This window comes from Oncorhynchus tshawytscha, linkage group LG09, assembly GCF_018296145.1.
Source record: "Oncorhynchus tshawytscha isolate Ot180627B linkage group LG09, Otsh_v2.0, whole genome shotgun sequence".
Lineage (NCBI taxonomy): Eukaryota > Metazoa > Chordata > Actinopteri > Salmoniformes > Salmonidae > Oncorhynchus > Oncorhynchus tshawytscha.
In genome coordinates this window covers 18976043-19048131 of record NC_056437.1, presented here as the reverse complement: position 1 = coordinate 19048131, position 72089 = coordinate 18976043, and the positions used below count along the sequence as shown (strand labels likewise).

The window sequence follows — 72089 nt, the reverse complement described above, 5'->3', positions numbered from 1 at the left end:
TTGTCTACTGAGAGAGATGTTCTTACATAAACGCTTGTTATGCTTTTGCCGAAAAGCTGTATTGAAATCTGATACACCAGGTGGATTAACAACAAGCTAAACTGTGTTTTGCTATATTGCACTTGTGATTTCATCAAATTAAATATTTTTAGTAATTTAATTTTAATTTGGCGCAGTACAATTCAGAGGGTGTTGATGAAAATGATCCCACTAAAGGGATGGGTGCGTCAAGAGGTTTTAACAAGTCCAATACAGCAAATGAAAGATAACTTCATGTTAATCTACCCATCATGTCCGATTTCAAAAAGGCTTTACAGCGAAAGCACAACATATGATTATGTTAGGTCAGAGCCAAGTCAGAAAAACACACAGACATTTTTCCAGGCAAAGATAGGAGTCACAAAAAGCAGAAATATAGATATAATTAATCACTAACCTTTGATGATCTTCATCAGATGACACTCATAGGACATCATGTTACACAATACATGTATGTTTTGTTTCATAATGTGCATATTTATATCCAAAAATCTCAGTTTACATTGGCACGTTAAGTGCAGTAATGTTTTGATTGCAAAACATCCAGTGATTTTGCAGATAGCCACATCAAATCCCAGAAATACTCATAATAAACACTGATAAAATATACAAGTGTTATTCACAGAATTAAAGATAGACTTCTCCTTAATGCAACCGCTGTGTCAGATTTTTTTTAAACTTTACGGAAAAAGCATAATCTGAGTACGGCGCTCAGAGCCCAATCCAGCCAAAGAAATATCCGCCATGGTCAGCTCCCATTCCCCCCTCCTTTACAGCAGAAGCCTGAAACAAGTTTCTAAAGACAGTTGACATCTAGTGGAAGCCTTAGGAAGTGCAACTTGACCCCATAGACACTGTGTATTCAGTAGGCCAAGCTTTGAAAAACTACAAACCTCAGATTTCCCACTTCCTGGTTGGATTTTTCTCAGGTTTTTGCATGCCATATGAGTTCTGTTATACTCACAGACATCATTCAAACAGTTTTAGAAACTTCAGAGTGTTTTCTATCCAATACTATCCAATAATAATATGCATATATTAGCATATGGGACTGAGTAGGAGGCAGTTCACTCTGGGCACGCTATTCATTCAAAAGTGAAAATGCTGCCCCTATCCCAAACAGGTTATTGCACACCGGTCTGTGTAGAGTATGGGCCTGAGTACTGCCTGTCAATGCATTAACATCCTACTCTGATGAGTTCTCCATACAACAAAATCTTTTGCATAGTTAGTCTTGCAAACTAAGTCTTGCATATTTCGTTTTGTTTCGGGTATGTTGCATTGAAAGTGGCTAATATTGCGTTGATTCGATCACAATTCCCACAGTAAAGGGAAACTTTGATAGTGTTAACTAATGGGGAAAACTCTAGAAAGTTGAGTGACGTTCAATCTCATGCTTCTATGAGCACACTGATATTTCTTCTGCAACGCAGTCCCAGGTAGCGCCCGTGCGCAGCTTAGTGGGAACATTGCTTGCAACCCTCCCAAACCATACTAATTAACCCTTCTGCAATAATAAAATAATAACTCTCTTCAGAACAGTATTTATGTAACTTTCTGTGGTAATTATGCCGTAAGGACACTTGCCAAGCACAAGCATATGAATAAGCCAATGGCAGGCAGGGAGAACTCCTGGTGCCCTCTGTGGAGGTGGAATGGAGGTGTGTTCCAGACACTATGAGTAATATGCTACACAGCCTTTGGATGTTTCTCATACAGAGACAATTTGATTAAGCAAAGTCAGACTTAGTTAGTCAATGATTAATCAACTTAGTTATTTGGCTAATGCCGTCCGCAGTGATTTCCTGGAAACTCTGTGCTCCATTTATACAGCTGGATTTTTACAAGGTCTATCCTGGGATAACACTGCATTGCTTCATACAACTATGATCCATCTCAAAACCCATTCAAACATATTTAGACCTGATATTCCTATGTATTACAAATCATTCCTATATATTACTATAGCATAATGGCATCTGTTATGCTCTTATTCCTACTGCGCTAATTTATTGTAGTCATAGATTGCACTCACTAATACAATTTAAATGGGACACATTGTTTGCAAATTCAAAAGTAAACAGTTTTTCTCATTGGCAAGAAACAAAAGTGTTGAAAACAAGAATGCCCTTTATGTATTTACTCAATTGACTCTCCATTATTAGTAAGTGTTTTCCTGGCTGGACACACAGGCTGCACTGCACTCCCTTCTTCTCCTCTGTCCTCCATCACACATAAAACTGATCCTGATTAACATGATAAACATCCTCTGCCTGCTTCACAAATCCTTATTAACATGTCTAACCCCCTCTGCATACTTCACAAAAACCATTAACATGTCTAACCCCATCTGCACACTTCACAGATCTGCAAAAACATGTGTAACTCCCTCTGCACACTTCACAGATCACCATTAACATGTCTAACACCTTCTACATACTTCGTACCCTCTCCCACCATTAAACATCCCAAAGACACAAAGACTGATTTCATGGTTGTGACTGAACACATGGACATATATAAATACTGAAACAAGCCAACCTGCTGTGTCCCTGTTGTTAGCAGTTGATGTTATTCGTCAATAACACAGACCCTAAAGCAAATCAGGGAGAGGAAAATAGGTTTATTCAAAGAGAACAAATCATGTGGGGAGGTAGATGGTAGATGTTCATGCTCCCCTGTCCTCAGTGATTCTCTCCACAGAACAAAGCGACAGGATGTCGTTTTATAACCCAGCCCTAGCCTGTGGTTGACCAATTAGAATTCCTTGCAATAAAACTAGGCCAATGACCAAATAAAAAGGATCTTATTTCAGCTTCAAAGTATAAACAATTTGGAACAATGAGAACTTGCCATGTCGCTATGAGTCCCGGACTGAAATTCCTCCCATGTCTCTGACCCATTGATATTACAGGAAAACTCTATTTCCATTGATAATTAGTACTCTATTGACCTCTTGTCCTCTGCGATGTGTAATTATCTTCAAAATAGTCTTACACTGTCCATAAAGTGAATGCAGTGCAGGCTAAGGTCCCAGGTTAAATAAGCATGTTTCTTTAGCCATGTGCATTGGGCTAATCTGTCAGGAGACTGACCTGAGAGCGTCAAAGGTGAGTTTAGACCAAAGTATCCATATGGACGTAGCCTATATATGCGATGACTCACAGGAAGTTGGTGGCACCTTAATTATTTGGAAGGACAGGCTCCTGGTAATGGCTAGTGCGGAATCAGTGGAATGATATCAAATACATCAAACACATGGTTTGATGCCATTCCATTCGCTCTGTTGTAGGCATTATTATGAGCCGTCCTCCCCTCAGCAGCCCCCTCCCCCCTGCTGTGACTAAATCAAATCTAATTTTATTGGTCACATACACATGGTTAGCCAATGCTTGTGCTTCTAGTTCCGACAGTGCAGTAATATCTAACAAGTAATCTAACAATTCCACAACAGCTACCTAACACGGAACCCAAACCGTGCGCTTTCGTGCATAAATGTATTTTGTTCCCCTACACCAAATGTGATCATGACACGCAGGTTAAAATAGCAAAACAAACTCTGAACCAATTACATTCATTTGGGGACAGGTCGAAAAGCATTAACTTCTTTGGGGTAGGGGGCAGTATTTTCACGTCTGGAAGAAAAGCATTCCCAGAGTAAACGGCCTGCTACAAAGGCATAAAAGCTAGAATATGCATATTATTAGTGGATTTGGATATAAAACACTCTGAAGTTTCTAAAACTGTTTGAATGACGTCTGTGAGTATAACAGAACTCATAAGGCAGGCAAAAACCTGAGAAAAAAAATCCAACTTGGAAGTGTGAAATCTGAGGTTGGTCGATTTTCTACTCAGCTCCTATTGAAGATACAGTGGGATATTGGTAATGTTGCACATCCTACGGCTTCCACTAGATGTTAACAGTCTTTAGAAGCTTGTCTGATGCTTCTACTGTGAAGTGGGGCCGAAGGAGAAGGGAATGAGTAAGGTCTGCCATGAGCTGACCATGCTCTGACCATGCACGTTCACATGAGAGGGAGCTCTGTTCCATTGCACTTCTGAAGACAATGGAATTCTCTGGATGGAATATTATTGAAGATTTATGTTAAAAACATCCTAAAGATTGATTCAATACATCGTTTGACATGTTTCCACTGACTGTTACGGAACTTTTTGACATTTCGTCTGCTTTTAGTGAACGCGCTTCGTGACTTTGGATTTGTTTACCAAATGCACTAACAAAAGTAACTATTTGGACATCAATTCCTGTTGGAAGTGGGAGTCCTGGGAGTGCATTCCGACGAAGATCAGCAAAGGTAAGTGAAGATTTATAATGCTATTTATGACTTTTGTTGACTGCATAATATGGCATATATGAATATATGGATATATTTGTGTCTTGATTGGGCCCTGAGCGCCGACTCAGATTATTGCATGGTTTGCTTCTTCTGTAAAGCTTTTTTTGAAATCTGACACAATCTGATGCACTTCTATTAAGGAGAAGTGCATCTAAAATTCCATGCATAACAGTTGTATCTTTTAGCAATGTTTATTATGAGTATTCCTGTAAATTGATATGGCTCTGCAAAATCAAACGATGTTTTGGAACTTCTGAACGTAAGGCGCCAATGTAAACTCAGATTTTTGGATATAAATATGAACTTTACCAAACAAATTATATTGTGTAACATGAAGTCCTATGAGTGTCATCTGATGAAGATCATCAAAGGTTAGTGATTCATTTGATCTATATTTCTGCTTTTTGTGAATCCTCTCTTTGGCTGGAAAAATGGCTGTGTTATTCTGTGAATAGGCACTCACCTAACATAATCGTTTGGTTTGCTTTCGCCGTAAAGCCTTTTTGAAATCGGACACTGTGGCTGGATTTACAACAAGTGTATCTTTAAAATGGTGTAAAATACATGTATGTTTGAGGAACTTTAATTATGGGATTTCTGTTGTTTTGAATTTGGCGCCCTGCAGTTTCACTGGCTGTTGAAGAGGTGGGACGCTACCGTCTCACGTACCCTAGAGAGGTTAAACATGTATGGCAATTTAGCTAGTTAGCTTGCTAGCTAATTTGTCCTATTTAGCTAGCTTGCTGTTGCTAGCTAATTTGTCCTGGGATATTTATTTTTATTTTTATTTATTTTTTACCTTTATTTTACTAGGCAAGTCAGTTAAGAACAAATTCTTATTTTCAATGACGCCTAGGAACAGTGGGTTAACTGCCTGTTCAGGGGCAGAACGACAGATTTGTACCTTGTCAGCTCGGGGATTTGAACTTGCAACCTTCCGGTTACTAGTCCAACGCTCTAACCACTAGGCTACCCTGCCGCCCCATATAAACATTGAGTTGTTATTTTACCTGAAATGCACAAGCTCCTCTACTCCGTCAATTAATCCACACATAAAACAGCCAACTGAATAGTTTCTAGTCATCTCTCCTCCTTCCAGGCTTTTTCATCTTTGAACTTATATGGTGATTGGCATCTAAACTTTCATAGTATTACCACGACAACCAGCAAAACAGTTCGTCTTTCAATCACCCACTTGGTTATAACCAATGAGGAGATGGCACGTGGGTACAATGAGAAGATGGGAGAGGCAGGACTTTCAGTGCGATCTGCATCAGAGATAGGCCTGACTTCTATTTTAGCCCTTGGCATCGCAGACGCATGTTGGCGTGCGCGAGCAGTGTGGGTGCAATAATTGAATAACATGGATTTCTAAATGTATTTTGCGACGCTCGCACACGCAACGTGTCCAGTGTGGTCAGCATGTAATACACACAAATATAAAGGGATGGAATAAGAATATTTACAGTACATATAAATAAATGGATGAGCGATGACCAAGCGACATTGGCAAGATGCAATAGATGGTATAAAATATAAAATATACATATGAGATGAGTTTGTAAGAAATGTAAACATTATTAAAGTGGCATTATTAAAGTGACTTGTGATCAATTTATTAAAGTGGACAATGATTTTGAGTCTGTATGTAGGCAGCAGCCTCTCTGTGTTAGTGATAGCTTTTTAACAGTGATGGCCTTGAGATAGAAGCTGTTTTTCAGTCTCTCGGTTCCAGCTTTGATGAACCTGTACTAACCTCGCCTTCTGGATGGTAACGGGGTGAACAGGCAGTGGCTCGGGTAGTTGTTGTCCTTGATGATCTTTTTGGCCTTCCTGTAGGTGCTGTAGGAGTCCTGGAGGGCAGGCAGCTTGCCCCCAGTGATGCGTTTGTGCAGACCGCACCACCCTCTGGAGAGTCTTGCGGTTGTGGGCGGTGCAGTTGCCGTACCAGGACGCTCTCAATTGTGCATCTGTAAAGGTTTGTGAGGGTTTTAGGTGACAAGCCAAAATTCTTCAGCCTCCTGAAGTTGAAGAGGGACCAATGCGCCATCTTCACCACACTGTCTGTGTGGGTAGACCATTTCAGTTTGTCCATGGTGTTTACGCAGAGGAATGTAAAACTTTCCACCTTTTCCACTGCTGTCCCTTCAAGATGGATAGGGGGGTGCTCCCTCTGTTGTTTCCTAAAGTCCACAATCATCTCCTTTGTTTTGTTGACGTTGAGTGTGAGGTTATTTTCCTGACACCACACTCCGAGGGCCCTTACCTCCTCCCTGTAGGCCGTCTCGTTGTTGTTGGTAATCAGGCCTACCACTCTAGTGTCATCTGCAAACTTGATGATTGAGTTGGAGGCGTGCATGGCCACGCAGTCGTGGGTGAACAGGGAGTACAGGAGAGGGCTCAGAACGCAGCCTTGTGGGGCCTCAGTGTTGAGGATCAGCGGGGTGGAGATGTTGTTACCTACCCTCACCCCCTGGGTGTTGCCCGTCAGGAAGTCCAGTACCCAGTTGCACAGGGCGGGGTCGAGACCCAGGGTCTCGAGCTTGATGACGAGTTTGGAGGGTACTATGGTGTTAAATGCTGAGCTGTAGTCAATGAACAGTATTCTCACATAGGTAGTCCTCTTGTCCAGATGGTGTTAGGGCAGTGTGCAGTGTGGTTGCGATTGCGTTGTCTGTGGACCTATTGGGGCGGAAAGCAAATTGGAGTGGGTCTAGGGTGTCTGGTAGGGTGGAGGTGAAATGGTCCTTGACTAGTCTCTCAAAGCACTTCATGATGACAGAAGTGAGTGATACGGGGGCGGTAGTCGTTTAGCTCAGTTACCTTAGCTCTCTTGGGAACAGGAACAATGGTGGCCCTTTTGAAGCATGTGGGAACAGCAGACTGGGATAAGGATTGATTGAATATGTCCGTAAACACACCAGCCAGCTGGTCTGCGCATACTCTGAGGACGCGGCTGGGGATGCCGTCTGGGCCTGCAGCCTTGCGAGGGTTAACACGTTTAAATGTTTTACTCACGTTGTCTGCAGTGAAAGAGAGTCCGCAGGTTTTGGTAGCGGGCCGTGTCAGTGGCACTGTATTGTCCTCAAAGTGAGCAAAGAAGTTGTTTAGTCTGTCTGGGAGCAAGACATCCTGGTCCGCGACGGGGCTGGTTTTCGTTTTGTAATCCGTAATTGACTGTAGACCCTGCCACATACCTCGTGTCTGAGCCGTTGAATTGCGACTCTACTTTATCTCTATACTGACACTTAGCTTGTTTGATTGCCTTGCGGAGGGAATAGCTACACTGTTTCTATTCGGTCATGTTTCCGGTCACCTTGCCCTGGTTTGAAGCAGTGTTTCGCACGAATGCTGCCATCAATCCACGGTTTCTGGTTGGGGAATGTTTTAATAGTTGCTGTGGGTACGACATCGCCAATGCACTTGCTAATGAACTCTCTCACCGAATCAGCGTATTCTTCAATGTTGTTGTTTGACGCAATGCGGAATATATCCCAATCCACATGATCGAAGCAATCTTGAAGTGTGGAATCAGATTGGTCGGACCAGCGTTGAACAGACCTGAGAGCGGGAGCTTCCTGTTTTAGTTTCTGTCTATAGGCTGGAAGCAAGGAGGGCTGGGGAGGGCCTTATATGCGTCGTGGAAGTTAGAATAACAATGATCCAGGGTTTTACCAGCCCTGGTAGCACAATCGATATGCTGATATAATTTAGGGAGTCTTGTTTTCAGATTAGCCTTGTTAAAATTCCCAGCTACAATGAATGCAGCCTCAGGATATGTTGTTTTGCAGTTTCCAAGAACGAAAGCAATGGACCTTGTGAAGATGCTGGAGGAAACAGGTACAAAGTATCTATTTCCACAGTAAAATGATTCCTATATTGACATAACATGAAAGGCCGCTGTGCAAGGAAGAAGCTGCTGCTCCAAAACTGCCATAAAAAAGACAGACTACAGTTTGCATCTGCACATGGGGACAAAGATCGTACATGTTGGAGAAATGTCCTCTGGTCTGATGAAACAAAAATAGAACTGTTTGGCCATAATGACCATCGTTATGTTTGGAGGAAAAAGGGGGGAGACTTGCAAGCCGAAGAACACCATCCCAACTGTAAAGCACGGGGGTGGCAGCATTATGTTGTGGGGGTGCTTTGCTGCAATAGGGACTGGTGCACTTCACAAAATAGATGGCGTCATGAGGAAGGAAAATAATCTGGATATATTGAAGCAGCATCTCAAGACATCAATCAGGAAGTTAAAGCTTGGTCGCACATGGGTCTTCCAAATGGACAATGACCCCAAGCATACTTCCAAAGTTGTGGCAAAATGGCTTAACTGTATATACTGTATCTAATACTTCACTCGTATGCAGAGTGGAGAAACCTATGCACCATAAACCTGTCTATTCCTGGTCCTTGTCAGAGAGACTGATTAGAGGGTTTTGCTGGAGGCCTTGGGACAATGGGAGGTCAGGGGTGAGGGCTTAAGAGGTCAGAGGGAGTGAGAAGAAAGTTACAAACAGGAAGATACAACTTGAACCACAGAGTAAGGCTATCTTCAAAACAAAATGTATTAAATGCATGTCCAATGCATTTGTTTCACTCTTTTCATTTATTGATGCATAGACATTGAAAACCATTGAGTTGCTGCATCTTTTACACATCCATTTGCCTGAATGGAAAGCACCCTTATAGTCCTCAATAATCAACAATGTAAACGTTAACTCTCTTGTTCTCTCTCTTTCATGAGCATTCAGTACCTCTATCCATCTCTCTACAGGTGCTAGAGACAGACTGGTCCAAGGACCCCCAGAGCCTTCTGACCAACTACCTGTGATCTCTCCAGAGCCCAGAGAAGTAAACTCCAGTAAACTCTTACTAGTATACCTGATGTAAACCTCCTTCACTATGGCAGTCTGCTTGTATGATGCTAACATATTGTCAAGGGCCACTGGTTGGATTTGATTTACTGTACTGACTCTAGAACTCTTCTCACACTTAAAGTCTCCCAGACTTTTATAAAAACTATTGTGTCCGTCCCTCTATTCCCAGGTCATTATGCTGGGCCATGGAACTTTAGAGCAGCACATCAAAAAACGTGCCACCCTGTTGTCAGCTATCAGACAGTTAATTGAGGAAGGATACAACTATCAAGGCTTTAAATGGTCAAATTTGGGGGATGACCACCAAATGCAATAAAGTTTTGTATAAACTACTAACCCTAAGACTGAAGAATAGGACAAATAGGCTGTGTTTAGATAGGCAGCCCTGGGCCTCCCGAGTGTTGCAGCGGTCTAAGGCACTGCATCGCAGTGCTAGAGGCGTCACTACAGATCCGGGTCCGATCCCGGTCTGTGTAGCAGCAGGGAAACCCATTAGGCAGTGCACAATTGGCCCAGCATCGTCCGGGTTAGGGGAGGGTTTGGCCGACTGGGATGTCCTTGTCCCATCGCACTCTCGCGACTCCTTGTGGTGACTGGGTGCATGCATGCTGACTTCGGTTGCCAGGTGTACTGTACAGTGTTACCTCCAACACATTGGTGAGGCTGGTTTCCGGGTTAAGCAAGCAGTGGGAAGAAGCAGTGCGGCTTGGCGGGGTCTTGTTCCGGAGGACGTATGGCTCTCGACCTTCGCCTCTCCCGAGTCTGTACGGGAGTTGTAGTGATGGGACAAGACTAACTACCAATTGGATATCACGAAGTTGGGGAGAAAATTGGGTAAAAAAAACAACAACAAATAAATAGATAGGCAGCCCAAGTCAAATCTTTTTTTCACTACTTGGTCTGTTGACTAATCAGATCAGCTCTGAAAAAGAGCTGATGTGAAAAGATTGCTGTGATTTGTCAAAAGAACAATTAGTGGAAAAATTATCAGAATTACATTGCCTGTCTAAACGCAGCCAGGGACAAGTGAATATAAGCCAGTTCTTGTGTTTGTAGCAGTTTAAGTGAATTTGAGTGGCTACATACAGTACATGTCAAATGGCTGTGAGACAGATAAGGAGACAGATAAGTGAAGGTACCACTGAAGGCCCTAGTATTCAGGCAGGCAGCTTGAAGTAGATGTGTGTCACCATCCAGGCCCTTGTCACAGCATGCAATGTTCTGATAGGGAGATGACAATAACTACATTATGTACATTTCAATGGGCATTTCACATACAACATCCAGTTCATAAGCATTGACTGTAATACCTCTAGGGTCTTGTAGTGGTCTGGCAGCATACTGCTTTGTAGTGATCTTACTCCCTCTCCACGTGAAATGCAATAACAAAAACATGAAAAACAATAAGCCTAGTCAGTCAGTAACTTGGCTAACTAGGCTAATTAAACACTCATGTAAATGTTCACATCAGCCAAATGATACGCAACCAATTGAGTCTAGTAGTCAATTTGCAGTTCAGTTGGGAGTGACATTTTTCTTGCCAACTTTTTCAGGCAACATTTTCTCAATAAACAGGCAGGGGAATGCAGTAGTTTGACAAGTGTACAAAAGTCAGTAAGAAGTCTTTCAAATATAGCTAGCAAATATATACAGTGGGGCACAAAAGTATTTAGTCAGCCACCAATTGTGCAAGTTCTCCCACTTAAAAAGATGAGGCCTGTAATTTTCATCATAGGTACACTTCAACTATGAAAGACAAAATGAGAAAAAAAATCCAGAAAATCACATTGTAGGATTTTTTATGAATTTATTTGCAAATTATGGTGGAAAATAAGTATTTGGTCACCTACAAACAAGCAGGATTTCTGGCTCTCACAGACCTGTAACTTCTTTAAGAGGCTCCTCTGTCCTCCACTCGTTACCTGTATTAATGGCACCTGTTTGAACTTGTTATCAGTATAAAAGACACCTGTCCACAACCTCAAACAGTCACACTCCAAACTCCACTATGGCCAAGACCAAAGAGCTGTCAAAGGACACCAGAAACAAAATTGTAGACCTGCACCAGGCTGGGAAGACTGAATCTGCAGTAGGTAAGCAGCTTGGTTTGAAGAAATCAACTGTGGGAGCAATTATTAGGAAATGGAAGACATACAAGACCACTGATAATCTCCATAATCTCCCTCGATCTGGGGCTCCACGCAAGATCTCACCCCGTGGGGTCAAAATGATCACAAGAACGGTGAGCAAAAATCCCAGAACCACACGGGGGGACCTAGTGAATGACCTGCAGAGAGCTGGGACCAAAGTAACAAAGCCTACCATCAGTAACACACTACGCCGCAGGGACTCAAATCCTGCAGTGCCAGACGTGTCCCCCTGCTTAAGCCAGTACATGTCCAGGCCCGTCTGAAGTTTGCTAGAGAGCATTTGGATGATCCAGAAGAAGATTGGGAGAATGTCATATGGTCAGATGAAACCAAAATATAACTTTTTGGTAAAAACTCAACTAGTTGTGTTTGGAGGACAAATAATGCTGAGTTGCATCCAAATAACACCATACCTACTGTGAAGCATGTGGGTGGAAACATCATGCTTTGGGGCTGTTTTTCTGCAAAGGGACCAGGACGACTGATCCGTGTAAAGGAAAGAATGAATGGGGCCATGTATCGTGAGATTTTGAGTGAAAACCTCCTTCCATCAGCAAGGGCATTGAAGATGAAACGTGGCTGGGTCTTTCAGCATGACAATGATCCCAAACACACCGCCCGGGCAACGAAGGAGTGGCTTCGTAAGAAGCATTTCAATGTCCTGGAGTGTCCTGGCCAGTCTCCAGATCTCAACCCCATAGAAGATCTTTGGTTGAAAGTCTGTGTTGCCCAGCAACAGCCACAAAACATCACTGCTCTAGAGGAGATCTGCATGGAGGAATGGGCCAAAATACCAGCAACAGTGTGTGAAAACCTTGTGAAGACTTACAGAAAATGTTTGACCTCTGTCATTGCCAGCAAAGGGTATATAACAAAGAATTGAGATAAACTTTTGTTATTGACCAAATACTTGTTTTCCACCATAATTTGCAAATAAATTCATTAAAAATCCTACAATGTGATTTTCTGGATTTTTTTTTCTAATTTTGTCTGTCATAGTTGAAGTGTACCTATGATGAAAATTACAGGCCTCTCTCATCTTTTTAAGTGGGAGAACTTGCACAATTGGTTGCTGACTAAATACTTTTGTGCCCCACTGTATATATAATCCAGCCACTGCTTTCCCCCAACAGTTTAAATGTAGCTAGGTATCTAGCTAGCTAATGGCATTCATAATCAATCAGATGGTTAACTAGCAAAAATATTAGTTTTCCCCTCGCATCTAAATCTGCCTGATAAAGCTAGCCAGTTGATAGCTAGCTAGCCAGTCAAAGCTAGCCATCTATGATGAATGTCTGAAGCCCGCTAGCTAACGCAATAGAGGCTGTCAATGCAATGGCTGGTCTAAAGTTCGTCTGAAATGTACCATTATATTTCACATGATAATCAAACTACTATAATGCATTTTCAGAAAAAAAATATAGATGAACACAGATAAAAGAAACGAATACTTTCAAGGAGTTTTGGATTTATTTACCTCATCCTCTCTTGTTTATGTGGGTAGCTACTTCCTGAGATTTGATTCATGGCATAAACCAGCCAATGGATAGGCGGCTGTGGTTTTGGCATGGGGAACTGATTGGTCAAGAGTAAAAGGTCCTTCCCTAGAGCGCAAATCAAATGTTTACTTGCAAATTTCTTTCTGCAAACGTTCAACACTCTTTTTGCGAGTTTACAAATATTTTGTTAATGTGACAAGAGTGACAGAACTCCAAATGTATACAGATTCAAAATCTGCAAGGGTATTTTTGATTCACAGAAGAATATTCATACTCGTAAATGGACTTAAAAATAGGTTATACCTGCACATTTTATTGAATGTATTCAAATGTCAAGTTACAAGTCTGTGACCGTTGTTAAATCTTTCACACCTCATGATACAAGCTCGCAAAGTTAAATGACATTTGCGAATAGTATTTGCAACCACGAATCTCAATGTGCGACCACAAAATTCAAAATACAACTCACGTAGTTCTGTCATCATTACAATCCCATATATATACATTTTCAGAATATTGAAACACTTTTTTTGTTTTAAATAGATTGGTGTGAATTTTCACTTTCTAATTATGGCATGGGGTTGTTCAGTTACAGACACGTATTTGTTTAAAATCTATCACTTGATGGTTTCATTTCAGAGGGACAAATAATCACATTTGTTGCTAAACAAAATATATCCACCTCTGCAAGGTTATACACAGTTAAATTTGACCAAAAATAGATTGTTTAATAAAGAACTGTACAAATCATACATTTGTGATGTCATTATTTAAAAAGTTTATATATTTACAAATTAATCAATACAGTAATATGAGATTTGAGCTCTGGTCAAAAGTAGTGCAGTATGTAGGGAATAGGGTCTAACTCTAACCAAACACTAAAGTAATATTTTAAACACACATGAAGATACCCATAAGAAATCATTTCTGATGATAAAACAGAAATTTGAGAAGTTGATGGATATCGCATTTTGGAAATAAACTCTCCATATGCATTCATCATGTCTCGGCCCAACTACATACATAACATGAGAAATTGCATTGCAGTGTTATAAATAATTGAATTTTGGCCATCGCAGAGCAGCTATTAATCAAGTACTAATCAGAAAAATCTGTTACTAATCAGCTACTGTATATGAGGTAAAAGTGAAGTTAAACAGATGCAGCTATTTATGGCTCCCTTGCTGACCTTTTTGTTAATCAATTGCATTTCTCTCAAATGAATCTGTTCCTAATTGCGGTTCACTGATGACTGTGCAAATTCACACATTTCTGAAAATCGCAGGCTGGTGACCAGACTATTGGTTCTGCCATTTGGAGTTAACATTGTTTTCCTCACTGACCATGTTTTCAGACTGGGTGAAACTCAAACTGCGTGGCTGTGAAATATCAACACTCCAGCTGGATGTCTTTCCACACTGAGAGTTTGCCATGGCCTGTTAATGTTGTTTCATTTCCCTCAAGCCCGGAGATGGCCAGTCGGAGAAGATATGATGGAGTGGATGAATGATTTGATAAAAACAACATATGAAATCATGTTAGCTGGAGAAAAATAATACAGATTCCAAAAAGATTCCTTAAGGGCACATAAAATAATTATAATATCATGGCCATAATAATATCAGGAAAACAATCTCCCTATGTATTTTTGCTATGTTCTGTTTAATTTGTTTGTTTTGTGCTTAAGATGGAAAAATGTAAATTAATACAAAAAAAAGTTATGAGTGAATGACTATCATCTTATGCCTGGCTCTGGGCCTGTACACAGTGCAATCACCATCCCTGAGCTTCCAACAATTGTTATTTATCCCATTATACTGTCTTCAGCTAGGGATTAAAATCCTAATGAGACAGGATTTGATCAGGTTTTTAATTGATAGCCCACTGAAATATGACCATAATCCAGCTCTGTTGGGGGATCATCAGAACCTCATTGTTTATTTTACTCACAGTGGGTCTTAGTTGATGGGGCTCCAATCTAGCATGCAAACACTAATTGTATTAAATCAGTTGCTATATCAAATATGTTTTTGTAAATTATGTATTGGAGAAATACTGATGGAAAAATATTAGTCCTCAATAAAAATGGAGAGGACATTTCAATGTACTTACAAGTATTGATACAAACCACAGATTAAACAGAAATTGTATGGTGAACCCTCATAGTATATTAGTCATGTTATACCCAGTAGCTGTGCATGGATAAAACCACGGAGGAAGCCAAGCCAGTTAAAAAGCCATATTACAACCTGTGTTGTGATAATTGCATTGTTTGCTCTATAACCCATTAGTTCATATGCCACTGTGATATACAAAAAGGCCATGACAACAAAAAGGTAACAGTCAAGTGGCGTAATAAATTCAACTACACATAATTTTTGTTTCATCACAAAACTGGAGAGCAACATCTGTCCAGTGAACTCGACAAAGCAAATATTGCATGTAGAGTGCATTTGGAAAGTATTCAACACCCCTTGACCTTTTTGTTACAGCCTTATTCTAAAATGAATTTTAAAAATAATGTTCCTCATCAATCTAGACACAATACACCTTAATGACATAGTGAAAACCGTTTTTTAGACATTTTTGCAAATTTATGACAAATAAAAAACAGAAATACATTATTTACATAATTATTCAGACCGTATGAGACTCGAAAATTGAGCTCAGGTTCATGCTGTTTCCATTGAACATCCGTTAGATGTTTCTACAACTTGAATGGAGTCCACCTGTGTTAAATTCAATTGATTTGACATGATTTGGAAAGGCATATACATGTCTATATATAGTTGAAGTCGGAAGCTTACATACACCTTAGCCAAATACATTTAAACTCAGTTTTTCACAATTCCTGACATTTAATCCGAGTAAACATTCCCTGTCTTAGGTCAGTTAGGATCAACATTTTATTTTAACAATGTGAAATGTGTCCGAATAATAGTAGAGAGAATGATTTGTTTCAGCTTTTATTTCTTTCATCACATTCCCAGTGGGTCAGAAGTTTACATACACTCAATGAGTATTTGGTAGCATTGCCTTTAAATTGTTTAACTTGGGTTAAATGTTTCGGGTAGCCTTCCACAAGCTTTCCACAATAAGTTGGGTAAATTTTGGCCCATTCCTCCTCACAGAGCTGGTGTATCTCAGTCAGGTTTGTAGGCCTCCTTGCTCGCACATGCTTTTTCAATTTTGCCCACAAATTTTCTATAGGATTGAGGTCAGGGCTTTGTGATGGCCACTCCAATACCTTGACTTTGTTGTCCTTAAGCTATTTTGCCACAACTTTGGAAGTATGCTTGGGGTCGTTGTTCATTTGGAAGACCCATTTGCGACCAAGCTTTAACTTCCTGACTGATGTCTTGAAATGTTGCTTCAATATACCCACATAATTTTCATCCCTCAAGATGCCATCTATATTGTGAAGGGCACCGGTCCCTCCTGCAGTCGATATAGGACTTGTTTTACTGTGGAAATAGATACTTTTGTAGCTGTTTCCTCCAGCATCTTCACAAGGTCCTTTGCTGTTATTATGGGATTGATTGTACTTTTCGCACCAAAGGACGTTCATCTCTAGGAGACAGAACGCAGCTCCTTCCTGAGCGGTATGACGGCTGTGTGGTCCCATGGTGTTTATACTTGCGTACTATTGTTTGTACAGATGAATGTGGTACCTTCAGGCTTTTGGAAATTGCTCCCGAGGATGAACCAGACTTATGGAGGTCTACAATTTTGTTTCTGAGGATTTGGCTGATTTCTTTTGATTTCCCATGTTGCCAAGCAAATAGGCACTGCGTTTGAAGGTAGCCCTTTAAATTCATTCACAGGTACACCTGCAATTGACTTAAATTATGTCAATTAGCCTATCAGCAGCTTCTAAAGCCATGGCATCATTTTCTGGAATGTTCCAAGCTGTTTAAAGTTACAGTCAACTTAGTGTAAACTTCTGACCCACTGGAATTGTGATACAGTGAATTATAAGTGAAATAATCTGTCTGTAAACATTTGTTGGAAAAATTACTTGTGTCAAGCACAAATTCGATGTCCTAACCGACTTGCCAAAACGATAGTTTGTTAACAAGAAATTTGTTGAGTGGTTGAAAAACGAGTTTGAATGACTCCAACCTAAGTGTATGTAAACTTCCGACTTCAACTGTATTTAAATTTTATATTTCAGTAGATAAATAGATTTTTATTTTGACATAATGAGGTATTGTGTGTAGATTGATGAGAAATAAAAACAATTGAATACATTTTAGAAAAAGGTTGTAACGTAACAAAATGTGGAAAATGTCAAGGGGTCTGAATACTTTCCTATTGCACTGTAAAAAACAGATGCATCACCTGCAGCATAGTCAAGCAAGTTAATGTTTTTGACAGTTTACTAAAGAACAACTGATTTAGAACCACGGAGTTATCGCAAATCAGCACAAAGACAACAGGAGCACTGCCTCCGCTATTCCAGCTCCATTTCAACAAACATTTAAACAACATCAAATCAACAAGACCATATATGCTTAGTTTAATAGACTGAAAACAAACTTAAAGATACCAAAAACTATTTAGTCCGATCAATGTTGCTAAATATAATGTGGCTGTCCGTGGGACAGATTTCTGTGAGTGCGCACACAAGTATAATAGTTCAAATTAGCCTACTAGGCCACATCTAGTCTACATATTGAACTTCAATCGTCTCAGGCCATTGGCACAACATATTCATTTTTGGTTAGATCAGAATCACTGTCATAATCATTGGCCTGCACAGATAATTAATTCTATACCACAAGTCCAAATCCCCATCTCCAACCATGGCTTAGGAAAGGTCAGATTTATCAAACTAGCTACTACATTACATCAACACAAGCAGACCAGAAACAGACACGTTTTTCTGAAAATGTGGTTTTGCTTAGGAAGTGATTTGATTGGTGTGAAGTCAACTGCAAACTGGCCTCCCTTGGGGGGAGTTTTGCTGCACCAGGACAACCCACAAATGGGAGAGGGTCAGGGATGGGGGCTGCTGAGGGGGGTTGGGAGAGAGGCGGGGAGGGCGGGGCTGGGCTGTGGGCTGATGGAGGGGTTGGGAGAGGGGCGGGGCGGGGGTATGGATGTGAGGGAGTTGGCAAGGAGGTAGGCTCAGGGCCTCCCTGATGGTACCAGGCAGAGGGTGTCAGCATGGGGAAGCCGTGTAGCTGAAGGATGGTTCCTGGAGTAATGAGCACTGCGGTAGAGAAGGAGGCTAGCGCCTGTCAGAATGAGCAACAGTCCAGTCTTCATGAGACTTGCCAGCGCTCCCACAATCACCAGACAGGATTCTCTTTCCCTCAACAACCCAGATCACATGCAGCAACTAGAGCCGATGGATTGTTCAGACAACAAAAAGGGGTCCCTTAGGGGACTAGGAGGACTGGGTTAGAGTGACATCATGGGAAGGGGGAGACATGTTGACGGCATGACTTGAGCTCATCATTCTGCATAAAGGGTTATTTCTCTTTGCCTGGCTACCCAAACTCTTTGCTCCGGCCAAACACTTAGCCACTCCTACGGACGTTAGTTTCTTCTCCACAATGAGTCTGGATCTGAGTACCTCCCGGACAATTTTACTTTGTTTAGTACAACACCCCTCATTTTGACATCACAACAAACAACTTCAATGATGGCAGTTTCAGACGATAGAGCAGTTTGAGTCATCAGGCAATATTTCTCTTGGGAGAAGACCTACTTGTCTCAATACAAACTGTCTGCTAAATCCTACTGTTATAGTGTTAGTCAGTAATCCATGACCATTTCAAGGTGGTATGCCAAGAAACAGATATCAGATGGATATATCTCCTTTGACATATGGCGGGATCCCATTGGGTTGCAGCGTAGCTTAGTTGTTAGAGCGTTGGACTAGTAACCGAACGGTTGCAAGATCGAATCCCCGAGCTGACAAGGTACAAATCTGTTGTTCTGCCCCTGAACAAGGTAGTTAACCCACTGTTCCTAGGCCGTCATTGAAAATTTACTTGCCTAGTAAAATAAAAGTAAAATAAAAACTAAAAAAAAATCTTTCTGGAGTGATAGGTATCTGCATATGGCTCATAGAGAATGTGTGAGCCATTTTACAAGCCTTTCAGTGGTGTCCAGATAACCCCAGTAGATTATGTTGGAGGATCCAGACTTGTTTATAATGGTAGCATGTGTAGCCCACCCGGAAGCCCCGTGTTGGGTTAACTACAACCCTCACTGACAGGACACTTTCCACTGGTATTGACCCTAACGGATTCTTTAAGTGGTGTCTATAATCAAAAGGCTTTGTTTCTTCATAGCAAATGGAATTAAATGTTTACAATAATAAATAATGTTTTTCTGATGTATAAACCATTTGCAAATTAATAATAAACAGTCTATAACCTACATATGAACCCTTCACAAATCCTTTATAAAGGCTACTTTAAAGTGGTAACAGGTTTGCTAATGCAATACTATGACTCAGCATCTGAGTTCTGCTCATTGCTTAGTCACCCTCTGATGCCTTTGCAGATGTAGGATCTTAATTTGATCACCCTGTTGCAGGAGAACAGGACATTTTAGACGTGTAGTGCATTTGACGTTTAAAAAGGCTTCTGAAGTTTGTAATTTCCACTTTGAACGGAAAATGTATCAACCACTGCAAAAATGTAAATTAATTATAATCCACATAATAATTCACATTTCCTGTTGCTGCAGGATTATTTTTCTGATCCTACATCTGTAGCTTGGACAGCAACCAGGCATTGACTTGTGACTCATAAAAATTGTTTTTATGTTTTGTAGTGCACAGTCATTTTCAATAAAAAAAATTATGTTAGTAACATGATACAACTAATTAACCAAGGAGTTGTGCAATCATTGGATGAGGCAGCACTGCTGTGAAATCCACTCCTCAGAACATCAGCCCTGAGTCATTACTGAGGGAACTGCCATTTGTACTGCAGCACCAGTCACGTTGGGGGAGGCAGAGAACATCGATACACACAGAACAGAATCTGAGACCAGGAGAAGGGTCAAAGTCTCTGTTGTGAAGAATCTTGGATTGACCACCAAAGGAAACATGCTGCCTCAATGTCTTTCTCTCTGCTCTGTCATTGCTAATCATTGGGGTATGAATGTTTGATGTCTGTGCTCTGCTTATTTCAAGGTGTCCGATTCTCTTGATGAGGCTATTGGGCCTTGTCATGTTCCATTGGGTTTGATATGTGTTTGTGACTTTCCTCAAGTCACAGAAGCTTACATTACCACAAGGTGCTGAAGCAAGGATCAATGTCAGAGTGAGAGAGAATGAACTTACAGGTCATGCAGCACAGGTTTTGTATACTCGCACAACCCAAGTGTCTTTCATTTGGTTAGCGAGAAAACCTTTCCACTGGCTACTACTGTTTACCTCATTTCACCAAAGTCTCTTGCTCTCTAGCTAGTGGCTTCTGTGCAGCCTGCACCAATGCCCACATCACAGACAAACAAACAAACAATAAACCACTTTTGCCTGTACAAACATGCATGTAACATGTGTTTGTATGTTATAAGTCACGCCTGTGTTATTAAATTCCATGTTTCTTTATCACAATTATTTGCTATCCATAATGTCTGTCATGTGGTTTGCATATGAACATCAAAGCGCAATGTGTTTCCCTCCATGTGGGGAATTTGGCCACCGTCAATACATTCTTGCTAAAGGACATCACAGTTGCAGTGAAAATGTCCCCGATATGACCCGTCTTTGAAATTCACGCAAATCTGTGAGTGGTGGCTTTTGCCCCGTTTATTAATACCATGGTAGCAACAGGACCATCTCAAGGAATTACCAAAAGTCTGTTGTCTGTCTGTCTAAATCAAGTCAAATCAAATGTTATTGGTCCCCAACACGTGTTTAGCAGATGTTGTTGCGGGTGTAGCAAAATGCTTGTGTTCCTAGCTCCAACAGTGCAGTAATATCTACAGTACACAACAATACACACCAATCTAAATGTAAAAGAATGGATTTAAGAAATATAGAAATATTAGGATGAGCCATGTCTGAGTCCGGAGTGTATATATATATATATACAGTACAAGCCAAAAGTTAGGACACACCTACTCATTCAAGGGTTTTGCTTTCTTAAAAAAAAAAAAAAAAACGTTATTCTACAATAATAGGGAAGACATCAAAACGATGAAATAACACACATGGAACCATGTAGTAATCAGATAAGTGTTAAACAAATCTAAATATATTTTATATTTGAGATTCTTCAAAGTAGCCACCCTGTTCCTTGATGACAGCTTTGCACACTTTTGGTATTCTCAACCAGCTTCATGGGGTAGTCAACTGGAATGCATTTCAATAAACAGGTGTGCCTTGTTAATAGTTCATTTGTGGAATTTCTTTCCTTCTAAAGCATTTGATCCAATCAGTTGTGTTGTGACAAGGTAGTGGTGGTATACAGAAGATAGCCCTATTTGGTAGAAGACCAAGTACATATTATTACAAAAACAGCTCAAATAAGCAAGCAAAGAGAAACGACAGTCCATCATTACTTTAAGACATGAAAGTCAATCTGGAAAATGTCAAGGCCGTTTAAAGTTTCTTCAAGTGCAGTGGCAAAAACTATCAATGATGAAACTGGCTCTCATGAGGACCGCCACAGAAAAGGAAGACCCAGAGTTACCTCTGCTGCAGAGGATAGGTTCATTAGAGATACCAGCCACAGATTGCAGCCCAAATAAATGCTTCACATAGTTAAAGTAAAAGACACAGCTCAACAGCAACTGTTCAGGGGAGACTACATGAATCAGGCCTTCATGGTCGAATTTATCTATCTATTTATCTATCTATCTATCTATCTATCTATCTATCTATCTATCTATCTATCTATCTATCTATCTATCTATCTATCTATCTATCTATCTATCTATCTATCTATCTATCTATCTATCTATCTATCTATCTATCTATCTATCTATCTATCTATCTATCTATCTATCTATCTATCTGGGGGTGTGGACACAGAGCTAGGTTTGGGGTTCTGTCTGTCTGTTTGTCTGTCTAGGAATGTTTGGCCCTATTGTGCTGTTGACATAAAACCCTTGAAACTACAAAGAAAATTGACATAGGGAGGTGGTGAGTTGTTTGATTGGACTTCTCTGGTGATGGGGTTGAGAGATGGGAGGTGGGGATTGTCTTTGGAGCTCTTGATGACTTGATGGTGGTGGGATGTGATGAGGGGAAAGTCTAACAGACAGTAAACCCTTACCCCAAGATAACAGAGGCTCACTGACACCAAGGGCTATAGCCAAGACAAGAGGGAAAGTGCCAGAGAGCAGTAAGTGAGCTTGCATTTGATTCCATAAGGGGAAAATAATGACATAAACCATCCAACCACAGGCACATGGTCTAGGAGTAACAACACCACCCCATTATCAACAAACTATTTAGTTGGTGAACTAACTCTTTCATCTGAGTATATCCTAATGTGGTGTCGTTATAGTTACGACTTAATAGATGTTGTGTCCATATGCTTTGTTTTGCGTTTGTTGTGGCCTTGGTTGCTTTCATGCAGAATGTTTGCTATCTGAGAGTAGTGGTTTATCGTTTACAACTACAGTTAAACATATTCTCCGGTACTTTTTTACACTTTTTAGCCAGTAGATCTGAAAGTAGCGCTCATGAGTCCAAGGTGGTCCCCGGAAATTGCGTACTATGTTACAAATGTGCAGATATGTGCGCTACATCATTGCTTTCTCTCTGCTGTGTGTGTCTTGCTAGCTGTCACTCAAATGGTGAGCAGTTGAAGCTCATTGGCTGAAACTCGAAATGCTAGGGGGCTGGCCCATGTGGGGGTAAATGTTGGGAAAATGAACAACACGTTAACACATTCATCCCAAATAAATAGGTTTAAAAAAAGACTTACTAGTCGCCAAAGTACCGGAGCATGTCTTTAATGAGAAAACATTTGTTGTTAACTGGAGCAGGCATTGATGGAATTATGTGTATAAACTGAATGAAAGAATGATATTACACAAATATTTTGTATTAATCTTGATTATCTTCCTTGTTTGAATCCATACCCGTGCAGACCGACTAGACTACTGTACTGTACAGCTGGGCCTTGAGTCCATGGGTTGTTGTTTGTAGGCCTACCTCAGAGATGTTACAAACCACTTCACAGGCCTCAGGCTCTTCTGTTCATTTCAGTAATTCTCATTTCCACACCATTCAACTTCTTTGTCTTTTCTACCTGCAAAGATAGTTATAAGAGAAAAGACTGTAAGAAAAGATGATGAAAAGAGCCTCTGGGTAGTTTTTTCTTAGTGTTCCACCCCACTTGCGCAGGGAGAGACTGTCTGTGTGATTCCAGTTTACCACCAACATGAAAAGAGAAATGTACTGTGCTGAAGGACGCATTTAAGAGGAGCACAGATCTGAAACTAAGTCGTATAGTGAAGAGTCTCAGAGCCTGGGATAACAAAGGCTTTTTCTAGCCTCTGTCCTGTGTTCTAGAGGATTTGATATTGGTGGATGAATGGAAACTGGACACCTCCTCTGCTACCAGCTCACGTCTGTTTGCAGCACAGCAACAGGGCAGAAGTTGCAATCAAAGATGTGTGTGATGCGATCCTCTCTAGACCTGGGGGTTTGAGGGTTTGACATGGTGTCCCACGCTAACTCAAATGGCTCCTCTTCAATGGCCCGCCCTATTCACAATGCTGCTTGTAGCTGAGAAAACAAAAAGGAAGATTGTAGACAAAGCGCAGTGAAAAGGTGAGCTACATGTTATTGTCTGTGATGAACTTGGTAGTGGAAGGAGTGGATTAGGGCAATTCCATAGGGTATATTTAGTTTTCAAAAATGCCAGGGACAGCTGATCGAATCTGGGTAATCATACTGTCTAACATGTAGAGTAGATAGTGGATACAATGCAGCAATGGGGAATACTTCTTAAGAAGAATATGGGAGGCATCATAAATAATCCCATACTAGGCCACATCATCCCCTTATATTCAACCCATTAGCCAAAATGTCCCTCAAACAGACTATACTGTAGGAAGATGGTACCTTGTAGAGTCGCAAGTGTGATACTGGATACTGCTGTATATCAATGGATACCTAGGTTGTACTGAGTGGTACACGATTCAGTTCACAATTCCATTTTTTATTTTCTCTTTTACACGGGTGTCCTGCCTCTTTTTCTGTTCTGTTTTTACACAAGTTGTCTGTGTTTATAACAACAGTCATCATAGCCGGTTTAGTTGCCAAATTTGAGAGACTGTGTTTACAAGGGAGATGTTCTGTTCTATCTTATTAAATTGCCACTCCCTTTCAATAAAAGGTCTGTATACAGTACTTCAATAGTTCTATCAATAGTGTATACAGTACTACACACAGCAATATTGATTTCAATGAAAACAGCTGAGGATTAACTTCATACATATATTCCACTTTTCTGAGAATCAAAATCAGTTCAGAAAAGTAGTGTTTTGTCTTTAAATGTGTCTTTACAACCACAGTAAACCCTCAATTGAATACATAGTTTAAAAAAACACACACATATTCAGTATTTGGTATTAAACATAATGTACTTGAACATACAGTATATAATAAGAATAACAGAATAAATAATTGTATGAACTGACTTGGAATGTGTATAGTGCAGTGTCATGTATTTATTCAATGTCTTTCTGAGAAAGGTTACATTGGATAAACCTTTGTACTGAGAGGCCCAGCTGGTTTCCATCATGTTATAGAGGCTTGGGTATAATCCTGACAAGGCTATTAATATTAGCAACATATTTGCCTTGTCACAATTAACAGCTTAATTGTACTAAAATGTACAAATCAGCTTTATTATACTGTAATAATAAGTCCCTAAATTCCAGAGTCAGGTTTGAAATGTTACTGTAACTTGCAGTTGTGTAAAGTACATAAGTAAAAATACTTTAAAGTACTACTTACTGTAAGTAGTTTTTTTGAGTATCTGTACTTTACTATTTATATTTTTGACAACTTTTACTTTTACTTCACTACATTCCTAAAGACAATTATGTGCTTTTTACTCCATAAATTTTCCCTGACACCCAAAAGTACTTGTAAAATTTTGAATGCTTAACAGGACAGGAAAATGGTCCAATTTACACACTTATCAAGATAACATCCCTGGTCATCCTTATTGCCTCTGATCTGGTGGATTCAACAAACACAAACACTTTATTTGTAAATGGCGTCTGACTGTTGGAGTGTGGCCCTGGATATCAATAATTGAAAAAAAAACTTAATATAAGGAATTGGAAATTATTTATACTTTTACTTTAACTTTTGATACTTAAGTATATTTTGGCAATTACATTTACTTTTGATACTTAAGTACATTTAAAACCAAATACTTTTAGACTTTTAGACTTTTTACTCTTTTACTGAGTCATTCTCTATTAAAGTATCTTCATTTTTACTCAGGTATGACAATTGAGTACTTTTCCACCACTGGTAACTTATGATATTGAAAGCATGAAACGATTTCATGAAGTGCAAAGTTTTTGCCATTTGGTATACAGCTATGTGATGTGCTGAACAAAATGTAGTGTGGTCTGTCAGCCGACCTAAAGAAGTTGGCCCAGTTTAACCTGATCCCTGAAACAGAGCCTAACTACTCTATGGAGGAAAGAAGGGTGTCTGGTTTCACCTGAGAGATGATAAGGATGTGAGGGGTTGGGTCGTGGAACACTGGAACACTTGCACAATTTAGCTCAGCTCTGTATGTGTTTGAGAGAGAAGCTGTGTTCGAATACACATACTAACCGCACTAACCGTACTATTTGTGACGTGAATTGAGTATATAGTATGCTTATTGGTCATAGTATGGATATAGTTAGTATGCCAAACGTTCCCGGATGTTGTACTAAATTCGCCAAAATATAAAGTATACACACAGAGGACACTATTTCCATACTTTATGGCCCATAATGCAATTCTTCAGGAAATGGGTGTGGCTTCACATCATTTCCAGATTTGAAAAAAATGCTGGAAAATATGCAGTTAAAGTAAGACAAGAGCGGATACAAATTCATTGCTTTAACTAATTATGACAAATGTTAAGAAAATGCTGAGAAATGTAATAAAGTAATGACTTTTCAAATAAATTAACTCACACATAATATCGGCTGATAATTTGTTAGCTATGCTGTGCTTACAAACCACATAGTGTATCATTACAGCTGTATGAACCGGTATGTTGTTAGCTAGCTACCTAACGCTAGTTAGCTACTTATACATCAAACTTGCCAGTATATTAACTATAAGCTATCCAACTAACTATCCAATGTTTATTGACTTGATTATTCCCGGAATTCTTAGCTTAGCTAAATGGTATAGTTGTTGTGCATTCTCAATGGACATTCGGGTGCTTTCATAAATTCGCTCTGGCTATCTACTCCGAGTGTACCAGAGCACAGAATAATTTATCTCGCGCTCAATACCCATTGAATATGGTCGGTGTCAGTAAACGTTGGTAAAAGAGCGGAATTAAATTGTTGTCAGCATCACTGTTACAGTCACCTACGTTCTGGATAACATGAAAACTGCCTAACTAGCTCTGCAAGGGGGAGTAAATGGTCAGAGTGGTCTCATTTGTGACTGGAAGTAGCTAGTAAGCTAGTCAACGTTAGCGTGGGTGCTTGACTGCGGTTGTAAAGTCAGAACACTCAAATCAACCCTACTCATCAGCCCCGAGCATCCAGTGTGCGCTCCGAGAGCAATACACTCTGAATTTACAAACTGAGAAAGAGAGAGACAGTGAGAGAGATAGAGATGGATACTTCTCCACCTTAGTATAGCAGAGCAGTTAACCCTAAAAATGGTCTATCTACACACTCATTAGAAGAGACAGGGGCTAAGTACAATGAGGTAAACTGTTCAGATTCTATGAAATAGACATCTGGAGCGGTATCAGCAACTTCAAATGATTGAGCACTGAGCAGATAGAATAGTTTTATTTGTAACTGATTAACTCGAGATTAACGTCAGAATATGGTGCAACTTGAAATACATAACAATAATATTGTAATAGTTGAGGAGTCTACACCAGGGGTGTCAAACTCATTTCCCCCCGGGGCTGCATTCGGTCTTCAACATGGTTTGGAGGACTGCACTGATTTAAAAATATATATATATTCCTCACTGTCAAAATGAGCAAAAAATAGTCCTCTATTCATTGTTTTGGGAGTTTTCAATGATCCCAAATAACCAAATGATCCAATGACTGTCTAGCTTTCTTTTAGGAGATTTTTGACGAGCTGGAGACTGGCAATAAATTGTATGGAAGTAGGTCCATTATTATTTCTACACAGTTTAGATTTGGCTTTAAGCATTTTAAAGTATATTGAGTTTATTTCCCCATCCCGAATAGTTATTTTCGTAAAATCTTTTATTTTTTATTATTTTGTTATTTGACTCAAATCACCCGTGGGCCAGATTGGACCCCCGGCCGGATCCAACCCATGATCCATATGTTTAACACCACTGGTCTACATGTTTGAAATGGGACCCCGAGAGGTTAAGAGTTGACTGTACTGCAGTTGAACCCTTCAACCTTGAATGCTGATAAATAATTGGAGTGAGGACACAGCAGCCATGTGCGTCAGTAACCCTAGGCAGGCACTGATAGAGCTTGCTGTGTGTCCCCATCCATCCATCCATCCCACCTCCTCCCCCCTGGCCCTCAACAGGGCCACCAACACCAGGGTGACAAAGAGCCAAGACCTCCCGAGACAATGATTCCATTACCACATGCCTCAGATTTCCGTTGACTCAGGAGGGCTTTGTTCTGACAGAAATAACCCACAGTCCACTGTGTAAAGGTGTCCAATAGGATCGGCTGCTGGAGGAAATGTACTGTGTTATTAAGATGTTGAATACTAGATATCTGTGCCTGACATATGACTTGTTACCTATGAAGTGAACTCATGGCTCCCATCTCCTATTGAATCTGACCTATAGGAGGTGTCCTTATTCCAGAGGGTCTGGGAGTGTTTTGGCCTAATTGCCCCTAGCCTCTTCCCACTTACGCACACCTGGCGCTCATTTAAGAGCTTCCGTTCGTAGGACTCCATATATGCCATAGAAGAGCTGGACATCAGTTAAATCCACGTAGGGGAGGTGAAGCTTGCACATGACGGCTGACGCAATGATTAATCACAGAACCTAGAGTCCGATGGGAATGCCATGTCTGCCTCCCACAGCTTAAACACTCCACCACCTCCCACAATTAAAGTACATTTTCTTGAACTGTACCCTACCTCTGGACCAATGTTAAAGGGATAGAGTCCTCAAAATACAAATGTACATGATGTTTCACTTATCTCGGCTGTAGGCGATGCCTAGAGACAGTTTTGGGATATTTAGTTATCTTCCTGAGATACCGTACTATATAGTCATTGCACGGGTTCCGATCACTTTGAAAATATATCTAAAACATCTTACAAACAAGCTAATTCAAATGTTATCATAGGTAAGTAGACATTACTTTTTTTAAAGCCAATCTTCAGGCAGGAAGCAGAACTTGAAACAGAAAAACAGTTCTCTGTAGCGACAGCCTTCTAGGGGATAGGGGTGTGAGTGTATATTGACATCTCTAAAGCTCTTTATCATCCTATCAGCATCACTTCAGAAATTCCCCGTGACTTTGAAGGCAACAGTCAGTCAGACCTTTATGAGTCACGTGAAATTATATGAAAGTTATTTGAAAGGTCTCACTCTGCTCACTTTTTAATGATATCACCGATGATTGGTTACAGCCTTTTGCTTTGAACTTTCCACTTAGTGAAATAAACAATGGTACCAAGAATAAAAACAATCAACACATGTTTTTTTTTCATAGTTAAAAAAAATAAATAAAATAGATATCACAACCCCTTGCCTACATGACTTTTATGGTCCTGTAAAAGTCCTGGAAAGTATATCTGCTGATTAAACCACAAAGTCTGTCCATCGCCTCTCCCGATTCCCTGAAATTGGGGAATGGCTTTGTACAATGATTAATTAATCTGCTCACTCGCTTTCCCTGAAACTAGAACTAATCCTGCCAATGTTACGTGCCTCCTAGAAGGAGGGAGGTGCAGGAATCAGGAGCAGGAGAGCAAGGAAGTCCCAGTGACACAATAGTTTATTCAGAAGACCCAACTCAACAACAACATGGGGGGGGAATACACCCAAACGAGGTCGCCACACACAGGGAAATAAACGCTACACACGGAGGAGAAACCTCTACTCCAAAACATATACCAAAACGGTACAACTGCCGTGAGAAAGAAAAGCCCGTGGTGCAGACACGCACCCCTAACAAAGTAACCACAGCAAACAATCCCGCACAAAGACTAGCAGGCTGTGGAGGTTAATAAACCCACCGAAATCAACTAATAGGACACAGGTGTAAACAAAACAGACAGACACAAACAATAAGGAAAATTGGATCGGTGGCAGCTAGTAGGCCGGTGATGACGACCGCGGATTATTCACCAATAACCAACACTTCCACCATGAATATTTCAGCACTGCCCATCTAACGTTTTACTCATGAGGTTTTAAATCACTTATTGGTATGAGATAGAGATGGAAGGTTCATAGAATCTGTGTGTTATTTTAATCCCAGGAAGTAGAAAAGTGACCACTCATCCTTGAATATTTTCCCGGTGTTTACAAATGTTCCATCCCGAGAATAAATCACTGTTCTCCCAAGTAACCCGGTATTTCCCGCCAAACACATAAGTGTCATTCAAAAGAATTATAAAGCATATAAATGACTGGATTTGATTAGAGCTTTGATCAGCATGAAAATTCAAATCTAATGTTACCTGAACCTGATGAGACATATATTAAATACATTTTGTGAGCCCTACATTAACCACATTGAATGAGCCCAAGCCCCAAAAAGCCCAAATGATTGTGCCATTATCCAATAGATATATGATATAGGCTACTGCACATTGCACACGGCAGAAAAACATAAAAGCCCATAGATGTAGCTAGCTATATCCTCTCTTGGGTAAATAAATTAAACTCGCTCCAGTAGGCTAATCTTTTTGAGTGTGAACTGTATTACTGTACTGTATTGTATTATGCTGTATTATGGAATTACGCACATCGTAATTGTTTAATTTTTTATTTTATTTCACCTTTATTTAACCAGGTAGGCTAGTTGAGAACAAGTTCTCATTTCCAACTTCGACCTGGCCAAGATAAAGCATAGCAGTGTGAACAGACAACAACACAGAGTTACACATGGAGTAAACAATAAACAATAAACAAGTCTATAACATAGTAGGAAAAAAAGAATCTATATACATTGTGTGCAAACCATGATAACGCAGAAGAGAACATGTGATTCTGGTGCAGCACATGTGTCCCTTAAATTTACAAGCATAGGCTAGCAAATTTGATTTGAAATTTGAAATATAATAGGTCCTATTTGTATAATTAGTAGGCTGAGACATATTTATTCTACCTTTATGGATTAATGTAATAACTCTGTTAGTATATGGACACCAAGACAGATGTCATTGAATCATGTCTTTGTAACAGATGTCTTTGCATCACATATATAATTAAGAGCATTATAACCTCATTTTGAGTCATAATTCTCAATATAACTTATATAATTAACTCACTTTACCAGATATAAGGTAATCACAAAACTCAATTGAGCACTAAGTAGCCTTGTTGATAATAGAACTGGGTTGGACGCTACTCTTACCATTCTTGTGGTTTAGTTATACAGGTCTTATACCAGTCTAGGCCTTGGGGACCAGTCATAACTAACAGTCATCTGTTTTGAGCTGGTGCAGGACAATAGTACATGCTTTGTCATCCTATGAATAATTGTCAGTAGCTATGGCCAACATAGTGTATGTACTCATGAGGGAATTGCTGAGATAGTCCAAAGTTATGGGAACACACACTGCAGTTGGTTGACTTCAATCTCACTGTTCACTGGCCGCAGCAAATGAGGAGATGATCGGAAACATTTAGCAGCATTAAGCGTATCAGGATCAGATGATGGGAGAGTCTCTGAAGACAGAGAGCAGTAATTCACCATTCACAGGTCCCCAGGAGAGGAGGAAGAGAGGGGGAGGGAGGGAACATGGGAGAGAGAGAGAAAGAGAGAGAGATTGCGAGGGGGTGGGGTTGGGGGGGGGGGTTAGACAGAGCGAGAGAGTTAGGGAGAGAGCGCTATCTTAAGATGACTGCACTAATGTAAGTCGCTCTGGATAAATGCATCTGCTAAATGACAAAAATGTCAACCTCGTCTCAGAACATTTCGTATTATTCTTGAGGTAATTCCGAGACACTCCATTTAGTATGATATGTTACGTTTCGTATGGTATGTATTAACTTGTGGATGTCCATCACCCATTTCGAATGATAGGAGAGATTAGATGGAAAGACAGGCAGAGAAATCATAGAAGACCAAGGGGCATGCAGTGTGATAAGTGGAAATGACCAAAACAGCCAATGTTAAGTAGCCTGTCTCAATTAGATATAAATATGTAATAACAAATTCTTAAGCACTAATCTTACTGCAGTGTTTCCCTTCACCTTAGAAAATGAAATATATGTTACAAGACTTCACTAGATGTTCTATAGTCAGAATAAGAACCAGATTCCTTCCTTATACTTTATCACCTAAAGTTCAGCTCATAACATTGAATGACATTTACTGATGTAATGTTTTCTTAAGACTTTGACTTTAACCATTCTGTGATTTGTAACTCACATATGGAAATGGCAGAACATATTTTCTTCACGTTAACCTACTAAAACCTTTTGGGATTTCAGTACTGGATCACATACCTATAATGATCTATTCATACCCATTTAACATTTAATAACATCATGTTTGGTTTTCTAATGGAGGACAGGAAGCTGAATGTACATATAATAACTTCATCATCATGGCAGAACATGTCTTTTTTTTAAACTACCCCCCTGTTTACTGTTTCTTAAAGGAGGTAAAGTTATATAAACAATCTTTGAAATTGGTTGAATCCAAACAACCCCTTGATTTTCATAATAATTTCTGTAATTTGATTCCTGAATAGACCACCCTATGTATTTGTGTTTTTTTACTTATTATTTATTTAGTTTTTATTTGTACAAGGTTGCTCAGTCTGTGTATAGAAATACATGTTATTGCTATACAGTGCGTTCAGAAAGTGGTCAGACCCCTTGACATGTTCCACATTTTGTTACATTACAGCCTTTATATAGACAGGTGTGTGCCTTTCCAAATCATGTCCAATCAATTTAATTTAACACAGGTGGACTCCAATCAAGTTGTAGAAACATCTCAAGGATGATCAATGGAAACAGGATGTACCTGAGCTCGATTTCGAATCTCATAGCTAAGTGTTTGAATACTTATGCAAATAAGGTATTTGTGTTTTTTATTTTTTATAAATGTGCCAACATTTCTTAGAACCTGTTTCGCTTTTATCATTATGGGGTATTGTGTGTAGATTGATGAGGAAATTTATTTAATCCATTTTAGACATTTTAGAATAAAGCTGTAATGTAACAAAATGTGGAAAAAGGGAAGGGATCTGAATACTTTCCAAATGCACTTGGCATGGATCCTCAGATCTTCAAAAGGTTCTACAGCTGCCTAATCGAGAGCATCCTGACTGGTTGCATCACTGTCTGGTATGACAACTGCTCGGCCTCTGATCGCAAGGCGCTACAGAGAGTAGTGCGTACGGCCCAGTACATCACTGGGGCCAAGCTTCCTGCCATCCAGGACCTCTATACCAGTTGGTGTCAGAGGAAGGCCCTAAAAATTGTCAAAGACTCCAGCCACCCTAGTCACAGACTGTTCTCTCTGCTACCGCACGGCAAGCGGTACCGGAGCACCAAGTCTAGGTCCAAGATGCTTCTAAACTGCTTCTAAATTTCTACTTTTATTTATTTTTTCTTTTTCTTTTTCTTTTTTAGGTATTTTTCTTAAAACCGCATTGTTGGTTAAGGGCTTGAAAGTAAGCATTTCACTGTAAGGTGAACCTGTTGTATTCGGTGCATGTGACAAATACAATTTGATTTGATTTTGATTTGATGTGAATTATGCCTGTTTGATTTTTGAAAATGTCCCCCCCCCAAAAAAAATCGAAGACTTAATAAATAAAAAATATATAATTATGTAGCCTGCCTCAAAGGAAAGATTTGTTTATCTCATTTGGAGCACATTGTTATTGTGAAGACTGACACCACATCCTTGCACATCCTTCCTTATCTTCTGAAGCTATTTCAAAATCTAATTTACTATGTTTCCAATTCAGAGACTCATATGCATTGGGTTTAAAGTGGGTAGATGTTTGCTGGCTTTCCAAGTGGGATGCGATGCCGCCTGGTTTGATTGGTTTGTCAGAATTCTTTAGCTAAGTGAATCTCAGGAAACGTTGTTCCATTCCAAGTTCTTGATCGCTAGAAAAAACATGCAATATAAGTATATTGCTACAACAAGTCTGGGGTTGATAAGGAAAACAAATTAAATCAACAAGATCAACTGTGGGAGATATTGTCTCTGATGGACTTGAAGGTCAATTAGACCATCCTTAACCACTTAGTCAGGGACCCTTTCACAGTAACTTAACCTAAATCCCATTGACTGCCCCTTGTTACTGTACTGTTGATGTACTACATTTAAGCTTGAATCTATATGCCATTACAATAGCAGACTGTAGGCTTCAACTTCATTTAACTGCTTGGCTGAACTGCTATGAAATAATTAGACCCAATTATGTCATTCAAGACATGACCTAGCCTTAAACGACATAACCTCCAGTAAAGAGACTATTTCAACAGTCAGTCAACTCTTACATATTAGGGTCTGATATTAAATATGAATCAAAAAGATGTGTGTGTAATTAATATGATATTTTATCAGCTATATTGGTATGCCTTTCAACTGGTACAAAAATCCATGAGAAGTGGTCAGTTTTATGAAGTGGCACTGCCTGAAACAGATTCTCTCTCTATAGCCAGAGTGGAACACCTGACAGAGGACCCACAGGAAGACCTGACCCAGGCTGGAAACCAGGTAGAATTTCACCCCCTCCTCTTTGAAGTAACAGAAACGGATTCAGACCCCTTATTATCCTGATACCATCTACACTTAGACATGTAAGTTAGCGATTCAAATCTATGGGGACAGATTGGATTGCGTTAAATAGTGCCATTTTATAGTTTTCTCAGGCTCTCCTGACTTTTTCAAACGGGCGCTGCTAACAATGAGGAACAGAGCTGAACATTCAGTAGCAAAGACTGTCTGGGAAAAAGATATCCCTTTTTGACAGATCGTTTTTTTGGGGTCGATGTTTCCATCATTCACTATGACGTGGTGGGTCTTTAGGACCAATCCAGCAGACATGATATGAACAGAGGGTTCAAATGAATTACACTCACATAGTGTGAGAGTATTACAGAAGATTTGTTATGAATTATGTGCTTCATAAATATACTTTGTGTCCAGATGAAAACATTGGCTAACGTCATACAGTATGACTGCAGTAAGGGTTGACTGACAATGTGTATTAATGATGTTACACTGTATCTACCTCTGTGATTGTTTCCACGGTTTCCCTAAACAGCATGGAGGGGAAATCACATATCTTGTGTTTCAAAATATCCAACAAATTGTTCTCTTGTGTGACAAAAAGTGTTTTCATCAAGGATAATCAGACAGCAGACTACCAGAGAGGTAGTTGAAAACCTGACAGCCAGGGGGAAAGGAGGGGGAAGGGCATTTTATTAAGTGAGATGATAATCCGATTGTAGAAACAACCATGTAGGAAATGGGATTCAAAGCAATTTTTTGATTATGACTTAAGTTCTGTTTTGTTAGTTTTTAACCCTGTCGATAGGATTTATCTCACTAGAGGGACTCTGTGAAGTTTTATGTTATTCTTTATCACTCTATATCACTTTCTTTTTTACTGTGATGGATAATCCTGCTAGCCATGTTACTCACAACATTGAGTAACATGAGTGGTTCTGGAGACGCAGCCATAAACTAGAATCAGAACTGACCATAACTTAATGACTTCTAGAACCTATGCATGTGTGTATTCCTAGAAGTGCTACTTCTACTCCAAACAATTGTGTAAATGTGCTTGTGAAAGCGATGTACTGCCATGTGTTGTCATTCTACACCAATGAATTTAGCACAGTGTGGTACAGAACAGATGTCCTCTCTCTCTCTGGTATCCCCCCTCTCCTGCCCCTCCCTCCACCCCCTCCCCCAGAGTGCCTGCAATGTATCCCATAGTTTGTTTGGCCTCTCTCTCCCTGCCTTGTAAGAGTGGTAGGGATTCCAGCCGTGTTAGCGACACTCTGACGTGTCTGTAATGCAGGTATAGAAGTTACGCAAGATCTGAGCCAGATTCCCGTGGATGAATAAGGTCAAAAGGCTGAAGTGCAAAAACACCACAACAAAAAACAGCAGTGTTGATTAAATAAAGTGTCAAATTTATTGCTAACAAAAGTTGGACTCTTACGATAGAGCTCCATCCTTAAAGGCCCCATTCGTCACTGAGCATTGTCAGGATCTTGAGAGACATGCATGACATTTCTTTGGCAGCAGTGGAAATGGCTTTAGCATGACCACCAAAACACAAGCTGTTTGATAGGTAGGAAAAGGACCGGAGATCAGGCTTTTGTCTGGCAATGTGAAAAGGAAATTAAACAACAAACGAACCAGACATGAGACCTAGATTCTTTGAAGGGTGAAATCGACTCACACACGGAAGGTCTACTTCAGGTTTTAAAAGCGTAGTAATTGACTTGTTTATAAAGTAATATATAGTGGAGTGTCTGTCTGTCCACATCTTTGTTGCTGAGTATCTCAACTCCGTCCATACATCTGTACTGAGTTGATTTGCGATGAGTGTCGGCGGAGTGTACCACCGACTACATCGAGTACCTATAAGTCGATACTGGTTGTTTAATGCCAACTATGTACCTATGTTTGTCCTGTGTAACTGAAAGCTTTTCTTTCGGTGCTGAAATCCGTAGTTATTTATAAAAGTAGCATTTTACGTGACCTCTGCCAAGGGAGCCGTTGGTTGTTAATTAACTTCTTATGGCTGCAGGGGCAGTATTGAGTAGCTTGGATGAAAGGTGCCCAGGGGTGCCCAGAGTAAACTGTCTGCTCTTCAGTCCCAGTTGCTAATATATACATAGTATTATTCATATTGGATAGAAAACACTCTGAAGTTTCTAAAACTGTTTGAATGATGTCTGTGAGTATAACAGAACTCATATGGCTGGCAAAAACCTGAGAAGAAATCCAAACAGGAAAAGGGAAATCTGAGGTTAGTCGATTTTCAACCCAGCCCCTATTGAATACACAGTTGGATATTGGTTATGTTGCACTTCCTAAGGCTTCCACTAGATTTCACCCGTCTTTAGAAACTTGTTTGAGGATTCTACAGTAAAGTGGGACTGAATGAGAGAGGAATGAGTCAGAGGTCTGCCAGCAGTCACGCCCTGGTCACGTGCATTTCACATGAGAGGCGTGTGAATTTGCTTTTCTGAAGACAAAGGAATTCTCCGGTTGGAATATTATTGAAGTTTTATGTGAAAAACATCCTAAAGATTGATTCCGTACATCGTTTGACATGTTTCTACGGACAGTAACGGAACTTTTTGACATTTCGCCTGCAACTAGGGAACGCGCTTCATGACTTTGGATTTGTTTACCAAACGTGTTTACAAAAGTAGCTCTTTGGACAAAAATTACGTACATTATCGAACAAATCAAACATTTAATGTGGAACTGGGATTCCTGTGAGTGCATTCTGATAAAGATTATCAAAGGTAAGTGAATATTTGTAATGTTATATCGGATTTCTGTTGACTCCAACATGGCGGATATCTCTATTTGTTTTCTGAGCGCCGTTCTCAGATAATTGCATGGTTTGCTTTTTCCGTAAGGCTTTTTAAAAATCTGACACAGCTTTTGCATTCAGGAGAAGTGAATCTATATTTCCTTGTCTAACAATTGTATTTTCATCAACATTTATAATGAGTGTTTCTGTAAAATGATGTGGCTCTCTGCAATATGTTTTTGGAACTACTGAACATAACGCGCCAATGTATACTGAGATCTTTTGATATTAATATGCACTTTATCGAACAAAACATACATGTATTGTGTAACATGAAGTCCTATGAGTGTCATCTGATGAAGATCATCAAAGGTTAGTGATTAATTTTATCTCTATGTGTGCTTTTTGTGACTCCTCTCTGTCTGGAAAAATGGCTGTGTTTTTCTGTGGCTTGGCTCTGACCTAACATAATCATTTGCGGTGCTTTCGCTGTAAAGCCTATTTGAAATCAAACACTTTGGTGGGATTAACAACAAGATTACCTTTAAAATGGTATAAAATACATGTATGTTTGAGGAATTTTTATTATGAGATTTCTGTTGTTTGAATTTGGCGCTCTGCACTTTCACTGGCTGTTGTCATATCAATCCTGTTAACGGGATTGCAGCCCTAAGAAGATTTAACAGTGAAGGAGTAGCCCGTCTTTGCACGGCTGATCATTTTTATCAAAAACTATGGATTCACTCTATAACAACTAGGACAAGCACAGGTACACACTAAGCATTAAAGAATGGATATGTATAAAACAGTGGCGGTCGGTGACATTTAAGATGAGGGAGGAAGATTTTTTTTTTATGCGCATGGCCTTATTTCTATTACAGTATATTGGATGACTGTCATTCATATTCCATTCACCCAGCTCAGCATACATCGTTGTCGCCATATTAGCTTATGTCATAGTCAACATAGCTACTAAAAATAATGTGTTAGTAAACCCGCTACAATCATGCAGTACAGTGTACAGTCAGAAAGCAGTTTAGCAGTTATACTGGTGGGCCCCAGTGGCAATAGATTAATAAAACCAAAAGCTTAACTTAATTTGGAAGAGTTCCAGTGTTGGATAGCCACAACCGGCTAGCTAACATAGCATCCCTCTGTGTTTGAGCCAGGTTTTTGAGTAGGCTAAACTAGCTAGCTGCATTCGCTAGTGCTTCTCCTTCATTTTGTAAAATAATAATTTGTTCAAAACTGTTCAGCTATTGTCTTTCTCTTTGAGTCATCAATTCACCACATTTTTGCTGCAGTGCTAGCTAACTGTAGCTTATGCTTTCAGTACTATATTTATTATCTGATCCTTTGATTGGGTGGACAACAAATCAGTTCATTCTGTAAATGCTCTTATAGGTTGGAGGACGTCCTCCGGAAGTTGTCATATTTACTGTGTAAGTTTATGGAAGGGGATATTTTTGGTATTTGGTATTTTATTAGGATCCCCATTAGCTGTTGCATAAGCAGCAGCTAATTTTCCTGGGGTCCACACAAAACATGAAACATAATACTGAATGACATAATACAGAACATCATTAGACAAGAACAGCTCAAGGACAGAACTACATACATTTTTTTAAAGGCACACGTAGCCTACATATCAATGCATACACACAAACTATCTAGGTCAAATAGGGGAAAGATGTTGTGCCGTGAGGTGTTGCTTTATCTGTTTTCTGAAACCAGGTTTGCTGTATATTTGAGCAACATGAGATGGAAGGAAGTTCCATACAATAAGGGCTCTACATAATACTGTATGTTTTCTTGAATTTGTTCTGGATGTGGGGACTATGAAAAGGACCCTGGTGGCATGTCTGGTGGGATAAGTGTGTGTGTCAGAGAACCATAAGGCTCCTAGGTTTTATATTGAAGTCAATGTACTCAGAGGAGGACAGCAAATAGCTGTCCTCCGGCTACACCATGGTGCTACCTACAGAGTGCTGTTGAGGCTAAGACCAAGTCCATATTATGGCAAGAACAGCTCAAATAAGCAAAGAGAAACGAAAGTCCATCTTTACTTTAAGAACTTTGAAAGTTTCTTCAAGTGCCGTCACAAAAACCATCAAAAACCACCATATGATGAAATTGGCTCTCATGAGGCCCGCCACAGGAAAGGAAGACCCAGAGTTACCTCTGCTGCAGAGGACAAGTTCATTAGAGTTACCAGCCTCAGAAATTGCAGCCCAAATAAATGTTTCACAGAGTTCAAGTAACAGACACAGCTCAACATCAACTGTTTTAAAGGCTCCTAACCAACTGTGCTATTTTTTTTTTTCTCGCGTTGTTTGTAACTCATTTTGTACATAATGTTGCGACTACCATCTCTTATGACCGAAAAGAGCTTCTGGCCATTAGAACAGAGATTACTCACCTCGAACTGGACAAAAAAAATGTATTTAATGAGTTCGACATGAAGGATATACTGCTTTGTCAAGACAAGGCCAAAATCCCTGTCATCGGCGTGAAGAAATGATGGAGGAAAACGGGGAGGAGGGCGGGGTGCCTTGTAAGAATTCGCTGACGAGTAAGTAAACCACCACTTCCCTCCGTACTATTGGCCAACGTGCAAACATTGGAAATCAAACTGGACGATCTACAATTAAGATTATACTACCAACGGGACATTAAAACTGTAATATCTTATGATTCAACAAGACGTGGCCGAATGACGACAAGGAAAATAAAGAGTTGGCTGGCTTCTCCGTGCATCAACAGGACAAAGCAGCTATGTCTGGTAAGACGAGGGGCGGGGGTGTGTGTCTATTTGTCAATAACTGCTGGTGCGCATTGTCTAATATGAAGAAGTCTCGAGGTATTGCTCCCCTGAGGATGAATAACTCATGATAAGCTGTAGATGACACTATCTACCAAGAGTTATCATCTATATTACTCATAGCCATCTATTTACCACCACAAACCGATGCTGGCACTAAGACCGCAATCAACGAGCTGTATAAGGCCATAAGTAAACAAGAAAATGCTCATCCAGAAGATGCTCATCCCAAATTTCCACCATCATGACATGTGCAACCAGATGGGAAAAAAAACTCTGGACCACCTTTACTCCACACACAGAGACGCATACAAAGCTTTCCCTCGCCCTCCATTTGGTAAATCTGACCATAATTATATCCTCCTGATTCTTGCTTACAAGCAAAAACCAAAGCAGGAAGTATCTGTGACTCGCTCAATATGGAAGTGGTCAGATGACGCGGTGCTACGCTACAGGACTGTTTTGCTAGCACAGACTGGAATATGTTCCGGGAATCATCCAATGGCATTGAGGAGTACACCTCCACAGTCACAGTCATCAATAAGTGCATTGACAACGTCGTCCCCACAGTGACCGTACATACATTTTCCAACCAAAAGCCATGGATTACAGGCAACATCTGCACCGAGCTAAAGGCTAGAGCTGCCGCTTTCAAGGAGCGGGAACCTAATTCGGACGCTTATAAGAAATTGCGCTATGCCATCAGAAGAAGTATCAAACAGTCAATGTGTCAATACAGGACTAAGATCGAATCCTACTATACCGGCTCTGACTCTCGTCGGATGTGGCAGGGATTGAAAAAATATTAAAGACTACAAATGGAACCCAGACGACCTAAATGCCATGTATGCTCGCTTCGAGGCAAGCAACATTGAAGCAAGCTTGAGAGCAACAGCTGTTCCGGGCGACTGTGTGATCCATAGACCATGTGAGCAAGAACTTCAAACAGGTCAACATTCACAAAGCTGCAGGGCCAGACAGATTACCATGACGTGTTCTCAAAGCATGCGCAGACCAATTGGCAAGTGTCTTCACTGATATTTTCAACCTCTCCCTGACTGGGTCTGTACTACCTACATGTTTCAAATAGACCACCATAGTCCCTGTGCCCAAGAAAGCGAAGGTAACCTGCCTAAATGACTAGCGCACCGTAGCACTCACATCGATAGCCCTGAAGTGCTTTGAAAAGCTGGTCATGGCTCACAGCAACTCCATCATGCCGGAAACCTTAGATCCACTTCAATTCACATACCGCACAACAGATCTCCAGATGATGCAATCTCAATCTCACTCCACACTGCCTTTTCACACCGGGACAAAAGGAACACATATGTGAGAATGCTGTTCATTGGCTACAGTGCAGCATTCAACACCATATTGCCCACAAAGCTCATCACTAATTGACGGGGCTGAAGTGGAGCGGGTCGAGAGTTTCAAGTTCCTTGGTGTCCACATCACCAGTGAACTATCATGGTCCAAACACACCAAGACAGTTGTGAAGAGGGCATGACAACACCTTTTCCCCTCAGGAGACTGAAAGGATTTGACATGGGTCCCCAGATCCTCAAGAAGTTATATAGCTGCACCATCGAGAGCATCCTGACCGGTTGCATCACCGCCTGGTATGGCAACTGCTCGGCATCTGAATTTAAGGTGCTACAGAGGGTAGTGCGTATGGCCCAGTACATCACTGGGGCCAAGCTTCCTGACATCCATGACCTGCATACTAGGTGGTGTCAGAGGAAGGCCCAAAAAATTACCAAAGACTCCAGTCACCCAAGTCATAGACTGTTCTCTCTGCTACTGCACAGCAAGCGGTACCGGATCGTCAGGTCTAGGACCAAAAGGCTCCTTAACAGCTTCTACACTGAAGCCATAAAACTGTTGAACAATTAATCAAATGGCCACCCGGACTATATACATTGTTACCTTTTTAAAACTTTAGTTTATTTAGTAAATATTTTCTTAACTCTATTTCTTGAACTGCATTGTTCTTTAAGGGCTTGTAAGAAAGCATTTCACGGTAAGGTCTACACTTGTTGTATTCGGAGCATCTGACAAAAACATTATTAAAAAATATATATATAAATTCAGAGGAGACTGCGTGAATCAGGCCTTCATGGTTGAATTGCTGCAAAGAAACAACTACTGAAGGACATCAATAATAAGAAGAGACTTGCTTGAGCCAAGAAACACGAGCAAGGAACATTTGACCATTTGAAATCTGTCCATTAGTCTGATGAATCCAAATTTTAGATTTTTGGTTCAAACCGATGTGTCTCTTTGCGAGACGCAGAGAGGTGAACAGATTGTTGGAAAAGGATTCCTCATGAAGCTGGTTGAGAGAATGCCAATGGTGTGCAACGCTATCATCAAGGCAAAGGGTGGAAATTTTAGATTCTTTGAAGAATCTAAAATCTAAAATCTATTTTGATTTGTTAAACACTTTTTTGGTTACTACTACATGATTAAATATGTGATATTTCATATTATTCTACAATGTAGAAAATAGTAAAATAAAGAAAAACCCTTGAATGAGTAGGTGTGTCCAAACTTTTGACTGGTACTGTTCAGTGGTACACTCCGCCGACACTCATAGCAACTCAAATCAGTAGAGATGTAGACATGGATGGAGTTAAGATACTCAGCAACATCTTTTCCTTACTTGGTTAGACTGTTTTGTTGTAATTTATGAGGAGGTTCCATTCAGTCTAGCCATGGTCAAGTATTAGATACTATTAGATACTACAGCATTAATAATGGATATTTTTGACAGTGTTTTTTCTTTGATCTGTATTAATATATGTATTTATTTTATAGGTCTTTCACTTTCCTGTTGTTCATCACTCATGATGAAAGGATAAAGAGCAAACTCCTCAACAAATATCTATTTCTTAAAAGACATGAAGACAACACTCCTAGCTTCACCCTTTATGGAAAATACCAGAAACGGCCAGATAAGACTGATGTTGAGAGAGACCTGACCTGTCTGGCAACACTTCCACCACTGAAAAAGGAAGACAGCGAAAGACAGGAAAATAGAGAAATGTAAAAGAGGAAAGACGACATGTACATAAGACAGAGCGGTAGAGATGGTGTTAAGGGAATAGGGAGAGAGAGGAGAGAAGTTGAGGAGAGAGAGTTTCCACAATTCACTCCTAACCTGTTCTGAAGAACTGGTAGGGCTTGGAAGGGGAGGGAACAGGGTGAGAGGGAGGGGGTAGAGGAGAGAGAAAGAGAGTGAGAGAGAGAGAGAGAGAGAGAGAGAGAGAGAGAGAGAGAGAGAGCAAGAGAGGGGGGTGATAGGAGGGTAGAAAAAATGGCCTCTCACACACATACACACACACACACACACACAGATACAGACACACACAGGCAACTAAGCAACAGAGGAAGAAAAACTCACACACATAGATCTTCAAAGCCACAAGTTTCATAGACTGACAATTATCCTAAGAAATTACATCTGGGGGATTGCGTCAGATAAATAAGGTGAGAAGAGGGGCAAGACTCAGTCACCTCAGCGCAGCAAGACAGACAGACAGACAGACAGACAGACAGACAGACAGACAGACAGACAGACAGACAGACAGACAGACAGACAGACAGACAGACAGACAGACAGACAGACAGACAGACAGACAGACAGACAGACAGACAGACAGACAGACAGACAGACAGAGACAGGGATAGCAGCTCAGAGAAGAGAAAAGAAGCAGCACTCCACCACTCCACTCAAAGGGACTCGGCTCAGAGAAACGGAGAGAAGAGAAGGAGAGCTCCAGCTCACACTCTACTCTAACTCACTCAGAGGGACCAAGGACACAGAAAGCCAGCGCTACCGCTCTCACTCCCTCACATAGAGGAGCACAGCACAGCAGAGAGAGAGAGAGATACACTCCAGCGAAGTGACTTCAGAGAAACAGCCAAAGAGAACAGAAGAAAACCAAGGATTACATGGGTCCCTTTTTCTCCCCTCCTTGGATTCTTCATTTTGATGAGAAAAAGCTTTAGTTTTTCTGTTTAGAAATTGTTTATTTTATTCATTTTTTGAACATTTTTGCTGTCTCCCCGTCCCCTCTTCTAACCCTCCCCTTATCTCATCCTCTCCAGAGGTGGTAGAGGTAGTTTCTCATTTGTATTTAATGAGGAGAGTGAGCGGTGGAGGGCGAGAGGTGCTTGTTCCCCAGCAGAGGTGTTTTGAGTTATGGACGTTGACACATTCCTTTGGAACACGAGAGGAATAAGCAGCAGCAGTGTTGTCGTCAGCCGCCGGGGGTTTCATCTCCCGCTCTCAGCCCTTCTCCCTCTCCCCTCTCCAGCATGGTCCTTTCTGTGAGCCTCTCTCCAGTCCTCCCAGCTCCAGTACAATGTCCAGATGGACAGTGACTAAGGGTGCCGCCGCCTGGTCCTGCATTCGTCTGTCCCTCATCTCCACAATGCTCGTCCTCCTGCTCTACCCGTTGCCCTCCACGTGTCATCACAATGCACCTGGGGTCGCCACTCACTCCATGCTGCGCTTGCCCAGGGTGGCCAACACCTCTTCAGCTACTGTTGTGGGGAGGCATGTGCGCAGCTATAATCATCTCCAAGGAGACGTGCGCAAGAGGAAACTCTACTCCTATCAGAAGTTCTTTCTCAGGATTGATAAAAATGGCAAAGTCAATGGCACCAAAAACAAAGACGATCTCTACAGTAAGTAACCCCATAAAATATGCACTCCCTCAGCTTATGTTCTGTGAGTTTGGCTTCTTTTCTCTCCCCTCTCACATGTGGGTCTCATAGAGTTTGTGGGGTGGTGGTTTTCCCCCATTGTTATGGCATTGCTCTCAGATTTTTCTCCACTGCACATTTACACATAATAGGAACCTTACCTGGTATTCTGGTGGGCAGCAGTGGTGGGCAGCAGTGGTGGGCAGCAGTGGTGGGCAGCAGTGGTGGGCAGCATAGATCATGTGTAGCCTGTGTTTCGTGTCTCTCTCTCTGCCTGGGCAGCATAAGGTTCTGGAAGCAGCATGTTTGTTGCCTCAGTTACTCAGTGTACTTTCCTTTAGAGCACGTCTACTGGAACCAATTAGAAATAGCCTGAAGAACCCTTTTGTCTCTGAGCAAATATCTAAAAAATCAACATCATCCCTGGGGCTCAGGGATCACATCCCTGTATGTTTTCTTTTGTGACTTATGATATCACTTTATTATAGGTCATAATACTAGTGATACTAGTGGCATATATGTTATCATTGTTTGAGGTTTTCATCAACCTCATCCCTTCCCAGTTGCCGTAGCTGTATCCTTTACCCTTTATGGGCACGGCTGACATGAATCTCTCTAAGTGCTTGTATCCATTCACACGCCCCTGCTGAGAATGACACCTCAGCTCCTTGTCATGCTGCTTAAAATGCTACAATTGCCTGCCTGGGTGCCGTAAAGTTTACTATGCAGTGAGCAATACACCAGGCACCCAGGACAACACTCGCAGCACCTGACCGCCACAGTCTCTCTGTCCAAACTGGCCGTGCACTTTCTGTCAGCGAACTCTGAACACACTGTGGCCCTAATAAAAGAAGGCTTTGCCATATGGAGCCCATGTGGTGTGAGGCTTCTCCTCACTGACAGGTCCACTCAAACGCTGAGGCTGTGCAAGACATGGCTGAAGGAATGTCAATTAGCAGAGCTTCCTCTCGCCTTCAGCGCTCACAGTGCTCACAGTTCAACCATTAGAATCAGACGTGTCAAAAAAACACCAAAAGTTCAAGCTTTGATATCAGGTCACGACAACAGGCGTTGAATACTTAGATAGTTTGAAAGCCACTTTACAATATTCTATAGGCGCGTCTTTCTTGTTTATTGAAAGACAGCGGTAAAAAAAACTAAAGAGAATATTGAGTGTCCAATGCATGCTGCATGTGAGTTGTTCCCGCCAATAGCCAACCACATGTGAATATAATGCGGTTGTCATTAGCTCCCAGAATGACCTTAGGCACAAGTCTGGCTGGTAATAATGCTGAAACCAGATGCACAGAGCACTTCTTGGGGAATTCACATCCCATGCAGACCTAATACTGTCCCATCTGAAGTGTAGCTAGACTGGGCCAGGAATGTCTGGGAGGGGGGTTACTCGCAACTTTTTTAGCCTCTAAGGAGATTTATACACACAAGCATCTTATATGAATCTAAAAGTAAAATGCCCACCAGGTTGCAGCAATGTCCTGTGTCCCACTGACTGGAAACCCATCAGTTTGTGGTGAAAAGTCAAAGATGTGGCACAAGATGTGGTGATAAGCACGTTTAGGTTTATTTATTCAGAAACTGTAGAAACTACAGTTTAAAAACCAGGTCTCCTGGTTTGGTCCTAGAAAGGGGGTTTGTTGTCTAGTTGAAATGTCTCAAGGTAGCAGGAAGATAGAGAGCTGCAGGGTAATAATTGCTATATGTTGGTGGTGATGATAAAGATGCTGGGGGAGCGATTGTTTTCTCCTTGCTCTGCAGTTTGTCCAGTCATTAACCCTGACAGTGGGACAACTGAAAAAGGATCCTAAGTCTTTATTGAGCAGTGGAAGGGAGATTGTTCTGAGTACATGTTCATCTAGCCTGTCACCTTCTCTTAGTCTATTTGTAGCTTGCAGCATCATGGAATTCGTTTTCTTGTTCAAATTAACCAAATATCAGAAGACTTTCCTCATCAGGACTGAGATGTGATGTTCTGTGCTGAAATAGGTTCACTTGGAGTGTCTCCAGAAAAATGTGTGAAAATGTGTCATACTTTGTGAGGAAAAGCAGATATTGAGTAGGTGTGTCTGTCTGTAAACTTAGATGTCATGGTAGGCTGATGCGTGGCAGAATATGGTGAAATTGGTTCTAATTACACAGTGTGGGACCAGTAGACATTGCCTGGCCAGGCCTCCACTGCCCACAGAATTGTAGCCTGTTAGGGTCTTTATCCTCTGCAGCTTTGATATGCCCATGTACGGAGGCTAAATGTTTACGTACGGTAGAATCAAAAGCCAAATGAATGAAAGATCTTCTAATTAAATGAAATTAAAAGTCTGATAACATATCTTTCTGGAGAATGATATGATAATTAGTGCTTTTGTTTATTTGTATAACCGTAGGTCAGTTTAAGCCAGACCTTTCAAGAATCATGGCACATTTCTTTAGGTGCAGGGTGAGAGTTGGTCCTTAGTTAAATATTCTTGGTACAAATACCTAGGTAGGACACACTACTTGGGCACAAACCTGGTTTCTTAGAGCCTCTTTGTGTGCTGTGTTGGTCAGGTCTGTGCTGCAGCCTGGCCAGTCTGTTACCAGCCCCTTTCTCTCTCTCTCAGCCAGGCCCTCCACAAAAGACCCATCTATGCTCTGTTTGAAACCCAAACCAGCCCATATTGTGTGATTCCCTTTCAGAATCCATCTGCTCAGTATCACTTTGTCACACTGTGTTAGCAGATATTACTCTCCAGTATTAGAATAGTATAGCACTGCATGTGTGAACCAAACAAACAAGCTTATTTTCATACGGAATCCTCCAATATGTCCATTATTTTTTGTGTTTTTCAAATGTCACCAAGCAATAAGAAACTGTTTATAACAGATGGGCGTCTTTTTCCTTAGTCATTCTCTCGGATTTGACATCCGGACCCCTTTCCTCTCCCCTCCGTTGCTTATCAATGAAACAAACTGGAATTGAATAAACACCCTCTAATATACTTAACTCACCCACAGTGGACTATGGTCGGAAGTTATATACTGGGGGATGCTAGGGAGGAAGGGGGCCTGCTAATGAGCATCATTAGACCCTGACAGTTTTGATTGAGGGGACTTAGCAGTTTAGGGTTCAACTGCAGGTTGGATTGTGAGCTCCCCAGTCAGTCTCTTTCCAATCATGTTGTCAACTTTGTGGGGTGTACTTCACGGAGGGGACAGGCAAGTAGCCATCCATCCCCCTCTCACCCCATCCAGCCCTTGCTCAAATCTGATGCTGCTTAATTAGTATTACAGAGGATCCCTGCCAAAACGGGCTGTTCCGAAGCCAAATTCATTTGTTCGTGTCAAGTTCTAGGGCATTAAGAGAACATTGATGTGTTGTGCTCCCGGACGAGATGCTGGTGCATAGCAAACACAGTTTATTTGTAGTAGCAGCACTTCATCTGTCATGTCATGGTTCACTCCTTTCCTTATATAAGGACCCTGGACATTGTGTTTTTTCATTTTATATTGCATCATTTGTTACAGCTACTGTACCTCTAGATCTGATATTCAACTTGCACCATGCCCTTTTAACTGATGCCTTAATATACACTACTGGTCAAAAGTTTAAGAACACCTACCCATTCAAGGGTTTTTCTTTATTTGTACTATTTTCTACATTGTAGAATAATAGTGAAGACATCAAAACTATTATAAAAATATTGATAATACAGAAAATATTATAAAATTCAAGGGCTTGTTTCGATTCAACCAATTTCAAAGATTGTTTATATAACTTTACCTCCTTTAAGAAACAGTAAACAGGGGGGTAGTTTAAAAAAAAGACATGTTCTGCCATGATGATGAAGTTATTATATGTACATTCAGCTTCCTGTCCTCCATTAGAAAACCAAACATGATGTTATTAAATGTTAAATGGGTATGAATAGATCATTATAGGTACACTACCGGTCCAAAGTTATAGAACAACTACTCATTCAAGGGTTTTTCTTTATTTGTACTATTTTCTACATTATAGAATAATAGTGAAGACATCAAAACTATGAAATAACACATATGGAGACATGTAGTAACCAAAAAAGTGTTAAACAAATAAAAAAATATTTATAATCAAGGCAATGGGCGGCTATATGAAGAATCTCAAATATAAAATGTATTTAGATTTTTATGAACACTTTTTCGGTTACTACATGACTCCATATGTGTTATTTCATAGTTTTGATGTCTTCACTATTATCCTACAATGTAGAAAATAGGAGAAAAAAAATAAAGAAAAACCCTTGAATGAACTGTTGTTCTAAAACTTTTGCCCAGTAGTGTATATATTTTTATTTTATTTTCATTATTGCTATTTTTATACTGTCTGTGTTTGTCCTGTCTGATGCACCCTGTCATCCCTGAAAGAATTGCCCTTCTGGGAATAATAAAGTTGTATTATATTGTACTGTATAGCCAAGGAAGTGAGACTTGACTGAATCTAAAGCTCCTCTGACTGACCCAAAGTGACCCTATAACTATCCAACCTTTAATAGTGGGTGTTATCTTCTGCTGGCCTGGCTGGCTGGATCTATCACAGGATGCATCTCTTTCTGAGAAGATTTGTGAAAGGAAATGGTTCTGACAAGAGGTATCATCTTAAGTGTTGCAAATGAGGTCTCAGTGTACAGCCCTCAAATTAAACTCTGGACCTCGAAGCCAGTTCCACTGCATTTTTTCATGGTTCCCCTCTTATCAGATTCAGATTGTTTAATAATCACATGTACCGGGTTGCAGATGTGATTGCAGGGTGCAGTGAAAATCTTAGGCTTCGAGATCCAACATCAGAGACTGATTGAGACCTGGGACACCAGGTGGGTGCAATTAATTACCAGGTAGAACAGCAGGCTTCGGACCTCGTAGGGTCAGAGTTGAATACCTCAGGCACGGAGGATGGGGGGACTAGGTAAATCTAGAACTTTTATGGTTCCACCAGATCCTGGATGATGGAGGACGGGGCTCTGATGTTCCATGGCTCAGCATTAGAACCATGTCTTAGGAAAAGGGCAATGGAATAGGCTATAGACTAGTGGTACCTTTGGCAATGGACTAATATGATTGGTTGGTGATGATCAATCAAAAGGGGCGAGTGGAAGTTGTAGAAATATTAGTTTTCCTAATAGTTATGTGTTTATGTTATCTTTTTCTCAGCCGATAATTACAGTTATTGGCTCTTACGTGCTTCTTCATGAGCTTCGTGGTGGTGTTGAAACACAAAGCTGTGTGTTCCCTCACTGGTTTGTATTCTTTTAGCAAGTGGAAGTGTGGTTGTGTGTCTCTTGATAATGTGTTTATGCGAGGATAGAAAGACACCATGATGTGAAATGTGTAAGTAAATGTATGTTGTAACAGCACCCGTCTGTCTGCACCACACGGATGGCACTTTCTCTTGAGTGTTCTCCTTCTGTCTGTGGTTACAGTGCACATTTATGGTTCTCCTGGGAAATCTTAACCACACAGGCAATAAAAGTGAGTTATGAGGAGTGTGTGGATGTACAAAAGGTTAGTGCCAGCGTTTATTTTTATTATATTTGACCTTCGTAGACTTTCTCTTTTCTGATTCATAAATAATGACCGACTGTTTGACTAGGGGTTTGGAGAATGTGCATTCCAGCAGTTCTGAATGATGTCTAATTTACTGTTACGTCCTGTCCTTTTGTATTTAGTATTAGAAGCGACATGTTTAGGGATTATTTTATTCTAGACCAGGGGTGTCAAACATATGGCCCGTGGGAAACAAACTCAATCTACTTTAAAATGACTAAAACCAAATCTAAACTGTTTAGAATGATAATGGACCTATATTCATATAGTTTCTTGACTGTGTCCATCTCGCTAATTATCACCTAAATGAAAGCTAGACATTCAGGGAGCATCAAACATTGCAAAAACCATAGATAGAGGACAATTTTTGTGTCCTTTTGAGGACGAGGAAATATTACCAATTTTCAGTGATGCCCTATAGACCTCGTTGAAGACCAAATGCCGCCCCCAGGGAAAAATGAGTTTGACCCTCCTGTTCAGGATTCAGGATAAATTATTACACAGGAGTAATTTTTTTGTGTTGCTTATGAAAACTGTTGTACAAACATTCTGAGTGTTTCCATATGTGTTATTTCATAGTTGTGATGTCTTCACTTTTATTCTACAATGTTGAAAATAGTAAAAAAATAAAGAAAACCCTTAAATTACATTTGACTGGTACTGTAGGTTCTGGATGGCAGGAAGCTTGATCCCAGTTATGTACTGGGCTGTACGCATTACCCTCTGTAGCACCTTGCGGTCGGATGCCGAGCAGTTGACATAGCAGGTAGTGATGCAACCGGTCAGGATGCTCTCGATGGTGCAGCTGTTGAACTTTTTGAGGATCTGGGGACCCATGCCATGTCTCCTGAGGGGGAAATGGTGTTGTCATGCCCTCTTCAAGACTTTCTTGGTATGTTTGGACCATGATAGTTTGTTGGTGATGTGGACACCAAGGAACTTAAAACTTTCAACCTGCTCCTCTACAGCCCCGTCGATTTGAACGGGAACTTGTTCGGCCCTCCTTTCCCTGTAGTTCACAATCATCTCCTTTGTCTTGCTCACATTGAGGGAGAGGTTGTTGTCCTGGCACCACACTGCCAGGTCTCTGACCTTCTCCCTATAGGCTGTCTCATCGTGTCGGTTATCAGTCCTACCACCGTTGTGTCATCAGCAAACAACTATTTGTTGTGATATTTGTGTTGTTTGTTCTATAACCTATTAGTTCATATGCCTTGCCACCGTGATATATAGGCCTAAAGCCGAGACAATAAGAAGGCAGAATAAATTCAACCACTCCTTTGTTTCATCACAAAACCAGAGAGCAACATCTGTCAGGTCCACAAAGCATATTGCATGTAACAAACATTTGTCCTCCCAAGTAGCGCAGCGGTCTAAGGCACTGCATTTCAGTGCAAGAGGAGACACTACAGTCCCTGGTTTGAATCCAGGCTGTATCCCATCCGGCCTTTATTAGGAGTCTCATTGGGCACAGTTGCCCAGCGTTGTCCAGGTTTGGCTGGACTAGGCCATCATTGTAAATAAGAATTTGTTCTTAACTGACTTTCCTACTTAAATAAAGAGTAGATTAAAAAAGAAAGAAACCTACAGCATGGTCAATCAAGTTAATGTTTCCCACATTTTCGGACTACTAAACAACTATTGATATAGAATACCGGAGAGTTACCTTAAGTCGCAAAGAAAACAAGAGGTGCTTCCACTATTCTAGCACCATTTCAACTTCAACATTTCAAAGTCACCTATGATTAGTCTACAGTGACAAATAAAAAACAAAAACAATTTAGTCCAATCAACGTAAGATAAATATCAGGTGGCTGTCCATGGTACTGATTTCTCTCTGTCTGTCTGTCTGTCTGTCTGTCTGTGTGTGTGTGTGTGTGTGTGTGTGTGTGTGTGTGTGTGTGTGTGTGTGTGTGTGTGTGTGTGTGTCTGTGTGTGTGTGTGTGTGTGTGTGTGTGTGTAAGTTAGTGGTGAAAAAGTACCCATTTGTCATACTTGAGTAAAAATACAGATGCCTTAACAGCACAGATACCCAGTAAAATACTACTTGAGTAAAAGTCTAAAAGTATTTGTTTTTAAATATACTTAAGTATCAAAAAGAAATGGAATTGCTAAAATGTACTTAAATATCAAAAGTAAAAGTATAAATAATTTTAATTTCCTTATATTAAGCAAACCAGACGGAACAATCTTCTCGTTTCTTTATTGACGGATAGCAGGGGCACACTCCAACACTCAGACATCATTTACAAACTAAGCATTAAAATGTTGTGTTTAGTGAGTCTGCCAGATCAGAGGCAGCAAGGATGACCAGGAATGTTCTTTTGATAAGTACTTTTGATAAGTATGAGTACTTTTGGGTGTCAGTGAAAATGTACGGATTAAAAAGTACATTATTTTCTTTAGGAATGTAGTGAAGTAAATGTAAAAGTTGTGAAAAACATAAATAGTTAAGTATAGATACCAAAAAAACTACTGAAGTAGTACTTTAAAGTATGTTTACTTAAGTACTTTACACCATTGCCTCCTACACCCCTCCACCCCATACACCCTCTCCACCCCCTACACCTCCTCCACACCCTACACCCCCTACACACCCAGGTCGACAGACTTGTGTTGACAATTTCTGACTTTAAACCTTTCAGCCAGTATCTCCCTTATCACATAGGAAGTTGGAACTGTTTAAAGAGGTTGTGCATTCACTTAGATTTGTGAAGGCCTATTACAGAAATCTGATTTGTTTATAGTGTAAGAGTTATGATTCATAGCGACATTGAAACTCAATGATTGAAAGCAAGCCAGTACTTTACAAAGTTCAAACTTCATCATTTTGCTCATCTTCAACTAACCCCTCTTGAACCCTTCTCAGGAAAAAAAGGTTGATCAGGGTAGCTTAGCTTTGTCTTCAAAACATCTTCTTCTAGTTTCTGCCCCCTCATTTGCCCTATTTAGAGTTCAACATGGAGGTATGGCGGTCCAGATGTATGCCTAACCTTTAACCCCATTACTTAAAGAGAGGGTCATTTGTGCCAGGGTTAGTCTAAGGGGGAACACAACTGTCTCCTCACTATCATTGTGTCCTGTCTGTCTCTAACAAGCTGCAGTCAGAGAAAAACAGAGAGAGAGAGAGAGAGAGAGATGCGGTGCAGTGGTAGAAAATTATGAAAATTATGATACCAAATTGTCATACTTGAGTAAAGTAAAGATACCTTAATAGAAAGTTACTCAAGTAAAAGTAAATGTAAAAATAATTGCTAAAATATAATTAAGTATCAAAAGTAAAAGTGTAAATCATTTAAAATTCCTTATATTAAGCAAAGCAGACGGCACAATTTTCTTGTTTTAAAAATGTACGGATAGCCAGGGGCACACTGCAACTCTCAGACAATATTTACAAAAGATGAATTTATGTTTAGTGAGTCCACCAGACCAGAAGAAGTAGGGATGACCACGTGTTATCTTGATAAGTGTGTGAATTTGACAATATTCATGTCCTGCTAAGCATTCAAAATGTAACTTTTACAATACTTTTACAGTACTTTTACAATATTTGCTTTATGAATGTAGTGAAGTAAAAGTAAAAGTTGTCAAAAATATAAAAAGTAAAGTACAGATACCCCCAAAAAAGTGTAGGAGTTAATACTTGTGTTCGCGTTGTTTTGCAGTGGATAAATGTTAGTTCACACAGGGGCCTTGACAACTTGTTACAGCTAAACTCAGCTGAACCTCTTATTGATATCGCCACACATGAACCCCAATACATGGTTTGACTTCATGCAAGGCTGTTTAAAGGCCCAGTGCAGTCAAATCTCTGTTTTCCTGTGTTTTATATTATATAGTACAACAGCTGATAAAACTAACAATGTAAAAGTGTGAAAAAAAATGTAGTTTTTTGCTAAAATGCAATTTTTGCCCATTTGAATCGAAATCTATTACAGTAAGGTACTTAAATGTTACCCAGAAATGATTTGATATTGATATAAAATCGGCTGCATTGGGCCTTTAAGTACTGTTTCTACTCAAAATTCAAATAAGGAAAGCTAGCAGTCTATGTGGTGACTCTGACCAAATTCGCTGGGGATAAGGGGAAACTGAGGCATGGCTCTAGGGGTCACAGTTTTCCCCTATTCTCTAAAAATCATTATTTAAGTATATTGTTTCAGCACTTTCCTGATATTCACCCATCAATTTACTCTTGTGTCAATCATTGACTCATCTGAACATGTTTGAAATAAGACACAGATTACGTGAATCGCATAGTCCTGCCACTAAACCATCCAGCCACCTCTTTATTCTGTGTCTTCCAGCAACCTCTCAGCCCTTAGCAAATTATGGATTATTTACCATGGAATTTGAAGTTGGCAATCTTTATTTTGATGAACTGGTTTTGAATTTTCAATGTCTACCCTATTTGCTGAAATTAGTGCAGATTCAAAACGCTTACAGACGTGCAGGAATTTACTTGTTCCTTAAACCAAACCAGAATGTCAAAGGCTCACAATTCATCAGAATGCTTCAACAGAAGAGCAACCTTTGAACATACTGTCAGCTCTGCAACAGTATGTTGTTGCCCAGAGCCCAGGATTGGTAAAACTACATGGCAATTTCTCTTTTTTGGAAGATGCACTGCTAAGTCTAACTTGGATAGGCCAATGTAGTTGAATAGTAAGCTGTCCAGGGAGGGAAAAGTGAGCATGTTTCATGTGTCTGGGTGCTGCAATGTTACAAACATTCACTAGGTCAGGTCAAAGTTGCAAATCATCGAGAACCACAGACATCACAACACATTCAGAGATGTGTACACACGCACACACACACACACACACACACAGAGTGTGGTGGGACAGATGGAAGTTGGTGAGCGAGAGAGGAGAGAGAGTCTTAATGGAATCATCAAAGGTAGCGCAAGGAGACCAGTGCTCCGACCAGAGACGTATCTGGACGGGCGTCCCATTTTAAAGGAACAGGCAGGAATGCCAGCTAATTACCCATTGCATGCGTGAGAGGGGGGCTGTCCCTGGGCAACTCGTGGCTGGAGCAGGAGCCCTGGATCTTATCCGTCACAGATCCTATATCCCGATACCCACTGCTTTACTAGCTACTAATGCAACACGTTCCCACACTGGGCCAACACTGGTCCAACACTATCCCCATCCACATGGATGACTGCTCTCACATTTATAAGGGGGAACAGAGTGTGTGTGTGTGTGTGTGTGTGTGTGTGTGTGTGTGTGTGTGTGTGTGTGTGTGTGTGTGTGTGTGTGTGTGTGTGTGTGTGTGTGTGTGTGTGTGTGTGTGTGTGTGTGTGTGTGTGTGTGTGTGTGTGTGTGTGCGCATGCATGCGTGTGTTTTTGTGAATGTGTCATATACTCAATACCTGCCCTCAATCTGGAGGGATTTAAAACAACAAACAGAAAACTGTAACACAAAAGACATAGGAAAAGCTGTTGATGCACTTTCAGGAGGAAATGTTGAAAGTTGTGGTGATAGGTCTGGAGCGGATTAGTTTGTTAGGCCTACTGCTTGAGTGCTGCAGTGTATGGGACTTTTCCCAGCAGTAAAAAGGCATCTGGACTTCAAAAACATGGCACCTTAAATCCCAATGACCCCAGGTTCACTACATAGCATAACATAAAGAGTCTATAAAATGTCCAGAACAATTGGAATCACAACATTATGTTTACGCATGCATACCGTTTAGAAAATTCAAGAAAGGTTCTTAATTACCTTGCCAGATCAAACCCATAAACACACATGTGCCCAATGACATGTTTTGACATTTACCAGCAAATATTTGGAGCTATACCATGCTGCAGAACCAATAGCATTGGGTAAATCACATTATCTGAGAAGACTGCATTTTTTTCTAAAACCAGCGTGAATATCAACATGCATTTAATTTGGTCTTCAATGTGCTTAAAACCACCATGACATAATACACAAGTACTATTACCCGGCATGGTAAACTGATCTCAAACCATGCTAATGTGAATGTTCTGTCTCAGAGAAATCTAATGCTATCTGTTGGCTGGAAAACAGAGCTCTGGTATTTGAAACATCACATTTATACTCAGTACAGGTTAATATTTTCTTCCAAATATCTGGATTGTCTTTTAATCATGCTTTGGTGCCAGGTTTAAAATCACACACAGCTTGACAGTGTGGTGTCAATATTAGTCCCCCGTGTAAGACTGCAGTGAATGCACGTTTCAGGCAAAGAAAACAATATTGACAGCAGGACGGATTGTATTAGAGAAGTATTAGATGTATCATTTCTGTGTGGAGATGGATCTATAACACAAGTTGACTTGATTTGAAAGGCATCTCTAATGTTACTAAGCTAACTTAACTGTCGCTAGGTGAAGAAGCAGACAGTGAACAGGTGAAGTTTTTGATTCTATTTAGCACCAATACATTCACACCAGATCCATAACACACTGTCATGCTACCGCCAATCTACCGCCCTGGATCAGTTACCGTCATACAGATGTAGCCAGTCACCAATGAGTTACTACCAATTTATAATCCCCATCGTTGTGTAAAATATCTGTCACAAGTCACTAATGAATACAAATGTATTGAGTAGTCAATAGTCATAAATTACAATGACAGTGAAAACATCAGACAGTTTTCTTTTACCTTTATTTAACTAGGCAAGTCAGTTAAGAACAAATTCTTATTTTCAATGACAGGCTAGGAACAGTGGGTTAACTGCCTGTTCAGGGGCAGAACAACAGATTTGTACCTTTTCAGCTCAGGGGTTTGAACTTGCAACCTTCCGGTTGCTAGTCCACCACTCTAACCACTAGGCTACGCCTTTGAACACCTTGTGCTTGTCTGGTTAGAGTGGGATATTTTCCGGCTTTATCAACCCCAAATACTTCATTACTTATCAAGTATAAAATTCCCTCAACACCACAATAGCGTTTTTGTTTCCCAATGGATCTAGTGCTCCCTCTGCCCCTAATGCTGAAGCTGTTCCATGGACATGAACCCCTGTGCCATGGTGAATTTGACAGAGCATCAATCAGGCTGTCACCAGTTGTCAGAGGGAAGATCTCTCAGATGTTAGTCACTTTAACCTCAAGGAATGCATATCAAACTTGGGATTGTTGAAAAGTGAAAACAAAACCTGGAGTGTTTTTATACTGAAATCTAACGGTTTTACAATTAAAACGCAGACAAGTACCTTACCTTCTCACACCCAGTTGTAGGCCATCCAATGGGAGCAGAGCAGCAATATAATCTTAGGAAGGGCCTAGAAGATAAACTGCGGAAACACTTTCACAGCCCTCCTTAACCTTAAAGTCCTGCTCCAGTCTCCTTTTCAGTTAATTTATCACCTGAGTTAGTTAACAACAGGCACATCTCAATAGGTGGTCAAGGTAAGCCATTACATGGCACAAATGGGGGAGGGGTCTTTCCTCTATTGTTCCTCAAGTACGGGGGCATGCCAGTGACATCAGAGGGCACCATCAGGCCAACTCCTTGAAGTCTGCACAAAAACACACTATTTTGTTCTAAAAAAATTATTTTACCATGAAGTGTGTGTACATAACTGTATCTATACATGGGATCTTGTTTTTCAAAAGGAAAAGGAAAAAACTGGAGTCACCACTAACCATGTTTAGGAGGCAGGGGGGAGTGTGTAGGGGAGGTGAAGGGTGTAGAGGTGTTGAGGGGTGTAAAGGAGGTGAGGGGTGTAGAGGAGGTGGGTGTGTACAGGAGTTGAGGGATATAGAGGTGGTGAGGGGTGTAAAGGTGGTGAGGGGTGTAGAGGTGGTCAGCTGTGCTGCTCTGCAGTGTAATGAAGCCAGTCCTAAAGAGAGCCCAGACCCCTCTTCACTGATCTCTCAGGAGCCTGGGAGCCAGAGTCCTGTGGAGGCCAGATCAAAGGTGTGAAGCACTGCTGTCAGGAGCCAGCTCAGGGTCAACACCTGACCCCCAGCCCCACTCCCTGCCCTGCCACTACCCCAGTCCCACCTACTCAGCCCCTCCTTCCCGGCAACTACCCCAGACCCCTCCCCTGCCACTACCCCAGTCCCCCTGCCCAGCCCCCCTGCCAACCCCATCCCTGGCCTGCCACTACCCCAGTACCCTTCACTGCCACTACACCAGCCTCAGCCTCCCTGCCCTGCCACTACCCCAGTCCCCCAACCTCCCTGCCCTGCCACTACCCCAGTCCACTAGCCTCCCATCCCTCCCACTACACAGCTCCATCCATGCCACTACACCAGCCCCAGTCACCTCCCTTGCCACTACACCAGACATAGCCCCCTCCCCTGCCCTTGCCACTATACCTCCTACCACTGGCCCAGCCCAGCCCTAGCCCCTCCTACCTACTCCTGTAGAGTTGTGAACCAGCCCACTGATAATATGCTTCGCCAACAAGTTTCAGAACCAACCCCAATCCCAAACCCCCACCCCCAATCCCAAAACGGTGCCTCTTTAATAGGGCCTGAGCTGTCTCTACACCCCAGGAACTGGAAGGTTAATTGGAAAGACATGCCTGTCATGGGGGCAACAAGTTGGAGTTCCCAGGACAACTATGCACACAGTCTGGGGTGACAACATTGGTGGTCTTGTGGCATCTAAGCTGCTTGAACTTTAGTATAGAATTGGTGTCTGGTGTTGATGAGAAAATGTAAGGTTTCTCTCAGAATAGGGCATGCATTGTATGTGCTGTAGTAGAGTCTAGGGGTAGAAATAGGGAGGCTTAGCAGTAAAGTCATCTGGATGAAGCTACAAATGTTGAGGTAATTATGACAAGATGTGATAATGTGAGTTCTGTCACCCTGCCAAGAAACCACGTCCCTCTGTGGAGATAGAGGGTCCGTGGGCAGGGACGGGAGGAGAGAGGCCACCTACAGAGCCTAGGGTATAAGGCAAGGCTGCTGCCAATGGGAGTCACACCAGGCAGATGACTCGACCACCCAATGGACAGTCAGTGAACAGAACTGAACTGAGCCACCAGCTGTCTGCTCTTCAGTAACCCTGTAATTAGCAGACCTGGCCTCTGCTAATGGTACTGTAGGAGAAACCCCAGACACACACATTACTCAAATACTGTGAACACATCAATCAATTGAGGTTGAAAGAGATAGAAGTCACAACTTACCTTATTCAAACCAAGATATTTCAGAAATGTTTTACCTGAGCTCATACAATATCCCGATACACCATACACACACTCCCCCTTCTTGTGTGCAGTGCTAAATTCCTTTAGTGAGGCAAGCAAACATTGGACCACAAATCTAGGTAGCATAAATACAGTTTTATACAGTGAAATGAGGCGGAAAACTGATTTTGGACTCTGTTAAAGTCTTGTCCATCTCTGGAACTAACCCTTCATTAGCAATGAAGAACGCAGTCGACTGTTACAGGACCTTGGAGCCTGGTTTTACTGAATCTGCAATATAAAACTAACACAGTCCTGCTATATACACAGGTGTTTTTCTTAGTAGTTTCAGAAAAATGTTGATTGCAGAATGTCAGCACCTTATTTTCTTGTTCATTAAGAAAACTCTGGTTATTACACTTTCAATTTTGGTCATAAAACTTAAAGGTCCACCCTCACAAAACAAAAATGTCAGTTTTGGTCAACGTGCCAACAACAGGGAGAAAAAAACAACCCCCCAAACATAAAAAGATAACAGATTGAGGAGGCAGGAACAGAGGGCAGAAGGAAGAGGAACAGACATAGACTGTCATCCAATCATCCCTCCTTCCCATCCCCTGTTCATGAAGCTGAGGAAGGCAGAGGAGCAGATAGCAGGCCGATAGCCTTAACACCACTCAATAGCTGTGTGCAACCAGAGCCCATATGGAAGGGGCTCTCTCACGCCCGACATGTATAGAGAAGCCTGTCTAATCTGTCTGTTGAATGGTGGCCACACTGCTTGTTTTGCCGGTTCACAGGTGCAGATGAAACCTCTCCGCCTTTTGAAATATGTCTACACATATGCAGGATCTTTTTTTGAGCCAGTTCCCTACAGCAGGAAAATAATCCTGCAGCAACATAAGGGAAAATCAAGTCTGAAATTTCAAAGTGGAAATCACAAACTTCAGGAGGGAGGCAGGGTAGCCTAGTTCAAACCCCCGAGCTGACAAGGTACAAATCTGTCGTTCTGCCCCTGAACAGGCAGTTAACCCACTGTTCCTAGGCCGTCATTGAAAATAAGAATTTGTTCTTAACTGACTTGCCTGGTTAAATAAAAATGTTAAAAAATAAACAAACTTCAGGAGACTTTTAAAACCTCAAATACACCACAAGTTTAACATTTCCTGCATTGCAGGAAAGTTCTCCTGCAACAGTGTGACCAAATTAAGATCCTACATCTGTATGTTTTCACACTCCTCCTTTGGAAGTTTTTGTCTTTGACTGTAAGAAGGAAAACTAGGGGATGGGAGTCTGACTAGAAGTCATGACCTTTGAGTAGAATCAACAGCTGGAGACTGTATTGGTTCAAAGGTGAAGTTAGTTTACATGGAAGTCCCTGGCAGGGGTAGACTAGAGTCCCCAAGTGAGATACTCTTCCTAAAAACTGTTAACCATAACATATAACCCAGTACAGTACAGGGACAGAACACATAGTCCAAAGAGGAAGATACCACTGATCAAAGAACCCTGCAACAGCCCTCCTCAAAGCAAATCAAATCAAATTGTATTGGTCACATACACGTGATTAGCATATGTTATTATGGGTGTAGGGAAATGCTTGTGTTGCTAGCTCTGACAGTGCAGTAATATCTAACAAGTAATATCTAACAAATTACACAACAAATACCCAATACACACAAATCTAAGTAGGAATGAATTAAGACTATATACAGTTGTGGCCAAAAGTTTTGAGAATGACACAAATATTAATTTTCACAAAGTCTGCTGCCTCAGTTTGTATGATGACAATTTGCATATACTCCAGAATGTTATGAAGAGTGATCAGATGAATTGCAATTAATTACAAAGTCCTCCTTTGCCATGCAAATTAACTGAATCCCCCAAAAACATGTCCACTGCATTTCAGCTCTGCCACAAAAGGACCAGCTGACATCCTGTCAATGATTCTCTCGTTAACACAGGTGTGAGTGTTGACGAGGACAAGGCTGGAGATTACTCTGTCATGCTGATTGAGTTCAAATAACAGACTGGAAGCTTCAAAAGGAGGGTGGTGCTTGGAATCATTGTTCTTCCTCTGTCAACCATGGTTACCTGCACGGAAACATTGGAAACATGGTTACCTGCCGTCATCATTAATTTACTCAAAAAGGGCATCACAGGCAAGGATATTGCTGCCAGTAAGATTGCACCTAAATCAACCATTTATAGGATCATCAAGAACTTCAAGGAGAGTGGTTCAATTGTTGTGAAGAAGGCTTCAGGTCGCCCATGAAAGTCCAGCAAGTGCCAGGATCTTCCCCTAAAGTTGATTCAGCTGTGGGATCAGGGCACCACCAGTGCAGAGCTTGCTCAGGAATGACAGCAGGCAGGTGTGAGTGCATCTGCATGCACAGTGAGGCAAAGACTTTTGGAGGATGGCCTGGTGTCAAGAAGGGCAGCAAAGAAGCCACTTCTCTCCAGGAAAAACATCAGGGACAGACTGATATTCTGCAAAAGGTACAGGGATTGGACTGCTGAGGACTGGGGTAAAGTCATTTTCTCTGATGAATCCCCTTTCTGATTGTTTGGGGCATCCGGAAAAAAAGCTTGTCCGGATAAGACAAGGTGAGCGCTACAATCAGCCCTGTGTCATGCCAACAGTAAAGCATCCTGAGACCATTCATGTGTGGGGTTGCTTCTCAGCCAAGGGAGTGGACTCACTCACAATCTTTCCTAAGAACACAGCCATGAATAAAGAATGGTACCAACACATCCTCAGAGAGCAACTTCTTCCAACCATCCAGGAACAGTTTGGTGATGAACAATGCCCTTTCCAGCATGATGGAGCACCTTGCCATAAGGCAAAAGTGATAACTAAGTGGCTCGGGGAACAAAATATCTATATTTTGGGTCCATGGCCAGGAAACTCCCCAGGCCTTAATCCCATTGAGAACTTGTGGTCAATCCTCAAGAGGCGGGTGGACAAACAAAAACCCACAAATTCTGACAAACTCCAAGCATTGATTATGCAAGAATGGGCTGCCATCAGCCAGGATGTGGCCCAGAAGTTAATTGACAGCATGCCAGGGTCGGATTGCAGAGGTCTTGAAAAAGAAGGGTCAACACTGCAAATATTGACTCTTTGGATCAACTTCATGTATTTGTCAATAAAAGCCTTTGACACTTATGAAATGCTTGTAATTATACTTCAGTATTCCATAGTAACAAAAATATCTAGTCACTGAAGCAGCAAACCTTGTGAAAATTATTATTTGTGTCACTCTCAAAACCTTTGGCCACTACTGTACTTTTGGCCACTTTTGGCCACGACTGAACGAGCGATGTCATAGCAGAACGGACTAAGATACAGTAGAATACCATAGAATACAGTATATACATATGAGATGAGTAATGGAATATATATATACATTATTAAGTGAATGAGATACAGTAGGATATTATACAAAACAGTATATACATATGAGATGAGTAATGCCAGATATGTAAATATTAAGTGACTAAGATACCGTAGAATAATATAGAATACAGTATATACATATGAGATGCCTACAGGCAGCAGCCTCTAATGTGTTAGTGATGGCTGTTTAACAGTTTGATGGCCTTGAGATAGAAGCTGCTTTTCAGTCTCTCTGTACCAGCATTGATACACCTGTACTGACCTCACCTTCTGGATGATAGAGGGGTGAACAGGCAGTGGCTCGGGTGGTTGATTTCCTTCCTGTGCTGTAAATTAGGTGTGCTGGAGGTCGGGTGGTTTGCCCCCGTTAATGTGTTGGGAAGACCGCACCACCTTCTGGAGAGCCTTGTGGTTGCAGGTGGTGCAGTTGCCGTACCAGACGGTGATACAGGCCGACAGGATGCTTTCAATTGTGCATCTGTAAAAGTTTGTGAGGGTTTTAGGTGACAAGCCAAATTTCTTTAGCCTCCTGAGGTTGAAGAGGCTCTGTTTTGCGCCTTCTTCATCACACTGTCAGTGTGGGTGGTCCATTTCAGTTTATCAGTGATGTGTACGCCAAGGAACTTGAAGCTTTCCATCTTCTTCACTACGGTCCCATCAATGTAGATAGGGAGGTGCACTCTGATGTTTCATGAAGTCCATGATCATCTCCTTTGTTTTGTTGACATTGAGTGAGAGGTTGTTTTCCAGGCACCACACTCCCAGAGCCCTCACCCCCTAAAAGTGGGTCCCACCATGTCTCAGGCCACCCATTAAATCACCCCAGAATGGCAGGATGTTAGAAATGTGTGTCCAAGGAGTGAGAAGAGGGATGGCTCAAATGAAAGATGTCACAGGGGAGGAAGAGTGAAGGTCAATCAGTACCAACTGGTCCCATTAACTACCTTGACGAGCCTGTCAAAGGCCACCTTATGAGACAATATCTCCTCTCACCTGACCCAGGCTAGGAGGCTCCACACTGGGCCAGACCAGCCACCAACGCCCTGCCTCCTTGCTTGATACAAAGACCCACTTCCACCAAAATTGGTTCTGAGCTAATCCCCTCTAACCCATGATAGCTTTATGGATTTATGCAACTGACTTCAGGATGAAGGCGTGGGGAAAAGGAGACTGGTTACCACAGCTTTAATCAGTAATTGGTTCAAGAAACATTTAGACTGCAAACTGATACTTACATTTCAACTTTCCCCAACGTGCCGCTCCACTCCGAAAACAAACAAAAGTGGAGAATTTTTTTCCAAGGCTTAGCCCTGGCCAACACCTTCCACTCAGGATTTATGGCCCGTTAGCATAGGTATGAAATGTCGGCTCAGGCTCAGCCTGTCTGTTTTCCATGACTGGCACAGGGACACACAGCCAGGCAGCCAATTAGGAGTCTGTGGTTTTCTGAGAGGGATCAAGCAAAGATGACAGTGATTATTTAAAACATGGGTAGGGATAACAGGCAGCGATAACAGTGTTAGTCGACCCCCGGTGTGGCTTAGATGGGATTCTGTAGTGTAGATGACTCAATAGGTTCTGTAAACATACTGGAAAGAACTACCTTCAGTAACTTACAACATCATGGACAACAACGTACTGTATCCGATTACAGATGTAGGACCTGTTTTTAACCTTTATTTAACTAGGCAAGTCAGTTAAGAACAAATTCTTATTTACAATGACGGCCTACCCCGGACGACGCTGGGCCATTGTTTCACCACCCTATGGGACTCCCAATCAAGGCCAGATGTGATACAGCTAGATTCAAACCAGGGATTATAGTGACGCCTCTTGCACTGAGATGCAGTGCCTTAGACCGCTGTGCCACTCGGGAGCCCAATCTTAATTCAAGCCAGTTTGCTACAGGAGGAAAATAGTCCTGCAGCAACAGGAAATGTGAATTATTATGTTAATTATAATTCATGGATATTTTTGTTGGGGTTGAGGTTGGGCAAATCAAGTCTGAAATTTCTAAGTGGAAATCACAAACTTTAGAAGCCTTTTAAAAACTTAAATACACTACAAGTTTGCATTTCATGCTTTGCAGGAACATTTTCTGAAACGAAATAGTGATCAAATAAAGATCCTACATCTACAGTATACATTAACTGTCCTGCCTGCATGCTACAACAGAAAATAAACATGGGAGCCTAACAACTCTATGCAGTCAAAACAGAGACACTGCTGGCTTTTTCAAGCATTTCAATGACTCAATGACTTCTATCACGTCAGTTTATTGGCCTGGTATAACTAACTTAGAATGTCTCTGTGTGTCTGTCAGGTGTGCTGGAGATCAAGTCAGTGGATGTTGGGATCGTGGCCATCAAGGGGCTCAGCAGTAACTTTTACCTGGCAATCAGCAAGAAAGGAGAGCTGTACGGCGCGGTAAGTTTAGCCTGTCATGAAATTCACACACAGAATAACAATATCCCTAACAAAAACTGGAGCTAATTATTTGGTTGACTATACAAACTTCCCATTAGACTGATTCAGTGTTCAGAACACTCACTAGTTAGATGCCAGCTAGTGTTTTCACACTGCCACTCTACTGCTGAAATCAAGTCTCCTTTGATGTTGTGTGAGAGCTCTTCTCTCCCCTGTCTTCAGGCCCTTAGAGAAGCCTAGGGTTGTTTTATAGGACAGTTCCCCTCCACCACCCATAAATAATCCCCAAGCACAAGTCGGCCGGGCCAAAAGAGATGTCGTCTAGAAGAAAGTAAGGCGAGGCGCCCCTATCACCCCTCTCTCCCAAACACACAGATCCTCCCATATACCACACCATGTTTGTGCTCCGCTTTATTCAGACCAGAGAAACACAATGCAACAGCCTCTCCATTCTACTAAAAGCTCTCAAGGGCTACCGGCACTGTTTCATGTGCTCTCATACAACATTATCTGAAACATAACAGTGAAAGGCTGTTACTACGGCTCTCTCAATAGTGAAATCAGATTAAATGAGACACAAAAATAATTCTAGCTAGGAAAATAATTCCCAATGGCGTATTCTACTATGTCACACTAAAGTACTGTCCTTCATTCAGTAAAGCTTTGGTGGCTTGTCTGTCCCTCATTAAGCAAGCATTACATTCTGATAAGCTTGTTCTAACTTCATATATGCCATTTGGTGGGAGATCATTTTCACACACGTTTCCATGAGAAAGAGGTAGCCGACGTGAGTTAAACACTAGGCAAAAAAAATATTCTTATATGCTTTGGGAACATTCACTTTACTTCTGGAACTAATTAGCTGTGGCCAAAGAGCATTTTGGGAAAGGAACATTCTTTACCGGATCACAACTGTATTCATTTTCATGTCTAGTTAGTCAGAACACTGAATGACAAGAGCAGTCTGTTAGAAGCCTGATGGAACCCACTGCTGTCATGACTCTGCAAGTCTGCATTTACACTGTTGTTTAGCTTGCCTTATTGGAGCCAAACAACGTGGATGTCTGGATGGGAACTTCTGCTTCATTAATAAATTATGCAAATGTGACCCCAGTTCCATTGCCTGTGCTGCCAAAGTTGTTGAATCACTCACTTACAATTTGTTTTTATTGTTTGTTCTCCAGAGGGACTTTGGTGTTGACTGTCGGTTGACCGAGCGGATTGAGGAGAACAGGTACAACACCTATGCCTCAGCAGAGTGGCGGAACAAGAAGAAGGCCATGTTCGTGGGGCTGAGCGCCAACGGCAAGCCCATGAGGGGCAAGAAAACACGAAGGAAAAACACTGCCACCCACTTCCTGCCCATAGTGGTGTAGCCACCTCATTGGACAGTTCCTTCCCCTGTGAATGTTTCACTGCACTGAGGAGAAAGACCGGAAACCTTCAAAGACATAATGGAGTCATATGGAGTCAACGTTTGAACTCATTATCATGAAGTCTGACTGATGATGCCACATATTTTTTTTAAAGTTATGAGTCGGCACAAGAGAAAATATTAATTGTTTTCTGTGCCAAATAATTTTCAATTAATGAACTGTTGGAGACAAATCTCAATACTGAATAAGAGGACAAAAAAGGGACACTGATTCCAACAGCGTCACTGAAGACAGGGTCAAAGGGCAGAGTGTATCGTGTGTATTTGTCGTTGTGATGATCTATCGATGCAGTTATTTATTCCGTAGTAACCGATACAAGAAACTGAAATTGACACTCAAGCTTTGTGACCCAGTGAAGGGCTAGATGTACAAACAGACAGACACATTACTGGAAGCACTTGGGTGACTAAGATGTGATGAAAGAGAAGCTGGGCCATGGAGTGAGTCAAATGCAGAGAATTTAGTCATGCAAGCACCATAGCATAAACAACCCTTACAAACATTATTAACATGCAAGTTCATTGTATTGGATATCTCTATTCCTTTACCTTACTGCTTTAAAATAAATTATTTATTTTATGTAATATTTAAAGAAACCAAAAAGACCAAAAAAAATGGATGAACAAATTCTTTTTAAAATCATATATGCTCTTCTTTTTAAATACTAATCTATCGTTTAAACATGAATCAAATAAATATATTTCTCTTTACCATGTTGAATTGTCTCTTTCTATGTTTGCACCTATTTATATCACAATATCACAGCTTTACACAGCACATGTTATGCACTGTAGGTCTATACTTAAGCAATAAGGCCAATATACCACAATATACAATATATGACCAATATACCACAGCTAATGGCTGTTCTTATCCACTATGCAACGCGGAGTGCCTGGATACAGCCCTTAGCCGTGGTATATTGAAATATATCACAAACATCTGATGTGCCTTATTGCTACTATAAACTGGTTACCAACATAACTAGATTAGTAAAAAATACATGTTTTGTCATACCCATGATATACCACGGCTTTCAGCCAATCAGCATTTAGGGCTCGAACCACCCAGTTTGTAATCTAAACTAACGTGCCTGTATCAACAGCAGCTGTAAGTGGTCAGAATAACAAATGAATGGAAATAGTGGTATGCTTTTTGCATCAATTTACAACTACCAACCCCTTAATTAATTAGTTGGGTACTGTAGGTACAACAGGAAGGAAAAACGTACAGGTCAGATTTCCTAGCAGCTTGACCAGAAGGAAGGAGTTGTTTAGAAGCTGGTCACGATGCCAGAACATCAAATAAGTATTTAACAGCTTGTTCCTAAATTGTTTCATAACTCAGGGATTGACTTTGAGGTTCCACGGTGGAAATGTTGACAAACAATCAAACCTCAAACTGGGGTATATTCTGTCCAAGATTCATGTGTCAGCCAGTGTTCTAAAGAAAACATGGAGCGGACTTTGATGAGCATGAGCATAGTATAAGCACTTTAGATTTGCATATAAAGGATCTGATATACTGACGTCATAAAAAGAGAGTTTGCTAATTTGTGAGTATGTCAGTTGTTTTCAAATTTCAGCACTGTTAAGCAGATGGCATAAAGTGGTGCTATGGAATTCTTAATTGTTTCAAATCAAATCAAATGTTATTGGTCACATACACATGGTTAGCAGGTGTTATTGGGAGTGTAGCAAAATTCTTATGCTTCTAAACTCAGCAAAAAAAGAAAGGTCCCCTCACTGTCAACTGCGTTTATTTTCAGCAAACATTAACATGTGTAAATATTTGTATGAACATAAGATTCAACAACTGAGACATAAACTGAACAAGTTCCACAGACATGTGACTAACAGAAATGGAATAATGTGTCCCTGAACAAAGAGGGGGTCAAAATCAAAGGTAACAATCAGTATCTGGTGTGGACACCAGCTGCATTAAGTTCTGCAGTGCATCTCCTCCTCATGGACTGCACCAGACTTGCCAGTTCTTGCTGTGAGATGTTACCCCCCTTTTCGACCAAGGCACCTGCAAGTTTCCGGACATTTCTGGGGGGAATGGCCCTAGCCCTCACCCGCCGATCCAAAAGGTCCCAGACGTGCTCAATGGGATTGAGACACGGCTCTTCGATGGCCATGGCAGAAAACGGACTTTCCTGTCTTGCAGGAAATCACGCACAGAACGAACAGTATGGCTGGTGGCATTGTCATGCTGGAGGGTCATGTCAGGATGAGCATGCAGGAAGGGTATTACATGAGGGAGGAGGATGTCTTCCCTGTAACGCACAGCGATGAGATTGCCTGCAATGACAACAAGCTCAGTACAATGATGCTGTGACACACCGCCCCAGACCATGACGGACCCTCCACCTCTAAATCGATCCCGCTCCATAGTACAGGCCTCGGTGTAATGCTCATTCCGACGACGATAAACGCAAATCCAACCATCACCCCTAGTGAGACAAAACCGACACTCGTCAGTGAAGAGCCCTTTTTGCCAGTCCTGTCTGGTCCAGCAACGGTGGATTTGTGCCCATAGGCGACTTTGTTGCCGGTGAAGTCTGGTGAGGACCTGCCTTACAACAGGCCTACAAACCCTCAGTCCAGCCTCTCTCAGCCTATTGTGGACAGTCTCAGCACTGATGGAGGGACTGTGTGTTCCTGGTGTAACTTGGGCTGTTGTTGTTGCCATCCTGTACCTATCCAGCAGGTGTGATGTTCTGATGTACCGATCCTGTGTAGGTGTTATTACACTTCGTCTGCCACTGCGAGGATAATCAGCTGTCCGTCCTGTCTCCCGGTAGCGCTGTCTTAGGTGTCTCACAGTCCGGACATTGACTGCCCTGGCCACATCTGCAGTCCTCATGCCTCCTTGCAGCATGTCTAAGGCACGTTCACGCAGATGAGCAGGGACCCTGGGCATCTTTCTTTTGGGGTTTTTCAAAGTCAGTAGAAAGGCCTCTTTAGTGTCCTAAGTTTTTATAACTGTGACCTTAATTGCATACCGTCTGTAAGCTGTTAGTGTCTTAATGACCGTTTCATAGGTGCATGTTCATTAATTGCTTATGGTTCATTGAACAAGCATGGGAAAGTGGCTAAGATGCAATAGATGAGTAATGCGAGATACAGTTGAAGTCGGAAGTTTACACACACCTTAGCCAAATACATTTAAACTCAGTTTTTCACAATTACTGACATTTAATCCTAGTATAAATTCCCTGTCTTAGGTCAGTTAGGATCACCACTTTATTTTTTTAGAATGCGAAATGTCAGAATAATAGTAGAGGGAATGATTTATTTCAGCTTTTATTTCTTTCATCACATTCCCAGTGGGTCAGAAGTTCATATACACTCAATTATTATTTGGTAGCATTGCCTTTAAATTGCTTAACTTGAGTCAAATGTTTCAGGTAGCCTTCCACAAGCTTCCCACAATAAGTTGATTGAATTTTGGTCATTTCCTCTGACTGAGCTGGTGACTGAGCTGGTGTAACTGAATCAGGTTTGTAGGCCTCCTTGCCCGCACACGCTTTTTCAGTTCTGCCCACACATTTTCTATAGGATTGAGGTCAGGGCTTTGTGATGGCTACTCCAATACCTTGACGTTGTTGTCCTTAAGCCATTTTGCCACAACTTCGGAAGTATGCTTGGGGTCATTGTCCATTTGGAAGACCCATTTGCGACCAAGCTTAAACTCCCTGACTGATGTCTTGAGATGTTGCTTCAATATATCCACGTAATTTCCCTGCCTCATGATGCCATCTATTTTGTGAAGTGCACCAGTCCCTCCTGCAGCAAAGCACCCCCACAACATGATGCTGCCACCCCTGTGCTTCACGGTTGGGATGGTGTTCTTCAACTTGCAATACCTTTTTTCTCCAAACATAACGATGGTCATTACGGCCAAACAGTTCTATTTTTGTTTCATCAGACCAGAAGACATTTCTCCAAAAAAGTACGATCTTTGTCCCCATGTGCAGATGCAAACCGACGTCTGGATTTTTTATGTCGGTTTTGGAGCAGTGGCTTCTTCCTTGCTGAGCGGCCTTTCAGGTTATGTCGATTTAGGCCTCGTTTTACTGTGAATATACAGTGCCTTGCGAAAGTATTCGGCCCCCTTGAACTTTGCGACCTTTTGCCACATTTCAGGCTTCAAACATAAAGATATAAAACTGTATTTTTTTGTGAAGAATCAACAACAAGTGGGACACAATCATGAAGTGGAACGACATTTATTGGATATTTCAAACTTTTTTAACAAATCAAAAACTGAAAAATTGGGCGTGCAAAATTATTCAGCCCCCTTAAGTTAATACTTTGTAGCGCCACCTTTTGCTGCGATTACAGCTGTAAGTCGCTTGGGGTATGTCTCTATCAGTTTTGCACAACGAGAGACTGAAATTTTTACCCACAGTAGATAATTTTGTACCTGTTTCCTCTAGCATCTTTACAAGGTCATTTGGTGTTGTTCTGGGATTGATTTGAACTTTTCGCACCGACGTACGTTCATCTCTAGAAGACAGAACGCGTCTCATTCCTGAGCGGTATGATGGCTGCCTGGTTCCATGATGTTTATACTTGCGTACTATTGTTTGTACAGATGAACGTGGCATCTTCAGGCGTTTAGAAATTGCTCCCAAGGATGTACGGAGGTCTTGGCTGATTTCTTTTGATTTTCCCATGATGTCAAGCTAAGAGGCACTGAGTTTCAAGGTAGGCCTTGAAATACATCTACAGGTACACCTCCAATTGACTCAAATGAGGTCAATTAGCCTATCAGGAGCTTCTAAAGCCATGATATTTTCTGGAATTTTCCAAGCTGTTTAAAGGCACAGTCAACTTAGTGTATGTAATCTTCTGACCCACTGGAATTATGATACAGTGAATTATCAGTGAAATAATCTGTCTGTAAACAATTGTTGGAAAAATGTCTTAGTAGATGTCCTAACCGACTTGCCAAAAGTTTGTTAACAAAAAAATTTGTGGAGTGGTTGAAAAACGAGTTTTATTGACTCCAGCCTGTGTGTATGTAAACTTCCGACTTCAACTGTATGTAAACATTCTTAAAGTGGCATTATTAAAGTGACTTGTGTTCCATTTATTAAAGTGTGTAGGTAGGCAGCCCCCTCTCTGTGCTAGTGGTGCCTGTTTAACAATCTGATGGCTTTGAAATAGAAGCTGTTTTTCAATCTCTCTCTCCCATCTCTGACACGCCTGTACTGACCTTGCCTTCTGGATGGATTCGAGGTGAACAGGTGGCTTGGGTGGTCATTATCCTTGATGATATTTTTTTCCTTCCTGTGACATCAGGTGTTGTAGGTGTCCTGGAGGGCAGGTAGTTTCAAATCAAATCAAATTCTATTAGTCACATGCACCAAATACAACAAGACCTTACAACAGACCTTACAGTGAAATGCTTACTTATGAGCCCCCAACCAACACTGCAATTTTTAAAAATACGGACAAGAATAAGAGATAAAAGTAACAAGTAATTAAAGAGCAGCAGTAAAAACACATAAACAAGACTATGTACAGGGTGGTATCAGTACAGAGTGTAAAGCAGGGGTGGGAGCAATGCAAATAGTCTGGGTAGCCATTTGATTTTTTGTTCAGGAGGCTTATGGCTTGGGGCTAGACTTGGCGCTCCGGTACCGCTTGACGTGCATTAGCATAGAGAACAGTCTATGACTAGAGTGGCTGGAGTCTTTGACAATTTTTAGGGCCTTCCTCTGACACCGCCTGGTATAGAGGTCCTGGATGGCAGGAAGCTTGGCCCCAGTGATGTACTGGGCTGTACGCACTACCCTCTGTAG

General features: G+C 41.1%; 1 protein-coding gene across 1 annotated transcript; it reads left to right on the top strand.

The window, feature by feature from the left end:
- Positions 1–43288: 43288 nt before the first annotated feature.
- LOC112259315 (fibroblast growth factor 10) lies at positions 43289–66950 on the top strand. Its single transcript, XM_024434030.2, has 3 exons — positions 43289–44301; positions 64735–64838; positions 66023–66950. Exons 1-3 carry the CDS (start codon positions 43977–43979, stop codon positions 66212–66214), a joined length of 621 nt encoding a protein of 206 aa, XP_024289798.1. The 5' UTR covers positions 43289–43976; the 3' UTR covers positions 66215–66950.
- The last annotated feature ends 5139 nt before the right edge of the window (positions 66951–72089 follow it).

Bases quoted from the DNA above. Each gene is read 5' to 3' on its own strand.
- LOC112259315 (XM_024434030.2), top strand. From the start codon at position 43,977: ATGTCCAGATGGACAGTGACTAAGGGTGCCGCCGCCTGGTCCTGCATT. The intron at 44,302-64,734 runs GTAAGTAACCCC...TGTGTCTGTCAG, and splicing joins AAACAAAGACGATCTCTACA to GTGTGCTGGAGATCAAGTCA. The intron at 64,839-66,022 runs GTAAGTTTAGCC...TTTGTTCTCCAG, and splicing joins AAGGAGAGCTGTACGGCGCG to AGGGACTTTGGTGTTGACTG.